This window comes from Vanellus vanellus (genome assembly GCF_965231255.1).
Source record: "Vanellus vanellus genome assembly, chromosome: 13".
Taxonomy (NCBI): Eukaryota; Metazoa; Chordata; class Aves; order Charadriiformes; family Charadriidae; genus Vanellus; species Vanellus vanellus.
The window spans coordinates 1,923,414-1,995,502 of record NC_138918.1 but is presented as its reverse complement, the minus strand read 5'-3'; the positions used below and the strand labels follow the sequence as shown (position 1 = coordinate 1,995,502).

General features: G+C 47.1%; 2 protein-coding genes across 2 annotated transcripts; both read right to left on the bottom strand.

Annotated features, from left to right (window-relative positions):
- Positions 1-100: 100 nt before the first annotated feature.
- Positions 101-18,500, bottom strand: KIF3A (kinesin family member 3A; the record flags this gene model as incomplete). Its single annotated transcript, XM_082490164.1, has 18 exons — positions 101-668; positions 1,203-1,327; positions 1,566-1,634; positions 1,780-1,833; positions 3,042-3,167; positions 3,940-4,050; positions 4,357-4,537; positions 5,419-5,575; positions 9,044-9,115; positions 10,728-10,829; positions 12,070-12,244; positions 12,638-12,835; positions 13,746-13,885; positions 14,663-14,768; positions 15,263-15,347; positions 15,585-15,729; positions 17,327-17,609; positions 18,471-18,500. 18 exons carry the CDS (start codon positions 18,498-18,500, stop codon positions 620-622), a joined length of 2,208 nt encoding a protein of 735 aa, XP_082346290.1. The 3' UTR covers positions 101-619.
- Positions 18,501-24,991: 6,491 nt separating this feature from the next.
- On the bottom strand, positions 24,992-71,825 carry SEPTIN8 (septin 8; the record flags this gene model as incomplete). The annotated part of the gene is made up of 10 exons (XM_082489668.1): positions 71,752-71,825; positions 54,476-54,590; positions 50,474-50,678; positions 49,603-49,789; positions 43,877-44,038; positions 42,283-42,379; positions 41,762-41,930; positions 41,384-41,516; positions 40,408-40,598; positions 24,992-25,157 (listed from the first exon to the last, which is right to left on the bottom strand). Exons 1-10 carry the CDS (start codon positions 71,779-71,781, stop codon positions 24,992-24,994), a joined length of 1,455 nt encoding a protein of 484 aa, XP_082345794.1. The 5' UTR covers positions 71,782-71,825.
- Between the last annotated feature and the right edge of the window lie 264 nt (positions 71,826-72,089).

Genomic DNA, 72,089 nt, shown 5'->3' with positions numbered 1-72,089 from the left:
TTTTGTAGTTCATGTTTCCACTACCCAACTACTTTCTTTGTACAGCAAGACAGCAAGTGAAGGGGAAAGGGCTGTGTATTTGATACACAATAAGGTCAGGTTCATAGCCACAGTGAGGAATATTTAAATAAAAGGATTTGATGCTCTTCATTCAAAGGTTTGCAGCAACCACAGTCAAACACAGATCAGTGCAACAGAGGACAATAGTGAAAGCTGCCAGGTATGTGCAAAGCAGGGCATAAATCAGATTCACCAGCCTTAAACTGTAGGATTTCATCAACCGTTTTGAGCTAACATGTCTAGCACTTAAACACACATCTAGAACCCTTATTTTCTATACATTTCAACAAGGATTGCCAACAATAGTTTCCCTGCACAACACATTTAACACATGGAATTTCACAACCATCTTATATACCAGCTTAATATTATGTTAATATAACATACAATATACGGGCAACTAAGGAAAAATACTTTTTTTTTTTTTTTAAAATAAAGCTCCATACCAGCAAGGCATGGATTTTACAGCCATGTCAAACTGTGCCACTTCTTGAATTCCAAATTCTGGCCACATCTTATACACTCACTGCTTTTTACGGCAATTCTGAACAGGTCACACCTACTGCAGCAGAGAGTCAATGACGGCTCCTGGCTTTGCCGAACGTTTTCTGTTTGGAGAGCAGAAAGGAGAGGGAAAAACAACACCATACAGACATCATTATGCTGTCTAGGAAAGACAGGGACCAGCCACATTTCAAGTCAAAACTACACAGTGTTACTTTTCCACAAGCATTTGTCAAAACCAACCAACAGAAAATCACCAAGAAAACCCATGCTGACATTTCCCCCACAGCACTTTACTTTCCAGTAATAACAGTAGATGCGCTATCAATGCGTTGGATGGTAAACTGAACCACAGAACATAGTAAAATAAAGCAAGCAGCCGGAAGAGGGGAATGCAGCAAAAAGGCATCAGAAAAAGCCCCAGACAAGTCTTTCTGGACAAGATTTTACTGTAGTAAAGAAATTTCAGCTCGGTTCTCTCACACTTGGCACGGCTAAGCTTTACGCCACACATATTTTAGCATTTTGTCTTCTCATTAAGCAAGCGTTTGAAGACTTATGGTAAGTTTGCATGCACAAACTTAAGCCTTCCCCTGGGTAAATCCCCCATTACATATAGATAGTCCAAAGTTCTTCACCTTCTACCCGTCTTGGGCCTGGATCTTCCTTTTGAAGTCCTCGGCCTCTCCAGCTTCATCAGAGATTGCCTCAAGCTTTCTTCAGTGTAAGCTAAGTAAACATGGGAAAGGTCCACTTCAAAAGGCTAAAAAAAAAAAACAAAAAAAAAAAACACACACAACACAACACAAAAAAAACAAAACAAACATCAGGATCATTTTATACACTGATCAACAGTGCTTTAGCAACACTAGAAAGGCTCATCTCTTCAACAGAAAACAAAATTAAGATTGAACAGTTTCTGTATAAATATGCAGTGGTAGGCACGGGCAGTACAACTTAGACCCACGCAGTTCAATACAAGCGTATAGAGAGTCACTCACATCTTTTTCTTTTTTATCCAGGACAGGCGTCTGTTTCCTCATATTGTTTCCTGTATATGCAACGCATTTCTTAAAGAAAGAAGAGTCCGTTAGTAAAGTCTACTGTGCACAGGAGAACTGACTACAGCTTTATCAATTTACTTCTGGGCTCTACTGAAGTCCTCAGAAGCTCGTGCTAAGATAAGCCTGTACGGCCACCAGTCGGCTAGCTTACCAGCTGCCATTCTCCAATGTCTTCGTTCCAGTGAACGTAGTTTTCAATCATTTCCTAGATATAAATTAGAATAGCCATTGTTACAGACTTGCACAATTTACCCTCCACAGGCACTTTCCAGAACATACATCCCTAAAGGCCTGGACGAGCTGCTTAAGAACGGTCTTCACCATTCCAAATTGTTTTTTATCAGGACAGCCACATTTTCAGAAACCCCCATTTACATTCTGAAGAGTACAGAAGAGAAAAATACCACTCCAAAGTTGTATGCATTGGAGTTCCCACTAAAACGTAGGTTTCCCATTATGCCAATGCCACCAGGATAGCAACACACACACATTGCAATAGGAAAAAAGTGAAAGATTAAGGGAAATAGCTTTTCTATTTTCTATTAAATAGCGTGCACTGTATTTAAGCTCCTCATGAATTTTCTGGATAGTGGGGTCACAAAGAAAACAAGTAGTGAAGAGTTCCAAGTTCAGACTTATTACTTTGTGTTAATATTAGACATTAGCAAGCACAACTTGAAGCACAGCAGGGGAAGAAAAAAAAAAAAAAAGAGGTTTTCAACAGACCCAGAGCATGGGCACACAGTGAATATACCAGTTAAATACACGACAAATGTAATTTTACTTTTTTTTTAAAACCATTAGGAAAACATGCTGCAAGAGAACCGAGATCAGTATATCCCTCTGCTTACAACCCCTGACACATTATACACTGCTTCCCCAAAACAGATTCCGTAACCATGGAATTGTAGCCAAAGTTATCAGAACCCCCGATAAATACAACAAAGCCATTCTGCATTCGTTATTCACATCGCTGTGCTGCTTTTGGAGCCAAATGCACCCACTAACTCTGATCATCTTCCAACTGAACTTCAAGCAGAAGTCCACCAGGCCACAAGACTCACTTGACAAAACCACCTTTTCCTACTTTAACATCACCCAGTTCTAACAATCCAGATAACGCCACAAACACATGAATGCAACCAAGTTGGAATCATAGAATTGTCTACGTTGGACACCACACACAATTAGGTAAGTTACACCTACAAAGCCACAGCAAACAAAGGCTCACAGCAACACACACCAACTCATTTGTGCTACACCTTAGCAGACAAGTGTCAGTCAGTTCACTCTCAATACCTCATAAAGGGAAGAGAAGCCAACTCATTCCACTTGTCAGACAGAAATAAAGCGAGAGGGCTCAGCAGACTGTGCCTAGCACAGTCCTATGTCACAGGCTTCAGTTGTCTTTACCTGGTAGTCCTGAGGAATGAAGTTGTCTATGATAAGCATCTGGAGACGAAGTTCCCTGCTCAGCTGCCGAATATTCTCTAGTAATCCTTCAATCTCTCTCTGATGCTCCTGTTGCAGATCTGCCATCTGAAGACAAACCAAGCATTTGAGAGGCAGAGCTAGTTTAAGACATGGCTGTTAAGCCTAAAAAAGAAGAGTCTTCTGCCTACACAAGGTTTTGGGGAAACTAAAGCAAACTCTGGTTCTAAGTACTAGAAGATTTATCTCTGAAGAATAAACCCTCTGAAACGTTCCAGCTCAGAGACGGCGGAAAATAGCATTAAGTTCTCAGTTTCATAAAAACAAAACTGGCCTTCTGCCAATCCATGCTCTGCATCAGCTACAAGCAGATGAAGGGTGTGCAGACAAGTTATATCCCTGGCAAGATTTCAAGGAAAATCTCTGATCCCAAAGAAAAAAATGCACTTTTCATGAAGTAGGAACTCTGGATACCAGCCAAAGGATACATTGATCCAGTGTGACCGAGGAAGAGATGAGGGCAACAGGCAGAAAAAACAGACAGCCAAGAGTAGAAGAACACTGCAAAGCAGGAGACTGGGCTGCCAGCAAACAACTTTTATTTTGTTTCAGAAATATCCAGAACTTCAAGGAAAAACACTGGTTATCTCAGGGTCTCACACATACCTCTCAGCCTGGCTCAGGGGAAAAGCTTGACAACATGCCTTTGGGAAGCTCTGACACCAGACTTAGATATTTTTGAATTATGTGAGCCAAATAGACAGCACAGAAAGACATTACTAAACATATGGCACTTTTTCCAGTGTCACAAAGCTGACTGCTTACCCTTCCCAGCTACAATCTCTCCCCAGATCACAGGCTGAGGACTTCAGACACTAACCTCAGATTTTGCAGCCATAAGCATGGTCCAAACTTTCTTCAATTTTTTTGTTTTCCCCTGTGCTTCTTCCTGGAGGCTGGTGTACTTCTCCTCAATGTCCAAGCGCTCTTGCTGTGTGCAACATTTAGCAGACACCCACACATTAACATAATCAGAGAAACTATCTGCAACAGTACGAACAAGAGGAGAAGCTACTCGAACAAAACAGCATTTGCCAAGGGCAGAGACTAGGCTCAGACCCACAGTGACTGCACTGCTCTACAGGTGAGCACTGCCAATACGTGGCCTCCGAAGCAGTTAGCTTCTGCTGTGCTTTCAGAGTAGAGCTACATTTCATCCATGTGAGCAATGCCAAGGCACACAACATGGTGTGTCCTGCCATTGCTATTTCCAGACAGCTACTGCATATAACCCTACCTCCTTCTCCTCAAGCTCCTTGCGAAGCTGTTCTGCTCTCTTCCTTCGTTCTTCCAGTTCCATATTTGATTCTTCTAGAAGCTTCTCTTGCTCCTCTGCTTTTGCCAGCAAATCCACTCCTCCCACAATCACCTTCTTCTCCAATGCAGACAGTTTCTCCAACAGGGACTGGTGCTCTTGTCTAGAGAGATAGGTAAGTATAAAACTTTGTCCTACAGTGCTCACAAGGCAGCAGGTCCAGCGCAGTTTTACAGCCCAGACAGCATTCACAGGGCTGGAAAAACTTGTCCTGCTGCCAAGGGTTTAAGTGGGGGTGAGGCAGCGCAAGTAAATGTGGGGAGTTCCCTGAGCTCCAGCTCCCATGGCTTTCTCCCAAGCAAAACCAGGTCGGCAGACAAGTCTCTCCTGGTGCAATTCCCCCCTGTGAGGGGCTGCAAGGCACCAGCGATATTACCAGGCTACCCAAAGTACCCCCTCCCCGAGGGCCCTTCCAGCACAGCAGTGCCCCAAGGCAGGTGCAGAAATGGAAGTGAGTGAACAGAGATCAAAGCAGGACAGCTGAGATGCAAACCAGGAATGCCGGCTGCTGTTGGGAGCAGCCTCTGACACCAGGACTGTCCTATCTGCACGGGCCAGTGTGATCTCAGCAGCTTCTCAGCTCCCTACACCCAAAATGACATGCTGGTGACAGTGTGCTGCAGGAAACCTGGCTTGCTGCACAGCTATTGCCCACTGACCACGCAGTACAACAGCACTGCTGCTCTTCACAGGTCTCCAGGGTTTAGAGGACTCACTTATGTCTCTAGGCTATCTTGCACAACTAGATAAACTTAAGAGAAGAAAAGTGGCAAAAGGATAAAGATTGTCTTTTCCATCTGCTCTAAACTCTGAAAGCAGAGTGAGCTCCTCTTTCACTTTGATAATAGCAAGTGCTGACGTTCAGTTTACACAAAGTCTGTCGGGCACCTCACACCATGCATCTCCAGATATCCATAGCAGAGTGGTAGACTAAGGAAGGAAAAACCCACATGACCGCACAAACTGCTCGAGCAGGGTACTCACTGAGCTTTAAGCAAGTCTTTTTCTCTCTTCTCCAGTTCAGCTCTGGCTTTATTTCTTTCTTCTTCTTCCATATCAAGCTTAGTTTCAAGAGCTTTTCTCTCCTCTTCAATCTTTGCTTGCATCTCTACCATCTTATCAGGGGAAACTTTCTTTTTGCCTTTGCAAGAGATATGGAAAACAAATCACTTCACAGAAAAATAAGACGGCCTCTGTATCACAGCTTTTTTTTCCAAGTTCAGATTCAATGCTTGCATTTAACAAAAATTAAATTTAATTAGATGTTGGCTCCAAGCTGGACACAACTCACATCTTTCAAATCCCATTTTAACATTGACCAGTTGTCACCAGTTCCTACAGAGAAGGAATGCTATATAACTAACACTATAGCATAATGCCCCCAAAATAGAAAACATACAAACAACTGGAGAAGGAACACTGCCTAAAGAGAAGCCTGAGCTGGAAACTCAGATGTTCTAACTACACAGATTAGGCCAAATGAAGGAAAATAGAACACTGCCTTGACCTACAGCAACAAGAGCTAAACCCCAGGAGTTACACACTCAAGTTTCAGATCAGCATCCCCACCACACCCCTTGTTCATTGGCCTCCTCATGGGCTTACCTATTGCAAACTAACCACACAGCTATTTTAAGAACACACTACGATGAAAATACAGAGACTAGGGAAACTCAGAACAGCCCTATGGAAAACAGGCAATTAAAGGAACTTTTTGATGGTGTTCAATCTATGTAACAGTGACTACCCACAGATTTGAAAGTACTGAGGTTTGCTGTGACTTATCAACTGTGTCTTTGCAACATAACTACTACAAACCAGGTACGTTTCATTGAGGGTTACAAAGGCAATGGCCAGAGCAACTCATTGAACTTAGTGGCCTGAAGGGTTGGTCCCAAACACCTGTGATTTTGAAACAAAGCATGAGGCTGCTGCTCTTGGAAGTCACTCCGCAAGTCTCCAGTCAACTTTCATTGCAATCCCAAGGTGTCTAAGGCAGGTGAACACAGAGATCATTGGGTGTCATTTGGAGTGAGCGAGAGCCCAGCCTACATGCATTTGCTCAAATCCACAAGTCTTTGACAAGTCGTAAATCTCCCTTTATTCGCTACAAGTGAATCCTTCATTTTGTTGTTTTGTGCCTCTCCAGATATGAAAAAACCCATAGAATATAGATGCCTAGAAACTAACAGAAGGCATTGACTCTCAATGGACTGTTTCACAGTGACATAATGCATACAGTCAGAACATACCAAGGAAGTGGTTCAGTAAAAGGCTTCCCTTCCCTCCAGTCTTTGTGTCATTCAGCTTCATTTATATACATATATGACCTCTAGCAGATAGACAAAATGCACTGTATTTATAAATATGCATGTGCATATCCATATACATGTTTGTTCACACACACAAGAGAATTAGTTCTGTGGCAAGGTAAGGACTTCAGCACTACAGCAAACAATGTCTTAGTTTCCATCTGCTAAAACTTTGGAATTGGATAATAAGCACTTATTTCTGGATTTGTGGTAGAAAAAAATCTCTCCCCCTAATTAGTCTGAGCAAGAAGCTTTCTGCAAGTGCTATACAGAGCTTACCATATAAAAAGATAATCCAGGTAAAGGCTTCTTACTGTTAGTGCACAGCCCTATATATTCTCTGTTTAGGAAGAAAAGGTGAACTAAACCAAGTTATAAGACCCTTTCACAAGCTCTGCAATTGTATTATAAGGAGGTGGAAATCAATTACACCAACCTGCTTGATCTTGCATTAAGAGGAAGTAGAAAGCAAATCACAGAGGCAGCGTATGCATAAAAAGAGGAGGAAAGAAAATATATTATTGCTTTGATCATTTTGGACAGAGATCATCAGCATCAGAACAAACATTAATTTTATATGCATGTTTCTTGAGTAGAAAACACAGGATAATCATCACTAAAAAAAACTCCATTAGAGCAAACATTAATGCATTGCGATTTTATGCTAAAGCAGAGAAAGTTTCTGTACTTCAAAGTGCTTTGCATAACCAGGATAATCTTCAGCTCACTCTTGCATTCTTCTGCCCATTCATTGCAATGCAGAATCTAAACGTAACATTATGAGCCTGCCGCAAAGATCATGCCCTAAGAAACAATTGAAGAGAGTAGATTTCTTCTTGAATAAGAGACTTAATGCTTCCCCTCCTTAAGATAGCCAATTCTGTTATACTACCTGTAAAATATTAGCATACAGAAGACTTGTTCTAAGTTTTAACCAAGTTTCCAAGCCAATTCTTTGCAAGATACATGACAGTTGCACATAGGGAGTCTCAACACAAGATTTTTCCATTTAATTACACAGGGTATTAGTAGGTTAATTTGCAGTAACTGATGCTTCCATAGAGGTATATAGCCAGTTTTGATTATTCAAGCAAGAACAGCAAAAAATGCAGACAGGAAAGGGATAATGAAAGACACCACATGCAAAAGGGTCACGCTTGAGGACAGTTAATATCCCAAACCACATATAGCCACACTTATCCTAATCTCCAAAAGCCCCGTGCAACTTCCACAACAGAGCTGTCTCCAAATTTGCAGGAGATGGACTCATCCACCCACTGCCACATCAGCAGTTTGCTATTAACTGTCCTCATCCAAATAAAATACTCGGGTTTCAAGCAAGCTTTAAAAGAGCAAGTTCGAAGCAAGCAGATTCCAAGCCTGCCATCATATGGACCACCAAAGGCCTCCCTCAGGTTGTGATCCTTCTTCACCTTCTCTGAGCTGATGCTTTCCACTAACATAATAGTATAAATGTGATTGAACTACACAACAATACTTTACAGGCTCTCTCCACACAGTAAGGAGAGCGGATCACATCTATACAGGATAACCACAACAGTGAGTGAAGTCCCTACATGCCAAGTCCTGAGATGTGATTTATTTCTTAAGTCATCACTGATTGTAGGGTTTTTAAAGGCACAGAACCCTCCTTCTGACCAGGAACAGACCAGACTTTCCTCACTGCTGGACCAAAATCTAGATCCCTTATTCCTCTGAACTAACTCCCACAGTGATCAAGAACGTAATGTCATGGGACAGTTGAACTGCAACCACCAGTGAGGATTTTTTTTTTTTAATGTATCTGCCAAAATGAAGGCAATCAACCAAGCATTACCACATTTTCTTTGCAAGTATAAAACTTGTGTTGTTTGATTGTTGACTTTCTCCAAAACTAATTTTCACAAGGCAGAGTCCAACGTAACATAGCACAACCCTGCCTAACCCTGTTCATCTGTCTAACTGTCCTTTTTATGAACTCATATTGTAGCAACTCCCACAAAAAAGTTAGCTCAGACTTTTTCCTGGTATTTTAGAGGGAGTATTTAACACAGAAGTTGCAAACTGCTTTTTTTAACCTATTACTTTTCAATTGTCTCACATATCTGGCTAACAATGTGCACATTGAACAACTGTTTCAAGCATGGAAGCAGCAAAGGAAAGGCATGCTTTAGCAAAGTTAAAAGTTCAGGTTTATGTTTCCAGCGGACACAGCAGGGAAGAGTGCAGCATTGCAAAATGGAGTGTGCAGATTATGGAAAGGCCAAAGCTTAAAGGACTTAAGAGCTCCCACTCACTAGTGAAGGACTTATCCAGAGGTTTCTCTATGACAGAGCATGTGGAGTCTGAACTACTGCTGCTGCTACTGCCTGGAAAACAGAAATGCGTCCCACAGAAAAACCCAGAGAGGAAGAAACATGCAGATGGGAAGTTAGTTCTAAAGGAAAGAAACCCAGAAGGGCCAGCAACCTAGTTCAAAAAGGCACAAGTTCCCATTAGGAAGCATTTGCTAGGATCCCTCCCAGACTCAGCTTGCAAAGCCACTGTTTCCCAGCACAAAATAGCATGCTCAGAAAGACACTTCAGTTAAAACCCATCTTAACCAGCCTACAGCTTAAAACAACATGCCAAGGCAGCTTCCATTTCAAGCAACAACAGCACAGAAAACCAGATCACAGTGGAGAAGGCTGCGGACATCTGCAGTAGCAGAGGATTCAGTGACCAGTAGTCCCTTCCAGTCTTATGTACACGGCAATGTGCACTTTTCCCTCTGGAAGGCAGAATCAGCTTACACAGGAACAGTTACTGTGCATACTCCTGCTGAGCAGCACCCTTACTTGGTGAACTTAACTAGAGTAGCTCATTTGGGAGTTAAGTAAGTCACAAGTTATTTGCCCTCTACTCCTCTCAAGCAGCATTTAGAAGGTAGACTCCTCTTGGGAGGAGATTTAGGCAGGACTTGGTTCTTGATAGGGACAGCGATCAACCTTTTTGCTTCTAGAAATTACCAAAAGGTGGAAAATTAAGAAGTTGTTACAACTATCAACAAAGGCATGACAAAGGTCATTTACAACTCTATTTGGACAGATATCAAAATGAAGAGAGTTCATCTAAAGCAAGAATGCTTTAACAGGCATTTTTAAACAAATGCGTGTGCTTCAGCACAGGAAGGCAGTTTGAATGTCAAAGTTAGTTTACTAGAGAAGCTGGAATTTGAGTTGTAGCACCAGGCTTGACTTCTCTACTCCCCATGAAGAAATATCAGAGAGCTTCTAGGGGCATACCAAGCTCCTTGGAAGCCGCAGCATCCTATGGCACACAGTGACCTGTAGTTCTAGGTTCAGCAACACCCCCTGGAGTTTAGATGTTACACAGTAGTTAACACTGCTGTAGGACAAAGCACACTTCACCATGGGATTTCCACACTGTTCCCAAACAAGGGATGTGCCGCTCCCATTCAGCTTTTCAGCTTGCACTAAGACACCCAAAGGTCAAGTTTTTCTCTATCAATATAAAATAGGATACCAAGAGTCAGTTACTGAACATCCATAAGACAGATGAATCCTTTGTCTAAACCACAGCCAAAATTCCCCTCCAACCATTCCCATGGTTATAAAAACCACAGCTGCCTACCATTGATCTTTGGTGCCTTCTTCCTCCCACCTCTGTGAGCAGGGGAAGTTCCACAACACCAGTCACAAGCCATACACAGCCACCTTGAGGCAACCAGGGAGCCACCACAAAAGAGGATGTTACCACAAGCACAGCTACCCAAGTGGAAGCAGATAGTACACACGTTCAGAGCTGTCCATCTACGGAGACGGCACCAAATAGCTTCGTTTCTAGGAGAGGCATGATAATTGCAGCGGCAGTAGGGCAGCTCTACACCTCCATTTTTCTCCACCTGGCTCTGGCTACAGTTTCTAACACCAGCTCTTGAATAGAGATTTGTGGCACTGACAGGAGTTTTTACTGTCTTACCCCGCCGTTTCTTCCGCTTCTCCCCATCCTCTCCAATCTCCCCATCGTCATCTTCATCCTCTTCTTCAGAATCACTGGTCTCAGAACCAGATATCTCTTCCCCTAGAACAGAAGAGTGTGCTTTTCTATGTGCTTTCCTCCACCTCATATCAGCTTGTTACTGTGACAGCAGCATTCATCCAAACCCAGCAGTATCCGACAGCAGCTTATGAGCAACTGCAGAAGTCGTTAACTATTGAGCAGACAGACAGCTTGCCATGGCTTGGGAAATTCAAGGAAAACCAAGATAAGCAATTTAATGCTGTGAGGTCACTGGGTATATGTTAAAGCTCAAGTGAGCGCTCTTCACGGAAAATAAAGCATCCTTGCACTGCTGAAGCATTAAGCTACAAAGTTTTCCTAGTAGGATCTCCCCATACTTTCTCTTCTATCTGAGATGGAAGAGAAAATGGTCAGATGAACAAAGTTTGCACAGACTTGCTACTTAATCAGACACTTGTCGACATGAAGCTAGATGTCTGTTAATTGAGAAAAATGTCCAGTTTCAGAAACGTTTATCGTTGGTGCCATTGCAGACATGATGCTCAGATGCTTCAGGCTGAGTTTGGAAACCAAACTGAACACAATCCAACATTTAACATCCTGGCCTCCCAATAATGTCAGCAAACATAAGGCTCTTTGTTCTGTAGCTTAGAGTCTAAAATTTAAGAAGCCACCATCAACCCACCAGGGATGAAACAGCTACACCCAGGTCCCAGCCCTTGAAGAGAGTTACTGACCATTTCCCACTGCTCCTGAATGGGGCAGACTCCAAACAGTAAGTCATGTTGGAGAGACTGCTACAGCTGTACTGTGGGCACCTCTCTGGGGAGAGACGTCGTGCCAAGGTCACTGTTTTGCAAGCATCCCTCTGGAAGGGTCCTTTGATGTTGATGGACTAATAGCGTCACACGGCAATAAAGTTACAGGGCTTAAAAAAGCTTCTTGACTGTCTATGCATTGTTTGAAAGTCAGCTCCAGTTCTAGCTCCACAAATTTGATTTATTTTTCTCATTCCTCCTCAAGCAGTGAGAACATTTGACCTTTTGTTATTGTACATTTTAATTCCCTACACCGTGCCTAGCTGTGCCCAGAGCCCTCTTGCTCAGCAGATGAGCCTGGGCACACCCAGCTCAGCCCAGAAGCCATCACTTATCCGAGTGCCAAGTGCCACCTAGAGGAGAAAGCCAGGCCACCGCTGGGCCACCGCCGGCACCCTGCTGCACATCTTCAAATTGCAAAGAATGCTCATGCTCAAACAGAATGAGCATTGGTATAGAGAAAGGAAGAAGGGGAATCTCACCTTCTTCCAGCTTTTTCTTAAGCTCTTCAATTTCTTTTTGAAACTGGCGGAGCAAAGCATCCTTGGGATCTTCATTAATCCTGGCCTTGTTCTTTATGTTCTTGGCTCGATTTGCATACCTCAGAGTGCTGATAGTCTCATCGTAGTTGTAGTCTGCCGGTCCAATGTTTGCACACTGTGACACACAGAAGACAGAGTTACTGGGGGACAGAGTGGCAGAGCCCAGAACAAGTAATTTCAGGGACCTATCCCCAGCTCTGCCAGTTTCGCACTGCTACTCTTTCCCAAGATCTCCTGCTGCTTTGACACCAAAGCTACTTTTGGCTACCCAAGCACAGCTTTTATTTGATCTTATGCACATGTATACATTTGCACTGTGTTTAGAACTTCATCTGTACAGAGGCAGAGAGAAAAAGACAGGAAAAAAACCACATTAAAAATTCTGAGCTGCAAACAGCTCTGAAATAAAGAGGTAAATGCCAGGTTGTTCTCACAGCAAAGTCACTATGCTATCCCTGTAAAAATGCAGCTTGATAGCTGGCACTGGAAAGGGCATCTCTCAGCTTACCATCATGGTTTTGGAGTTGCCCCCCAGAGAATCCTGAAGGAGCCGTGTAAGTTTAGAGTTACGGTAGGGCACATGGGTGCTCTTGCCATCTACCAGGGCAGAGATAACATTCCCCAGTGTGGAAAGAGAGAGGTTGATCTTAGTAGCTTCCTTCAGTCGCTGCCCTGTGGCTCCAGTTTTTGCCTGTCTTTCAGAACCCTGGAAAGGGAACAGGAAGGAGAAACAGGAGTTACAACAGATCCTCTAATACATCTCCCTCCTCCAAACAGTATCAACTACATGCTAGCAGCTATGTCACTAACCTCCTCATGCATGATTAGAGAACCTGGCTAAGTACGTCAGACATTGGTAAAGAGACAAGTCAAACAGGTCTTAACTGATAATGTAGCTTGGAAAACAGACATTTTTGTCCCCATGAACAAAAATGTTATGAGAAGCAAGTCAGCAGTTACAGGGCACCTCAGCTGGAACTGCTAAACACCCATCTCCAGCCTTTCCTATCAGCAGATCAAGGGAGAAAAGCAACACTGCAATTATTTTAAGGAGTTTGACAGAGTAACCTAAACATACACCATGTAAATAAAGTTAACGTGCAGCCTTCAGTCTCCCCTTTCTTGCATCTTCTTCAGGAAAGACACTGCAGTATAAAGTTTGGGCTAAAGATGCATTTTACCAATAGAATTACATTGGTTCACAGTGAGCAGAGAGAGGGAACTTGCAAGTGATGAAGTGCATGGTCACAACCCTCTTAAAAAAAAAAAAAAAAACAACAAAAAAACAAAAACACAAACTCAAAACCCTCTTGTAAAGACCCAGTTTGCTGTCCAGAGAGCTCTTCCCAATGTAGTTTACCCATTTAATGATTACTTTGTAGAAGTAAGAGAGCCTTTATACTGGGACAGGCTCTCTTTAGCTACACTAAAGACCCTTCCTGGTACACCTCCAATTTCAGGCCCCAAGTGAATGCTTCATAGAAGACAAGTATGAAACAGAAGTCTGGGCTTTAGCTGCGAAACGTGGCACATGCCCTTTACTGTGCCTTCAGCAGTGCATACATGAGCAGTGATGCCCATCGTGTGTTACGGCAGACCCGACTGGTCCTACTTACAGCAAGATCAACGAGATGCAGTTTGCCCATGCGCACGTGCATGTTTCCATCAACCCCCTTCTCACTGCACTCAATAGTGATAGTGAAGATGGCATGCGAACGGGAGCTGTGCTCATTCATGTTTGTGGCACCAACAGAACCTTTTAATAGAGAGAAAAAGCAATGTCATCTTCAGAATTAATCACATGCTCCTGTAACACTCTTCCTGCTCTTAAAGGAGACTTATCCCCACCTCTTTACCCAACCCTGTTTTTCAGAAGACGGAAAAGCGATGCTCAGACTCAGCAGCAAATTGTATTCTTGGACACTGAATTTGCAGCACATCTCCAGTCTGGACTAGCAGAAGTGTTACAGCCTGCTGTAGCTCTAAGCCAGCCACAGGCTCCCATCCCAAGAGCAGCAGCAGTTCTCCTCTGTTAGCCCTAGGCTACTGATCTTTGTAGCCTTAAAGATTCACAACTGATCCCTGAAAACAGCTGTATTCTGAGAAATAAGAACAGAGCAATCCATGCCAAGAGCAACAGTAGTGAGAACTTTAGGTCATAAAAGATTTGAGCTTAACCAAGAGGTCTTCCAGAAAACATAAACCACCTCCCACTCGCAGCACAGCACAGGGCTAGCTGTTCATCCTGGTCACAACTGAAGAGGGAAAAGAACCAAGACACACACTAGTAGTTCTGACAATGCTGACTGCCCTCATTGCATCCTCCCTGTTACCATTTCCTGCACTGGCCGATGTAAGAGACACAACATTCTTTACCTGCCCCTGCACAAAAGGGGTTTGGGAGGAGATAGCCTTTTTGCTCTGCTCAGCTGAACAGTCTTTCCCGCTCCAGGACTAGGATCTCTTACTGTGGTCTCATAACCAGACCTTTGTTCTGTCTGAGCTATAAACCTGTCCACAGAAGGCTACGTACGGTTCTTGTGGCCCAGAGTCATGATTCTGTCCATATCATCTGCATTGTTTACGACATAAGCTGAAAGGTCTTTGATATAAACTCCCACATCAGGTCTCTCTTTAACCTAAGAGAGAAACAATTTACACTGAGCATCCTTAGGAGATTCCACAATAGCAAAATTCAGTGGTACTGTAATAGTACAGTGATTTACTCCTCCATGTTCTGGTTTGCACATAAAACACTTCAACACTCAGAATCAGAGCAACTAAGGAACCAAGACTCATGCAGGCCAACATTCTACTGGTTTCTCCCAGTGGCAAACAGTGACTTCAAATCTCAGTCTTCAATCCCTAGAAAGGCTGCCAAGGGGCCTTTGGGGTAGAACGGCAGGCACAAAATTGACTCAGATGGAACAGCCAGTTTCTCACTGTGCAACTGACCCAGTGGAAAAGGTTCAGAGAAGTCAGTAGTGATACCCAGCTACCGTATCTTAAAGGAAAGAGTACATGTGCTGAGGAGCCCAACCTCCCACTTCCCTTCAAGTGCTTCTCTGGTCTTTAAAATACAATATTGTTCACCAATTTAAAACAAACCTCACATTCAGAACAGCAGGCTCACCTCTAATCTCTGTGTCTGGTCTTTTCCCAGCAGGTCCCGCACTTCTTCATTGTAAATTTCCAGGTAAGACACACGAACTAAAAACCTGAGGACAAACAGCTGGGTAGCTTTCTTAGTAAGACATTTGTTGAAGACCAACAAACACAACCATAGAGTGCAAAGAAAACGCAGTGATATACCAACACAATCCTACTACCCCCCTCAAGAACTGCCTAAATAGGAGTACTTTCAGCTAGGGCCCTTTCAGTCATCATTGTCAAGGTCAGGCTCCCATTACAGATGGACACACAAAAGACAGAAGCACTGAAGAGAAGTTGTTTACCTTGTATCCCCCTCTGCCTTGGCAATGTGACCAAATATATGGGCAAAGGAATTGGGAATGATGCCTCTAAGCTCAGGAACTGCTCGGACCCCTTCCATGGTGAAAGTTTTGCCTGTTCCAGTTTGCCCATATGCAAAAATAGTACCTGAAGGATAAGAAGATATACGAACAAACTCTAAGAAGTTGCTAACTGCAGTTTTATTTCAACCCTTCTTAGCCTGAGAGCACTAAACAACTCTATTTTTATGGAGTTAAAATTTTCCACCCACTCCAGTAGATACTGTACAAGGCTAGGAGCAACAGAAATGCTGGACAACCACAGCGAACAGGACTGAGCCACTGCTCTACCCAGCCTGCAAGATATCTAAGAAAAAGTCAGCTTGTTTTAACTGTGCAGAGTGATTAAAGTATGGAGTGCTAGTAACACTTAGGTCTCACACACAAATAATTAAGGCAAGCCCCATTAATAGCATGGTCAATTAGAGGAAGATCATTACTTACCAACAGCAAAACCAACTATTGCTAGCGCCCTAAGCCACAGCAGAAACAGCATGAGGCTTCTGCAACACAGGCCACAGCACAAGCTCAGTTCTGAACCTGCAGAGGCAGCTACAATTTGGACTAGAAAGTCAGCCTGCACAAGAAGACATCCAGAAAATTTACTGAGATCCCAGACTCTGGTACTCCAGAAATATACTGGTTCTTAAGTTTAGCCTAGCACTGCTGAAAACTCAAGTTTTCCTTGTCAAGCCACTGACACTACAGTTTGGAAGAGCTGAATAGAATATTTTGGTTGGAAGGGACCAACAATGATTAACTAGTCCAACTGCCTGACCAATTCAGGTCTGACCAAAAGTTAAAGCATGTTGTTAAGGGCATTGTCCAAATGCCTCTTAAACACTGACAGACTTGAGGCATTGACCATCTCTCTAGGAAGCCTGTTCCAGTGCTTGACCATCCGCTTGGTAAAGAAATGCTTCCTTATGTCTAGTCTAAACCTCCCCTGGTGCAGCTTTGAACCATTAATCTTTGAACCATGAATTTTAATCAGCTGAAAACTGAGTGCGTTAGCACAAGAGCTTATTAGGCATTTTACAAACCTTTAAAAACTTTCTAATCTCTTGTTGTTTACAGCATACTGTTATGGAAAGCGGTAATTTGGTTCTTTATTAGTATCTGCTTTCCTTTACATAATACACTTACATGCATGACACACACACAAATCAGTCATACTCTTCCCAGCTGTAGGAAGCAACAGATTATCTGTGGGGCAGGGCAGATATGTTTAACTAGTCATCTTAGTTTAAAACAGCAAAGTTTAGAGGAGAAAACGCAGCAGTTATATGCACAAGTCTGGTATGCATACCTAGTTACTGCAGGACCGTGGCAGCTGCCTGGTTACTGAAATTGTATAGTGAAGAGCCGCTGAGAATTCTGATAATGAGATAAAGTGTGTAACTTTTGCAAAAAAGAAGATACAAAATTAAAACATACAGCTAACTGACCTCCGCTGAGTCTTGCTGGTCACTGATCTCCCACTGTCAATGATCACAGTAGGTGCAACCACTGAGTACTCAGAACAGCAAGTACCGTCAGGATATTTTAAGTTAGAGGCCACAACCAAAACAATAGAGCACTATAGCCCTCAGAAGGTGAAACTCCCTTAAATAAGATCATCAGGAACTCTACCAACACAAAGATTAGGAGATGGGATCTTTGACTAAAAACAACAAGGGACTTACCATTGTATCCTTCTAGGACAGAGTCAATAATAGGTCTTGCAGTTAAATTATAGACATCCAGTTGTTTACTCTCTGGTCCAAATACCGTGTCAAACGTAAACGTCTTGGGAGGCTCATTGGACGAGTCTGTTTTATGAACAGTTATAGTTCCTCTCATTTCATCTACGTTGACTGCCATTTTGTAGCCTGTAGCTTTCTCTCGTTCATTAAGAGGCCGGCATCGAACAACAACCTTGACATTATCACAGCTCTCTGGCTTGTCCAACTTCTCAGGCTTGTTGACCTATAATTATTAAAAAAAGCAGAAAAAAAAACAGTAGTGTTACAGCCTGTGTATATTTTAACATACCTGCGTGTTCAAGCACAAACATTGTTGAATCAACTCAAGTAGATGCATACATCTCCATAAGATGGTGAATTTGGGGTCTTAAAACCAGAACTGGTTTATAATTAAAACTGAGATAATAACGTACACTAATTCAGTTAATGCAATCTTCTTCTGTTTGCTAAGATGGAAGCAGAGTATAACTTGAGAATTTCACATTCAAGATCATCTGTGAATTTCACCACGAAACAATTTCATGCTTGCAAACAGTCTGCAAGCAGTTTGCTGGAAACAGGTGCAGCCACGTCGTTCTTCTACATGAAGACTGGCCATGCTCTCTCACTGGAGCACGCAAGTCTCAAACCTTACAGGTGACATAAGCAGATACCAGCGAGCACTGCCTGAATGAAATTCATTTAAGTTACAAGCTTCAGCGTACTTGATGAATTTTAAATTTAATCACTTAGAAACTTCAAATGCTGTATTATAAAACCTCACAAACCTTTTCTTTCACAAAGTAGTTAATTACAAATTTTGAGGCACCACTGATTAATTTGGTGTCACATGCTTCTCCTGATTAACTAAGTCTAAAACCCATTTGATCTAGTAAAGTCTAAGACACAACCCTTGGTGACAGGTGCTGTAGCTGAGCACTTAACTACTTCTAAAGCAGCTATCTTGGATGTCAACAAGAAACAAATCCTGTTTCCAAGCGCCTCTCCCACCAGCTGTCATCTGCCTAGATTCCTCTCAGGCCCCAGCAGAGGCCAGGAGCGGCTTCTGTTGCTCGGGTGAGCGCAGAGAGCTGACGAGCCTCACCTTGGCAGAGGAGGGATCCTGCAGTCCCATGCTACCACCGCAGCTACAAGAGACTTTCTGAAATCAGCTACAGAATTAGCGAGTCCGGATGAGCCACCCACTACCTCTCCATCGCGCTGTCATCCGCAGCCTCCCAGTGGAAAGCCCGCCGGCGGGGAGCCCGCCCGGGCCAGACCCCAGCCCCGGCCACTCCCCCACCTTCCTCCTCCTACCTGCCGCTTCCCCGGCCGGGGCCGTTTGCCTGAGCACCGCCACCGGGGAGGTCGGGCGCCGAGACCAGACCCTCCCGTGAGGCGAGACCACCCTTCGCCCCTCGCCGCCCGGCCGGGTTTGACAAACCACGACACCGCCAAGGGGCCGCCGCTGCCGGGGGACGCCCCCCTCCACCCGCAGCCCCTCGCCCCACCGGCCCCGCTCAGCCTGACAGGGCGGCACGCGCCGCCCGCCATCTCCCGTCCCACGGCGCAGGCGGCCGCGGGGCCTGCGAACCCCCGCCCTGCCCCCCCCCCCCCGGACGCCGCGGCGCCTGTCAGCGACGGGCCGAGGAACGCAGGAACCGGACGGCACCAGGACCGGTCACACCGCGTCGCCCCCGAGCCCGGCGGCAGCCGCCACCTCCGGGGACGCGGCATGGCGGCAGGGCTCACCGGCATGGCGGCGGCGCGCGGGCAGGGAGCGGCGCCGGGCGCGAGGCAGCCGCCGGGCGGCACAACGGAACAATAACAGCACCGCGCCTGCGCCCGCCCCGAACCCCCCCCGCCCTCCCCCGACCTGCATCCAATCCCCGCGCGCTGCAGAGGCCCCGCACCCAATGGCTGGCGAAGAAAGGAGGGGCCCGGCCTACCCCTCACGGCCATAGGTGCCGGGCTCTAGCCAATGACGGAGGCGGAACGGCGGGGGTGGGCGGGGCGTCGCCATGGGAACGGCGGGGGGGCGCGGGGCGGGTGTTACTGCGGTTCGATGGCGGGGGGCCTGGTCCGGTGGGGCCGAGGCTCGGGGCTCCGCCGCAGGGCTGCGGGTCTAGGCCTGACGAGGCTTCGGGACCGACAGGCCTCCGTGGGGCTGACAAGGCTCTAGGGGTTCTGACAGCGCTCTGGGCCTGACGAGGCTCTGTCAGGGCTCCAGAGCTGACCAGGCTTCAGCCCCAGCCTGTTCTCCACACAGAACATCTGTCTCCTTCTTTTCCCGATCCCTGATCAGTGTCTCACTCCCCCCCTCCAGGTATCTCTGCACACGCAAATCCTGTTGGCAGGTTGCAGGGTGTTGTTCCAGTCCCATTCCTCCCCACACTGCCTTTGCTCTGTACACCGAGGCCTGGGATCCCAGAGCAAGGCCAGGAATAACCTGCAGTAAGCATCAAGCACAGAAACAAAAGGAGGGCTGTAAGTCAGTTGGCACTGTATTTTTGCCAGAAGGCTGTAGGCGGGAGCAGGGATGTGGACAAGATTGATCTGGGGCTTCCAGAAGGATTTCTGGTCTCACCCACCAAACTCACTGGTGTATCGCAGGGCCGGGAACATGCCGGTAATGACAGGACAGGGCCGTTCCCTCACCCCAGCTGAGTGTCACCAGGTGAGTCAGGAAGCTCAAGGACAAGGTGTGCAGCCAAACACAGTCGCTTTGCTATTTATGCATTGCCACAGTATTACTCAGAGCTCTACTGTATGCAAAGATTTGTAGACTTAACAGAGTAACTTAGCACCAAAAAATGTATAACCCAAAGGGCTGGTGAGAGAATAGGGAGTTGTGTTTGGGCAGACAAAGCTGAGGAACAAGAAAAGGTTTAACATAAAATATTGTAATGAGCTCCCCAACAGAAAATGCTGCGTGAGAAAAACAAAGGGAACCAGGAGGTGGAGAGACCCTGCTTGGAAGCAAACGTGGGGTGAAACACGGATGCTGGCAGAGCGGCCCAGCCCTGGGAGGGGACAGGAGTGTACCTGCTCCATGAAACACAAAAACAAGGATCCTTCCCAGTGTCTGGCAGGAGGGCAGCTCCTGGCAGGTGCTGGGGTTGGTGTGGGTGCAGCAAAAGGGTATTTTGGACAGGGACACGCCAAAGAGAAGGGACAGTACATTTGTTAAGGCGATAACCAATGCCAGGAAATGGGGCAGGGGTGGGTTTGGGGGCTATACTGAAGGTTTTCACCACGGCACAACTTCATCCTGATCCCGGGAATGCAGGGCTTTGCCTGACACAGACAATAATATCTGTGCAGGTGAGAGAGACCCACACGGGCTGAGGCAACGTTCACCTGGGAAGGGCCAAGCCGTTTGGACCAGGAGAGCAGCGATCTGGTGATTCAGCAGAGCCGTTCCCCATGAGATCATGCTGTGAGCAACAGGGCTGCACTTTCCCAGGACAAGGATGCTCGCACGAGGAGGTTGCGGTCAGAGACACACCAAGTCTGCAAGAAGGAGCTGTGCCAAAAATTATAGAATCATAGAATGGTTTGGGTTGGAAGGGACCTTGAAGACCATCCAGTGCCACCCCCTGCCATGGGCAGGGACACCTGCCACCAGCCCAGGTTGCTCCAAGCCCTGTCCAACCCGGCCTTGAACACCTCCAGAAAGAAAAAACTGAGTACATTTTGCCTTGAGGGAGTCATAAACCTGGCTTCCATCCCAATGCTAAGCAAATTCAAGGGCTGTTAAGACAGAAATCTTGGAAGAGTAAATCAAAACCTGTTCCTGACTCCAGTTTCTCACTCCTCATCGAGGCTGTTGGAGTGGAGCACATGCTGCCTCGGAGGCTTCAGTTTTCTCAGGAGAGGGAAATAATGAGCACGCTCAGCACTGTTTGAGAGAGATCAGTTCGGTGGGTCATACGCGCTGTGCAAGGGGAGGGCTGGGTGCGCCCCCATCCACTGCTCCAGTGCAACCCAGTACCAGGCCTGTGTAAGCACAGCTGGAGCCTGACTGGGTGGGCAACACGAACGAGTGCCTTAAAGTGCTCCGAAATTTGCCCTTGCCTTCACTCTGCAGGCACAGCTGACAACTTTCTTCATTTCAAGCCTCCAGACATCTGAAATGTTAATTAGAGCGCTTGGAATTATTTGAGTCTTCCTTTGGAGATATGTTAACAAAATCATCAAAGCACTAACTGTATTTTTCTTCTAACTTTTCCTTCCCCTCAGGGCACAGGTATCTCTCTGGCGTGTTACAAGAAAGCGGTTCTCTGGATTACAGAAATAAGCTCTCAGTTCCAGTTTTACCCTGAAACATTTGCCTTGGCTACAGCATCCTTAACAGGTTATTGGCATCAGTGAAGGCAGAGAATCTGTCAGCTTTCTCCCGGCCAGACGACTGACTGGGGATGTAAGGAGTATGTAATCAGTTCATACACAAAGCAGGCACCATGTGTGGCAGCAGATTTAGGGAGCAGTCAGGGTCTTTGCCGAGGAAGGCTTTTAAGAGCATATATACACACACACATATGTATATGAACTCGAGTGTTTGATGAGGTTCCACTGATTTTTCAGTCCTCGGTAGAAGTGTTTGTGTGAGTTGTAGTCCAATTGCTGTGCCAAGTACAAAGAACTCATTATTATCTGGTTGTCACTACTAAACAGAAAACATTTGCATTATCACTTTTAATATTTTAGTTTTGAAACCACTATTTTTAAGCAAACCACGGGGCCAACTTTTCCTACCACTGAAGCAACAGCAAAGCTGGGAGTTGAACCGAGCCTTGCAGCTCACTTTCTATTTAGAGCCATACCACCATTTGGCAAAAGCATATTAATTCATACCTCAGCTGAGAAGAGGAATAACATTGCATTGTAAATACTGGGGCATTGCACAGTCTAAAAATTGTGGGATACATGAATAAAAATCGCACCAAGAGGAGGATTTATTTTGTTTCACTTTGGATTTCCTTGCTCTATTTCCAGCTTCAAATGAATCTGTCTGCAGCTAAACTAATTCAGAAGCAACCGTAACTTAAACGAAAGTTTGAAACTTGCGCATCTGTTGTAGAATGACAATTATTTCCCCCAAGACTGTTATCTTATCTTCTTTACTCAATGTTTTCTTCTTCTCCTTTCAGGCCCAATTAAAATATCTTCAGTGCAGAGCAATTTCCTGCCTTGTCCTCGCAGCAAAAACCAACAAAGAAGATGGGGTCTTTATGTTTAATTTTAAACACACTAAACTTACCTCTTGTGTTCAAGTTGTTGGCGTTTCCAGGTCTTTCAACAACTTGGGCATAATGAGGAAGCGTGAACTTGTTTACCCTGAGTAGTCCTTAAGGGGCGACTGTAACGTTTTCAGCCCTGTTTCTTCGTTTGGAAGAATTGTGACCTTTATGGGTGAAGGACTTGTGTTTGCTCGTGTAATGGATGTGTTTCCCTCCTCCTGCCCTCAGACCTCTCTCGTCTCTCCAGAATCCATGGCTCACAGTCAAGCATGGTCTGGGGGAGGACAGTCAAGATGAACACGCAGAGTTTTGCGTGCACAACATCAGAGTGCTGTAATTCCTCATTATGGGTCCTGGGAGGGTAAGGTAGGTGGGACAGAGCAGAGATTCTTCAGAGGAAGCTTAAAATAGATGAGTTTGTTTGGAGTCGAAACTGGTTTCTGAACCTGGTGAGGAAATGACTCAGGTCTGCACCTCAAGGTGAGCATGTAAAACCAGCAGCTACCCAGGGAAGCGCGAGATTACACAGGATAATCTCTCGTGGCAGAAGTGCACTGACAGACTTCTTCAGACATTTACAAACATGAGCCAAAAGTATTTCAGATTGCATTTCTCCACTTTCCTTCGTGCTGTTTTGAAAAAGAACAGGAAACGTAGGAGCCAGAGTCAGACACTCTTCGAACAACCCCTGCTGTGGTGAAATGCTCCTCATGGCCTTTCTTAGGATGTGTCACGCTCAGCTTATTCTCCTTTCCCCCTCAGCTACAAAGGAGAAGCTGAGTCAACGACGGCAGGAAAGGAGACGAGCACGGAAGCCCTGCAGAACAGACCAACGGGAAGCCTCCTCCCCGGCAGAGGAGCAAAACTCATGAGACCGGTAGCAGGGAACGCGCGCCACCGATGCAGCCTTGAGGAGGCTCTCAGTGAGGCGGGAGCTGAACGGCGTTGTTCTTGCCGCGGGCTGGGTTTGTAGCCAGCTGCCCTGTGGCCAGCGCGGGCCGGTCTGCATTTCGGGTGGGAGTTATCTAAGCAAGCGATCTCCTGAACGAGCCCTCTGCTCAGCACTTTGGTACGTGTATAAACTTGTCAGGTCCCTTCGCAATACAGAGAAACACACACAGCACTGTGTAGGATGTTGGCTTCTTTATTTTTATATTAATTTTTTTTGCTTGTTTTTTTACAGGTAATACCATCGGTGAAGATGCTCGCAGTGCAGAGTGGTTGTAAATGCTCTCCAGCTGAGAATGGAAAGAATTATACTAGATAAGCTTCACTGGGATCTTTACACAGCAACACCAATGGATTTCTTAAACATTGTAAGCACTAAGTTTTGCTAATTTTTTTTCTTTAAAGAAACAGCTCCTTATCAAATAAGACTAGAAAACACAGATGTGCACACATACACACACCCACACATCCTTCCCAAGAATACTTTGCAAACTACCTGTTCTCAGCTATCTGCAAGTCTTTTGAAGAATGTTACAGTGATTTATTTTTTAATTTCTTTTTAAAATTTTCTGCTATTTAAAACCTTTCGTTTTGCTCAAAAAATTTACTCCCATCTTTAAAGGACAACTAAAATGGACATTAAAAAGATTCTCATAATGCACAACTATACGCTATTTTTATTTTTTTTAAATACACACTGCAAAAATATTTCTAACTATTTCCATTCTATTAATACTGTACATAGAAAGCTGTCAGAGTTTTGCTACATTTCACACACAGGCTTTTTCTTAAACCATTTTCCCATTAATTATTCACCCTTGTTTTAGGCAATGAGACTACCCCAATCTGGCACTTAGTTCACATTGCAGTTACATTTGATAGAAACAATTAAACTTTGTCTTCAAGAAACGCTCATGTGCTAGTAAGGCAAAAATCATGTGATACGAACACATCCTGGATCCCTTTTTTAAGGGTATGTGCAAATATTAAGCCATCTTAGGCTGCTGATTGTGAAAACTGCCTTTCTTAGGTGCTTGTTTCCTCGGTAAATTCAGAGGGCAGTCACTGTTATTGGGTTTACTCGATTCGGATCTGCTGGCCTGAACTGAATCTCCTGGATAGCAATCTGGGTAACGTAGAAACTTCAGAAATCGTTAGGAAACACAGACCTTGTACATTCATTATAAGCTCAAAAAAACAGTTCAGTGGTTGGCAAGTACAAACACAAAACACAAAAAAAGGGGGGGGGGGGAATCCTTTAGGTTTCCTGATACGAGATGAAATTAGTCTGTATTTCCAGTTGATAACATATGAAAACATACAAAGTTCACTGACCTCTGCTTTTTTTTTTTTATATATATATATATTTTTTATCTTCTCTCCAGTTCCATGCCATGGCGATGTCCAACGGGCCCCATCTACTACATGGGCTGCCTCAGAGGAATCCTTCCCGCCACGTTGCATTCTTGACCAAACAGCTACAGCACTGTATGGCGTGCCACCAACTACTGCAGTTTAAGGGCTCCACAGTGGTTTTGGTGATCATCACCTTAGAGCTGGAGAGGCTGACTCCTGATTGGTTTCCTGTTATTACTGATCTGCTAAAAAAAGCACAGGTAGGAATCAAAATGGCCTTTGGTCACAAATCTCCAGGCCAGGACACCGATAAATTAATAAAACGCACGTGTATTTCCAACCACCATTGCACTGCAGCCTTCTGAGAAGCGCATCTCCGTGGTCTGCCTTTGCTGCAGACCTTGCTGGTGCCAACAAAAGAGGGAATAAAACTGCAGTTATGGGCTGGGACTGGGGTGAGGGCCTCGCCTTTGGCAGGGAAGGGAGGCTTCCGAATTGCTTGGCCACCGACGGCCCCCGCCTGCTGAGCGAGGAGAGGTTCTCTCCCAACAGGAGTGTCCCAGAGCACCTAAAAACCTGCCCACCGTCCCCACTGAACACTACGAGAACTTCTAAGTACAGTTACATTGCTTTAAAATAGCATCACTTTGGCTTCTAATGATACACATTAAAGGCAAGCTCTGTTGTGTTTTTTTTTTTAAAGCTTTTCTCCAGTTCCATAAAGCACATGCCTTTTAAGAGAGTATACCTGGCAGGCTGAACACCCAGGCTGTCGGCTTACCCTCCACCCGTTTTGTGGTTTTGACATTCTCTGGAATAATCTATCTTCCTCCTGTCCCTCCAGACTGGTGTCACCTCCTAAAAAGAGGGAGCACTTGCCCACCTTCCGTCTGCAGATCCAGAGCTCCTGGTTAAGCGGTTGGCATGAGGGCCAACAGGCGTATTGCTGACACGCGTCTACTGAGGCGCCCAATGCAGCCTGCCCCTGCCCCTGCCCTCCCCCTCATTACAGAGTCACAGGAGCAGTGGCCAGAAAAGAGAGTAATTTATCATGAACTTACAAAAAACCTGCATCTTTCCTTACAGGTTAACAGCATTAAATTCATGCACCGCAAAGAGCTTGCGGATCAAGAGCTAATGCGCGTGCAGCCGTCCAACGCAGAAGGCTCTGAACTGCACCAGAGAGAACCCAACGTCTCCGAGTGTATTTGTAAAATAGCTGTGATGAAGTGTGACAGACGGAACCTTTCATCCACCTCACTCCATTGTTCTCTTATTAGAGCTAATTGACTTGCCCCATGGGAGCGTGAACAGGAGCTGCTTTCGAGGAAGGGGGAGCTCCCACTGCTGGCTTGGTAAGAGCAGTCCTGGGGTGGAACCCAGGTTTTGATTTATAGTGAGAAGACGGAGAACCAAGCCCTCCGTTCTTTCTGAAGGCCCTATCTGGGAATCCCAGGGTCTGAGGTCTGAGCTCCTTCCTGGTTAAGCCATTAAAGACCCAACCCCAATTTATTCTGTCTTACCAGACTGTACAATACAAAATGCCTTTAATTAATTCTCCCCCCCCCCATATTAGTTTTTATTAACTGCTAATCTCCATAGCAAAGCATTTTTATAAATAACAAAGGTCAGTTTTAACATCTATTACACTAGTTAAAAGCAGCCTTACACCCCTACACGTTCTTTTAAAATGTTTTCTTTGTTGGTGGGGTTTTTTTTATGTGTTTGTTTCTGGTTTTGTTTTAAAGAATAGGGTTAGCATTTTCAGGTGATTGCTACCCTACTGTGAAGGTGGAATCCAGACAAGTCCTGTCACAGAACAGGAAAGGGTTTCATGTGGACCATCCCAGGCCAAACGCCGAGCAGGTGCCTCGCTTAATGACACAGGATAAATAAATAGAGGACAGGGATGAGACAGGAGCAAGGAGACCCTCACGCTGCATAACAGCAGCAGTCAGCACAGGAAGAAAGTTTCTGGCCTTCCTTCCCTTGCTCATCATTTTACCTTGTAGGAGAGGAACTCCAGAACGCGGAGCTGTGCAGGACTGATGTCCCGAGCAGCTCTGTTAGCAGATAACGCTTCCTAAAGTATCACATTTGCCAGAACTGGCACTGAGAACAGAGTGAGCTTTGCTCTGTGCAGGGAGAAAGCCAGGCTCTTCTTTATAAGCCAAAGAAAGCAGTGCCTAAGTGCTCCAGAAAGAAACATTTAGTATCGGAGACTTGGTGCAGATGACATGTGTGAGCAGACGTGACTTGAACCAGCGGTGAAGCCCAAGGAGGTCCCACGGGGCCAAAGCTACCGCAAACCAAACGCCATGCTGCCGGGGGAGCCCCCACCCTGGCCAGGGGACGCTGCAGAAGCAGGACTCAGCGCCCAGTTTCGGACCAGAGGAGGTTTACGAGGTACCTGCGCAGGCAGGGGCCGGGCAGCGGCACGCTTGGGGTGTGTTATTTATTCATCCAGCCGATGGACCACAGCAAAGGTTTTAATTTGGGATAGAGCTCTTCCCTCCCCCCAGTGCAGCACCTTCCTTCTCTGTCACGAGCTGTGACTTGACTGCCTGACTTTTTGAAGGAGGCAAGTCATCTTTTGTAGTTTTCATTACATAAAATGTGTTTGGTTTGCGCGTTCTCCGTGTTCTCCTCGGGGAGTCCAGCCAAAAGCCCACACAGGTCCCTGCAGGAACCTGGGGCACCTGTCTGGTTCTGCTTTCCTCCCATCCCCTTGCCTCAAGCACCTTCACCAGCTGCATTAACCAGTGGAAATGCTAGCAGAAAAATTCTACGCACAGTAATTAACACACTATAACTTTATACCACAACCACCATACCTGAGGTTTTTCCCCCCAACTTTGTGCCTACATACACAGTTTCTTGGCTGTAAGCTGGATGACAATTTAAAAACTACAAACAAACCTGCTTTTCAAAACCTCTGCACATCTATATGATCAACGCTCAAAGGTATACATTAACAGGGCGTTAATTCTAAAAGATGAAATCAGTGCTGAAATGCCCACCAGGGTCCTGTGTTCCCAATCAGGGTGTGAGATGCCCTATGGGGATGGGAACAGTGAACCTGGAGCCCGGCTGCTCTCCCCGGACACACTGCTGCTCCTCTGGCAGCACAGGTCCTTTCTGCACACCTCTTCCCGTGCTGGAGTCACGGGAAAGGAACCAACACTTGTGGCTTGGCCTCAGCTGGCTAAAAGTGCCACTTACCTTTGCGTTCCCGTCAGCGTTAAGAGTGGAGCTCCCTGCCCTAAAGAACAAACTGCAGACTCCAGGAATCACGGAGTTTTCAGAGTTGGAAGGGACCTCTAGAGATCACCCAGCCCCACTCCCCTGCCAAAGCAGGATTGCCCGGAGCACATCCCTCAGGACTGCATCCAGGCGGGGCTTGAAAATCTCCAGAGAAGGGGACTCCCCCCCCTCCCTGGGCAGCCTGTGCCCGTGCTCTGGCACCCGAACCGTAAAGAAGTGTTTCTGCGTATTTGAATGGAACTTCCCGTGTTCTAACTTGTGCCCGTTACCCCTGGTCCTGTCACTGGGAACCATTGACAAGAGCCTGGCTCCATCCTCCTTCAGCCCACCCTTTAGGTACTTGTACGCCATAATAAGGTCTCCCCTCAGCCTTCTCTTCTCCAGGCTACAGAGTCCCAGCGCTCTCAGCCTTTCCTCATACAGGAGGTGCTCCAGTCCCTTCATCATCTTAGTCGCCCTTTGCTGGACTCGCTCCAGCAGTTCCCTGTCCCTCTTGAACAGGAAGAAGCTGCTGTTGCAACAGGATCGTTCTTGTTACGGGAAGAGCATTTTTTTGATAGTGAGAGCTGCACAAATCCCCTTCTTACAGGCAGAACGGAGTCTGAGGCTGGTGATATCTTTCCCCTCACTGTCTGGACAGGTACTCAGTAACCACAGCACAGCACAGCGCTGGGCGACAGCAGTAACGGCAGCAATCATTTTGCCCAGCCGAGTTTCACAGATGACGAATATCTCGGTTCTGTGCCTGCCTGCCTGGATTGTGCACAGCCTGTGTGCTGCAGGCACGAGTTTATTCTACCTGCAGCTAAACTCACTGCTGTGGAGCCCACAACCATTGTGCAACACACCAGTTACTGGCGAGAAGGTGCCATGTTCAGCCGTCAGATTGGATGTGTTAAGGGCCAGTTTTGTGAGGATTGTTGTTTTGGGGAATATTCGGTTGCTGCAAAACTCACAGAGAACATTTACAGAGTATTTCAAAGAGCTCTTTCAGTGCCTCATCTTGACCTGGTAAGGACAGCTGCTTCCTCCCGCCCTCTGGGCACAGCGCAGCTCCCCGTCCCGCGCTCCGGCCCTCGGCAGAGGAGTGAGGGCAGATTTGTGTCAGCAATGGCAGAACCCCTTTCCCTGCCGGGCACGCAGCCCAGGTGAGGCACACCTCTCAAACCCGGACTCTGTCTGCCGTTGCCTGACTTCAGGCCAGATTTCCAGGTGCCTGAAGTTAACACCACCTTGTAAAACAAAGCTGCAATTACATCTGAAATCCCCTACGGTAAGTACCCACAGAATTGTTTTGTCCTTCAAGAAGTTTCCTGGAAGACACCGCTGCTGCACACGGATGTTCAGATGCTGAATCAGAACCAAAACATAAACCAAACAATAAGTCATCCTCAGAAACAGCGAAGCAATTTAGTGTCATCTCCAGTCGGCACCACATCTCCCATTCATAAACCACCACCAAAAGGAAACATGTCACAGCTGAATTAACTGGGACACGTAAGGATGAAGCTGCCTTACTGCGGACCAGCGTTCACCACCGTGCTTCAGGTAACAAACCTGATGCGGTACCACTACTTATGGTGGGCATGTGATGACCTAGAAGAGGAGTTCATTTACACACTTGAACAAATAAAAAAGCTCTGTGGCCACAGAATTGATCAAGATACAAGAAAAGAGCAGAGGGAAGAATAATACTCACAATAGTTGTTTATGGTATTACCGGTTTCTGACAAAATTTCTTGATGTGTCAAAGAAAAGCACAGAAGCGATTCATGGCCACCGGGATCACAGAAAGACCCTCCAGAGTACCTGGCAGCCCACCTTGAGACAGCACCGACACCAAGTGCTTTCAGACAGCTAAAAAGCCTTTATATCTCCTTTGTGGGGTTGCCCCTATGAGGTTGGTTTGGTTTGTTTGTTTTTTTTTTTTGCTAATTAGCTTTAGTGTTTTAAATTCGACTTGGTACTTACAGTTCAATTCTTTAAGAATGCAGAAAAGTGCACTTAGATGGAGTGATGCATTGACTCCCGGCCGTTCTCAGCAGCTCCCCCTTGTTCTTCCTCAGCCAGGCGTGTGACTTCAATCCCACTGGTGACCAAACTATGGCCACGGCAAACAGAACATAATCAAATCTTCTGAGCAATTTGAGGGGAAAAAAAAAAAGCAGCTTTGATTCCCAATTCACTTATCCAGATGGGAATCTAACTTGACAATAGCTCCAAACTGGATTAAAGCTTTGCCAAGGGAATTAGAGTGGTTTGCCTCAAAAGAGAACACAAAAGAGAACAGCCATCAAAGAAGCAGCAAAGGGTGTTTCACTGCTCGGCTCAGCCTGATGGTCGCCCGACACTGCAGCTTTCTTCCTGGTTGCTGCAGGGCACAACAGACATGAAGACAGAGCGAGCCATCAGGAGGGGACTTCCAGCTCTGAATCCTCGGCCCCCGAGAGACAGACAGACTGCTCAGACCCGGCTGCTTCTCACTTGGTCCCATGGCCACCGAAGCACATGGTGCCTCACCCCCGCCTGCTGCGGCAGCAGGGACAGGCAGGGATGAGCCATGCGAGATGGACGCGCTTGTCATGGGGCTCAGTGCAAGTGGCAGGAGTCTCCGGAACTTCCCCATGCGCCCAGTTTGGTTACTTTCAGACCACATACCTGTTACTTGCTGAGATTTATTTCCAAGTTCTAATTTATGCCAAGGGCATCCAGAGGTTTCGGTGACTGTCACGTACAACACACCCCAGGGACAGAAGCTTAGTGCCTGCGGCAGTCAGTGCCTCTACTCCATCCTCTCGGCCTCAACAAACTCCTGGGTGGCGATGGAGACCCGTCCTGCCCAGTGGGAGCCTCCTCGGGCTCCTGTCACCCACCCCGCTCTTCACAGCCAGACCTTGTCTCACTCCAGTCACACCACCCCGCACAAGGTAGGGGTATGGGGTACAACCTTCCTTCACACCTCTGACCAAGGCCGGGTTTCTGCTGGCCCTGCGCCCCCAGCCCCGTGGGCACAGCACACGGGGGAAGCAGCAGCTTGGAGAAGGGGAGGGGGGTCGGTTGGCAGCAGCCCCCCCCAGACGTATGGGGACATACAGGGGGACATCACACTTCAAACACAGATCTACAGGGTAAGGGGGTTAACAGAGAGAAACTGGAATAACGGTGAGAGTCGTGAATTTGGACACAGCACTTTGTTCTTCCAGTGAATATAACCAACATACAAAATGTGGTTTTAACAGATGTTTGTTAAACAAGTCAGTTTTGTTTTTATTAAACCCAGCTTTGGTACAAGCAGGTCATTCCTGAGATTCATTTACAAGGTTATTTCAAAACAAAGATCAACTGGGGGCTCTCCCTGTTCCTATGGGAAGTTAGACTGGGGCACAGAGAGTACAAATTTTTTCCCCCCTTTTTCTCTGTTGGTTTAGTTTTTGGTTTTGTTTTGTTTTTTTTTAAACAAGTATTTGTGTAAGGGGAAGTCAGTCTGTTACAAACGCAGAACTCGTGACCAGGAACGCTGAGTCTCCAGCTTTAAACTGCTTCTCCTCTGTTAACATATAACATTTAGTTGTCCTTTAAAATGGCTCCCTTCTCCCCCACCACATCCCAGCAGGATGTGCCGGGGTCGGGACTGGCCAGGCAGGGTCACCCATCCCCAAAACAGCGCGTGGGGAGGTGGGCAGGGAGCTCGGGAAGGGGTTAAGTGGTGAGGCACACCTCCGCAGCCCCGGGAAAACTAAACTAATGAAAGTTGGGGGATTTTAGTTATAAAACCCGTAAGGCTATGGAAAAAAGCTACATGAAGAGTTATTGCTGAGAAATGTGAGGTTAGGGATGTTAGCCGGTTCTCCAGTTACATCCCAAAACCAGACGGAGGAAAGGACACGCGGAAACCCCGTTAGAGCGGCAGCAGAAGCAGCAAGCTGAAACCTCGCCTCGCGCTACCCAGCTCAGTCCCCCGTCCCTCTGCGAGCTCGGTCAGTGTTAACTGCTCTGCAGGGGCTCTCGCCCGGAGATTAGCCTGTTGTTTAGTGCAAGCCATGCAGCAGCCTTAATTAGCAATTTATCTTTTGGCAAGTATCTTAAGATTTCAACTTTATCAAGAAACCTGATCAAGCAAACTTTTCCCAATGAAAAGATACGGTGCATCTTAGTCCTTGCTACATAATCTCTTCCATGCAATATACTGCAAGCTTAAAGGTGAAAGCACCAATTAATTTCTTCTGCATGAGATGTTTTGGCCTTAATAAATCTTCTAATTAACATGTCTTCCTGATGTTATGGAGCACGCACTGGGAAGACTAAAAAAGCTACAGAAAGAACAAAAGAGAATCAGTGTTTAAGTTTCAGTTATTTACATTAACTAAAGACAGCATGAAAGGTCACAGTACAAATCTAAGGTCTGCCGCCTGGCAGCGCGCGGGGCTGGGTACAGACATTTGAATTTAAACCATCGCAACTTGGAGAAGCTCTCACTGCTGCCAAGACCTCATTTGGAACTGGTAATCAGAGGATTGATTGAAAAATTTCATGAGGCAAGACTGCTGACAGGGAAGACCTGAGAAGTCACGTGCTATGGAGATGCAGGATGGGGAGAGGTGTGGACCGTCTCCAGCCCAGCCAGGACCGCAGGCGCCACCGGCCAAGCACGGGCAGCCCGAGCCGGCTCTCCCAGCCAGAAGAGCCAGTGGCTTGGCTCTGTCCTCGCCTCACGGGCCACAGCTGCGCAGTTCTTCCTACAGAGCAGCCCAGGACAAGGAGACGAGACTGGGTTTGGGTTGTCTCCTGAACAGAAAGCATCAACGTGTCCTAAGGTCTGGGCCACCAGGCTTCAGCTCTGGAACTGCAAAACACGGGCAGCACCTACCTCCCTGCTGAGCTGCTTCTAGAACAACGCTTTGCATTTCTTGTTCTCTTGCAAACACCTCTAGGATCTTTGCACATATCAATGACTGATTTGAACACCACTCCTGTGGAAAAATAGTTGCCAATGCACATCATCCTGAATCACCAGGTGGCCCATCTTTAAAGTGACCAGCCACTCCGTCACCTTCGTTTCCCAATTAATTCTCTTGTACTTGAATGCACTTTCTCTTCTCTGGCCTCCTAGAAGATTTGGCTTTAAAAAGGATTGGGATGGAAAAGGTTGCAAAACGTTTCATACAAACCACTTGGTATCAGCTGCTAAGTTCTCACTAAGGCTTATCCTTCGAGAATTTAACAGGCTCAAGCGACAATTCTAACCCAGCGCAGGCTCAGACTTTCACCTGCACTTTGTCGGTGATCACTATGGGCAATATCACACCAGCTCCAACCACCATACGGCACGGTACCACAGCGGGGGTAACCATCCCGGCCTTGTAAGAAGGTGGGATGCAAACAGGCAGCACAGAGGATGACCAGAACTGCCCTCTGCCTTTTCAGCAAGCTGAATATTCAATGCAAAAAGCAGAGGTCTGGCACAGAACCCAACTGCTGCAGCAACAGCACAGCCCGTCTGCACATTTCTAAAGAGATCTCAGAAGCAGTCAGTATCACCGACTTGGCTTTGTTCTCAAAACCGGGGCTGCAGAAGAAGGTCCCATCAGGAGCACCACTTCAGCAAACACTGTGCATCAGCCAAACTCCACTCGTTGGGTTTGTCTTAAGTGCAGCATCGATCTCAGTCCAATACCAAATAAACCCCAGAGGCAGCCTAAGGTAACTTAGGAACATAACGTCACACAGAGCGATGGCGCACAGAGCAGACACCAAGAACGGGCCTTTAGGTAAAGCTTCAGCAGCAGCTCTCTCAAAAGAGAACCGCAGACTAAAGCTGTGCTCTTTTCTTGGCCTTGATCTAAGTCTATGATGTGCTCCTCCAGAAAAAGCACACAGCTTTGGAAGTACCCTTAGGAAACGATCCCCCTCCATCTCTGCTCCCTTTCCCTCCTACCCTTAAATCACCTCTTTGGGCATCATTGCAGCAGCAGAACTGCTGGTAAATCGACCCGCTCAGTCACTGCATCCCACAAAGGAGAAGTACAAACAAGCTTGAAGGCAACTTTTGTGCAAATACGGATGGCATTTGAATTAATACCTTAGAATTTCTCCCCAGATTACAGATGAAGTGCTTTCTGGCATACTGTATCATTAGCTAATTGTTAATTAATTAGCTAATCTTATTTTTGAATGTTCCCAATAGTCATAAGGCATCCTGGGCCTGGTAAGCTTTCAGTCCTTACACATTATTATTACACAGAGATCCACTAGATAACACAGGAAATCCACCACTAAATAAATGACACCACAAAAACTCAAAATACATGTGAGATTTAATAAAAGAAAAAAGTACAAAGTGAGTGGAAAGAACTGAAAGTCAAAAAAAAAAAAACGACAACAAAAAACCCCAACACATTCGGAATGACAAAGTGAACGGATGCAGCACGTCGGAGAGGCTGCCGCCCCCCTGCAGGTCCCCAGGGCACCTCCGAGCCACCACCCCATCTCCACCCTGGGGCATCCACCACAGCCAGACGTGAAGCCTACAGAGCTTAGAGCCCCGCAAAACACATTTTAAATTAGAAAGCAGACAACATACCTGATGGTAAATGTTTAAATGATAAAAAAAATGAATAGTTTTTCCCATTAATACCAACCTTTTACAGATAAATGTATGAAACAGCGGAAAGATGTGTAACTGAATAGCTTCAGTCATTTCTGAAGGGTTTTTCTTTCACTTCTAGTCTACGAGATGTAAATCTTCGGACTGGAGCGAGATTAGCATCACCATGCATTTGTAACTTGTTAAATAAAAATAAGATATAGAACTACCCTATATACCACGTACTCAAATCTTGTCTCAGCCAAAAGGAAAAATCAAGTACTAGAGGGGAAAAAAAAAAAAAAGACTGAGTCCCATTGGGGAGATTATGATGTCAACTGCCTGAAAGAACAAGTAACTACAAGGAAAAGGTGTCTGTCACAACATAAAGTCAATGTATATATAATAATCATCATATTAAAATATTGTTACATACATTCTGAATGTCTTCATCAGAAAAAGCTGGAAATTTCTCCACAATGCCCATGGATTTGAAGGTTTTTACTCTTTCATTGTTATCATCATTACGCTAACTACCTGTTATTCTAGGAAAAAAGAATTGATCTCTGATGAGCCAGGGCAGATAGGAACCATTCGCACAGATCTCACTGGCTGCAGCATGAGATCGGGAGAAAACTATTGGCGAAAAGCGATGGCGAGGCAGCTGTTTGCACCAGCTATTGCTTTAGCCCAGCCTTCGTAGCACTGGCCTCCAGAAGCAAACGAACCAAACAGTGCTGATTACTCCTGCAATTAGTGCACCAGAGTTTCTCTCGTTAGCAAAAATCAAAATCCTGCCCCTAATTTGCTACATGACTGGACTGTAGCCAGTGGAATTGTCTTCTTGCATGTGACAATAGTTTGGGTTCCTTGTACGTTTCTCTGAGAAAAACACATTAACCCTCCTAATATTTGACAGTTACTCTTTATAATACATCTAACGCGGAGGCACAGCCTTAACAATTAAGTGTTCAGCTTTCAGCAGACTCCTAACAAGTGCGCATAATTTTAACTCTTTGACGGCCTGTTCTAAAAGGTACCTGCAAGATCTTCCTGAGGTTCTTCTTACACACATCAAGTAACACTGACATGTTTTTCAGTATATCCATATAAAAGGCCAATGTCCATATGAAAACAGTTTAATACCTGAGCATGTATTTAGAAAGAAAAAAAAAAAAGAAAAGCTGCTTTAATGGGATATGCAAGTTAAAGAACCTCATTTTAAAATCCTGCAAAATGCCACCCTCCAACAGATGCGTGATGGCTCGGGTGCGAGGCCAGGCACCTCCCTCCGCGAGCCAAACAGGAATCTGCTGACAGCTTAGCTTAAAGACAAGTCTTTAAGAAAAAAAAAAAAAAGATCAGAGAAATCCTGTAACATTAATAACTAAATAAAAATGCACACACTCACAACTAACACTTAGCCAGCCAGTGTTTTCATAAGCTCTAAAGACACTATGTGGGGGTTAATATAAAATATTTGCTTTCTTTTAGCCTATTATCTGATGGATGGAATTGGGTCCAACTATTTTTCCATGACAACATAGCTAGTAAGTCTCTATTCAGTTATCGTCCTGCCTTATGACAAAATGGCTTGAGTGGAAAAAAAAGAATATTGATCCTAATTATTCCTCTAAGCTCAGTTGCCCAGGAAAACAAGGCTGTGATTTCTAGGCATGAGGAGTGTTAAAGGAAGCACCCGCGAAGAGGAATAGAGGATATCGGCATAAATACGGTGCGTAGCTCAAGATCAGGGGATTCTCCTTATTAGGCACATAATAAGTTTAAGGTTAAAGAGTAAAAGTAAAGATGACCACTTAAATAGTTTTACCACAACAGTAAAATACATTGGTAAATGACAGTGGAAAAGTTACACAAATCCTGTAGTTCCACATTATACAACAAACTCTTATGAAAAATCTTTCTATATAAGTGTTCTACTTCAGCAGTAAAGAAAATTCAAAACATTGTCCCGTTAATTTCATTAACCACTCTCTCTCTCTTTATATATATATATATATTATAAATGATGTAGAAAGTGTTTAGAGTAATTCAGGATTAAAATATATAATTACTGGAATGAGGGTTACTCTGACTAAGATTCCCAGGGCAGAAGTACTGTGTTTTTCCACCCATTCTAAAAACTTACGGAAATGGAGAATTTTGTCAGAAAAATAAACGTTTCAGCATTCTTCATACCACTCCTCACATTTGTGCATGTACAGAGTAAGATAGATGAGCCTCAAGCAGTCACCTTAGCCAATTAGAAAGAAAATAAATCTAGAAAGCAAGTATTTAGCTGGTGGGTAAGATGAGTTCAGACAAACAGTTATGGTCACTTTATACACAGCTGCTCAATCACCGGGTTTAGAACAAAACATCTTCCTTTAGGGATTAGTTGACTTTGTTTAACAAAAACGTACATGGTCAGGTTACTTCCTTAAAACCTCCTGATAAATTCTGTACAGATAACAGCGAGTCGTTACACTGCAACCACCGAAGATGCTCATTTTCTCTTTCACTTTGGTCCACTCACACAATGTTATGAGAAGGGTCACAGGGTGGGAAACTCAAGCAACTTAACACATGAAAGCACCAAGTCCACTCTTGGCCTGAAAGTCTGTGTGTGATTAACTGAAAGAAACAAAACATAAAAAAGCATGAATTAAAGTTATGAAAACTAAACAAAAGCAAAATGTAGCGAAATATGTTAAAAAGAAAAAAGGAAGAGAAGGGCAAACACTGCTCGGGCATCTGGAGACTCACAGATGAGAGCAACCCGCCGGCACGCTGAGCCCCGCGCCAGGGCACAGCCTGCTCGAGAGCTGCGAGCGCAGAGGAGGATCTCAGCACTAACACTTTTATTTCCCCTCGACACCATTCTTCCATCTCCAATTTTTACTTATTAAAGCTACTTAAAACACTGTGTTGAAAACAGGAGACGATAAAAGGTTCGCCTAGCTCTCCTAAAAATTGAAATGAGAAAACATACCCCCCCACCCCCCACCAAGATCCCTGTCCTTATTCCCCCTCCCCGAGCTCACGACATTCCCTGTTCCTGCAAGGTCCCAAGCTCTTGCCCATAAACCCAGAAAGTGTCTCCACCCGCATCCCCATCCCCTGGGGATCCGCGGGGGCTCTCCCGGCAGCCATGCTCCCCTGGCATCCTCCGGATCCCGCTTCCCTCCCACCGCCCCGGGTGGGCGCCTGCCCCCGCGCAAGCCCCCAGCCTGTATCACACTCAGCTCTGCGCAGCACCAGCTCCTCGTTGACCAAACCCCCGGGCACAGCCTGAACCCCGCGCTCTGCCGGGGGAAGCTTTGCCGCCGGTTCCCGGGGAGGACACGACACTCCCTGCCACCAGCTCCCCAAACCCCAGCTGCCGCCCAGCCCCGCGTGGTTGAAAGATCTCGATAAGAAAGACCGCAAAGGCAAGCAAGCAGGAATCATCAGGGAATACGCAGATCCTCTTAATGCCTAAGCGGTCTGTGGGGTCCATGTGAAACCAACAGCCCGGGATGCAGCGGTGGGATGGGTTAGGGCTGTGCTCTCTGACACACAGGTTTCACAAGACCCCCGGCTCATTTTGAGTCCTCCCAGATGAAGAGGGGGTCTGGGAAGACAGGTCACTGGCAAGGCCAAGGGGAGGCACCTTCCTTTGAATTTTTTTATTACAAATTTTGTTATCCTGCTTGAGTAGAAACCCCCAAACACCACATTTTGAAGTAGCTCTCAGGTTTGAAAAAAAAAAAAAACAAAAACAACAAACACCAAAACCAAAAATACCAACCCCAAAATGCAATCCAAAGCCACTTCCTCTCCCTAATTTATTAATTTTATTCCTGGTGACTGTGCACCTCCTCTAGTTGTGCTCCGGAGGTGAAGAGAGTCTCCCAGCCCCAGCGCTGTGCAGGGGTCCCCACTTCCCCACCGCACAGAGCACACGCTGTGGGTGCCCCTTGGTCCTTCGTACGCTGCCTGAGCTGCCTTTCCCTGGCCCTGCTTCTGACCGTGGCTGGTTTCTAATCACCACGTAGAAGAGGAAGGGTGTCCAGACTCACATCTGCAGGTGGGCTAAAACCAGAAAAGTGCAGGAAACCTGTTTCTACCGCAGACAGACAGAGCGGAGGGGAAGCTGCAGTGCTTCCGCTGGGCGAGCACTCACAGTACATCACCGTCGTCAGAGCATCCCAGCGACCGGCATCGCTTGCACAAGGCAACAACATGTGGCTCGGCACGCTCACCTTCTTCAAAGCAGACCAGAGCCCCAGGCTGCCCTGGTATTCAGCCCCTAATTCATGTGCCAGTTTAGCTGGATTGAACCCTATCTTCAGCAAAATGCTTTACAAACCCTTCTGGACTCTGTGCGTGAGGTGGGACATGCCCAGAGCATGCCAAGAGGTCTGCAGAAGAGAGCGCTTTGATTTTGTTTTAACCCCAACACTTTTACATTCCAAGGAAATACATTAGGTAATATGCACTGTTATCTTCCATCGGAAGAAACAAACTACTAGCATGTCACTACGCAGAACGAGCTTCTCTAGTGCTGCCGTTCACTGCAGAGAAATGACAGAGCACAAGATCCCGTCAGCAACATGAAGCCGAATGTTGTGCTGTCAACAGCAAACTCGGGTGTTGCTACTCTCGGTGGCCTTTTCTTCTTTTCATCATTAAAAGGCTCAGAAAGCCTTGCCACCAGCTGGTTCTGGATTTGACAGAGTGCAGTTCAGACTCTTTAAGCTCCTTCACGCAAGGGGAAGTAACAAAAAATGCTGGAATAACAGAATCACCAGCTTGCATGATGGCACTTCTCATTTTGCTCCCTAGCCAGTGTTCCTTGAAGACTGGCCTGAACGAAAGCAGGATCACCCCCCACCTTCTCTTTTTAACCCTGTTTGACCCGTTCCTGCTCTATCATTACACAACCAGGCAGCTGAAAGAGCATTATTTACATGCCCTCGCTCCACGCTCTTGCTGGCTTCAGCAATGTCAATTAACTTGCAGCAAGCTCAGATAAGAATTCTGCCTTTAGGGGAAAGGAGCTTTCTCGTAAGCAGAACTGTCTTGGAGCCCTATTTCACACGGAGCCCTAATGAATTTTCAGTGCATCTTCACTCTAAGCTGTTGTTCCCCTCTTTACAGCTCTGCCTTTAAAAATAAAGTAAGCGCACCCTCCAAAGAGGGCCCGAGCCTACAGACCACAGCGAGGCAGTGTATAACAGGAGACTTGATCTGTAAGACATTACAACTGTGTCATGATTGTCCCCACTCCCCTCGGCTAGGGAGAGGATGCAGCTTATTTCTAGTCACCTTCCCATCTGTCTCCAGGAGCAAACCGCTCGCAGGATCACTTGTGCTGGCTGTCACAGAGGGAAAGGCAAACCCCGTGGGACTCAGCCTTTAGAGAATGGCCCCAAACTGTGAATCCCTCCCACATGCAGCCACCAGGACTTCCCTGGGGCAGTGCTGGGGCACAGGAGGACCCTGTCTCTTCTCCACTTTAAGCAATGAGTCAGAAAGGTAGGAATTAGGATTCCAAAATCCCCTATTCCATTTGCTGTCTAAGCAATTGACCCAACATTAAAGCGTCTGAGCAGACACCCAGCTTCTCAGCAGCAGAGGAGAAAGACTCAAGTTCAGTCACTTACTTTTTCTTGTCTTTGTCCTTCTTCAGCGGCTGCTGTGAGGTAGCCTGCAAGGATTGGGACTGCAAGGTTTCCACTGCTACTTTCCGCCTGTTGAAGGCGTTCATCTCTTCCTCCAGCTCCCTCCTCTTCTCCTCCACCTTCCTTTTCTCTTCCTGGTGTATCCTTTTTAAGTGCTCAAATTTCTCATGCAGCTGGTAGGAGACAGACCCTCTGAGCATCGCATCCAGCAGGACCGCGCTCCCCCCAGAGCCACAGTCACACCTCCCACACAACTCCTCACCACCCTGCAGAGACCGAGCAGCTGGCCGGGTACAGCAGCCAGTGCCCCTGCACCACGCAAGCCCCTCGGCAGAGCAGACCTCGGGGCAATCACAGCCTCTTCACCGAAAGCGGTGAAGATACAGTAAATTCAGCTCTGCCTGACACCCCGTATCAAACGGGAGAAGGTGTGACCGCTGGATAAGCACACTGAAGATCTCAGCTCAGTCTGCAGCCCTGCCATGGGGCTGCGAGCATTGCAGGCTCTTTCAATCCTCACTAGTTTTGAAGATGGTCCGTTTATTTCCTCCCCAGTCATGGCAGCTGCCCGTGGCCTCACACCACCGACCTGGGGACTCCAGCCCAGCAACCCACTTTACTGCTCTCTCCAGTGAGCCTCCAGGCGTGATGTCTACCCAACATGCATGCTCACAGAAACATCCCACATTGCCCTTCGCTCACCAAGCAGCAGCTGAATCTCCTACACACTGCACAGAACGGGGAAGACTGTTGTTTCTGAGGCACCTAAACCAGTGATGCTGTTTTGAAAACATTACCCCATGTCCCCTCCTCTGAGTGGGGGAACGTGTCTGTGTGCTTTGGCTGGTGAGGTCTGCTCGAGAGCTGCATGTGCTTTCCAGGATTCATACATTGCCCAGACCGAGATCCTATGCTGGCTGTATTTTGGGCTCCTCTCACAGGTTTTTGGCACACCCACCTCTCTCTCCTTCTCCTTCAGCTCTGCCTCTGTCTCCTTGACTTTGTTAACAAACATTTGTCTCATTTCCTCCTCTTTCTTCTGGAGCTCGCCCAAGAACTCTTTCCTTTTGGTCTCATATGTTTCTTGGAGGCTGGGGAAGAAAGCAAACAAAATCCAGACTCTTTGGACACCAATGAGTTCGGGATGAGGAAACACACGCCTCTGCGATGCTTGAAGACAAACAGGCGGGGAAGGGAAGTCAGCTGCAAAGTTCAAACCCAGTGCTAGTATCTTCCAGCCCAGCATTGTGGATACCACTGACAAACCTCCCATTTTTGGGGGGCATCAGTACCAAACTATTGCCCTAAATTGATGCTAGATGTGAAGGCCGCTCACCTGAAGGGCTGGCTGTCTGGATCCGTGTCCTTGAAGCCCATCTCTTCCAGCTTGCACCTCCTGTACAGCTCATAGTGGCGGGTGTGAGTTTGCTCCCGAAGATCCTCCATGTTGACTCGAATCAGCATTTCCCGCAGTTTCACAAAGTCACAGTGACTTTCATTCTCAACTGATGGAAGCAAAGGGAGAAGTCAGCAAACTGCACGCATGGCAAGGGAGCACAAATGCATATGTAAATTAACTCCAGAGACTCCCCTCCCAAGGACCTCTACCTGTTGTCCCGCACAGGGCACAACACGGCCCCTCGGATGCAGGGATTCCCATTGACCACTCCTACCTGCCGGTAGGAATGGGAAGTCAAAGGAAAGATTGGCCAACCCACAAGAGGCTGCACAGGACACTTCTGCACCATTGGGCACCTTCATGCACAGGCGCTGGCGGGAGGGCAGAGCTGGAGAGGGTGCCACTGTGTGCACACACAAGGGAGGTTTGCGGTGGGTGCCCGGCTCGCAGCACCTTACCTTGCACCACTCCCCACGGGTACTGCCGAGCTCTCACCAGCTTGTTCCCAACTTTCACCTCCTCCGTGCTGCCGACCACAGCGAAGGGCAGATGAGCCTGAAACAGAGCCAAGGCCAGCGGCTCAGTGCACGGGCTAACCCCTCAGAGATCAGCCTCACTGTTAGATCCCCCTCACCCAGTCACAGGATCTACTTCAAAAAGCCCTTCCCCTGAAGCTAACAATCTCCAATACTCAGACCAGTCTCTACTATGAACTGGGATGTTACAACAGAGAGCAGCGTAAGGCCATATCACAGCTTACTGGCAACGCTGGCTGGACTGAACTAGATGGGGAAATATTGTAGGAACACCACGATCAATACCCATCTCCCTCTATCCATTTGTCAGGTTGTTCTTGCAGCTCTAGTCTCTCCACACGCCAAGAGCAGGGCACTCCCTGCCTTGCAGAAAGCACGAGCAAAGACATCCGTAAACAGGCCTTGGCACAGCAGTCTGTGTGTGGGCACTGGAAGGGACATGTGCAGGATACAACATGTGCTCGCTGCTCTCCGAGTCTGCAAAGCATCAAGCGCGGTAAGGAAGCAGGGCACCGTCCTCAAGCAGTGCAGGAGAGGAGCCACGGAGCAGGCGCTTCAGTGAGATGATGCGGTTGACAAAAATCTTTCATATTTAGGAGGAAACGGATCCAGAAGTGAGGAATTGGTAGAGAGGCGGCCAAAAATATTTTCATGGGGGTACAGGACATGGTGACAGGACCAAGCAAGCGTGGCTCCCATTTTTTTCCCCAATGCACACAGCTTGCAATTATTTTAAAATTAGAGCGCATCCTCCAAATTTTTCATGAATTCCGCAAAAAAGCACTATTACTGTGAAAACATGTATCTAGTTGACCCAGAAATGAATTAGCTATTGAAAGTTTAATTAAAAAAAAAAGGTGGTGGGGGGGGTAGGTGTGAAAGAAAAGACAAAGCATGTAATGAGAAGCAGCTATGCAGGAAAGTGTTCACTTTGATGTAAAAGCTACTTCTTATTAAAAAAATTAACATGGAATCATTTCAGCTGTTTCTACTGTGATAGCTACACTGATTTGGGTGACAGGAAACTTGGAAGTGTTTTGCACATGCTTCAGCCGGGTCTGAATTTGAACTCTGAATTTCAAACCAAACAAAATAGAGTTTAACAATTTTTCTTCTTTATTTTAAATTGGGTTTTCTCTGCTTGGCATCCTTAAATCAGAAGGCTAATGTAAATCTTAACTGTTAAATTTTTATTCAAAGTTTCTCCTTCCTCAAATGAAAAGTAGCCTAAAAGCAGACAGAATGAATTTTGAAGAAAGTATTTTTCGAAAATTCAATAAAACAAATTTTAGAGCTGAGCTGAGTTTCTCCAGAGAGCCCACAGATTAAACAAGAGCCATATTTTAATTAATTTTGTATGCAATAGCCTTTGGCGCCTGTCAGATCCACAGTTCAACTTTCAAACAGATTTAGCGTCTGGACAGTCCCAGTGAAACTTGCCCTTCAAATGCATTTTTGTGTAGCAATTTAATTTGTCGCAACTTCTGGTGGCAATGCGATTGGCAGCATTACTCACATTCATCACAGAGTTGATCTCAGCAACTGCTTCGTCGTCAGTGGGGAACTGATAGATCTGCACGCCATTGCTGACCAGCTCGCTCATTATCTTGATCTTGAACTTGTGCAACTCGCTCTTGGAGATGGTGTCTGCTTTGGCAATAATTGGGATGATGTTCACCTACAGCAGAAGAGAGGAAGGAAAAATAACCAAGTGAGCAGCAGTCCAGCAAGCAGCTCTGTCGGGAGCGTGGGTGCCCGCAGGGTGAGCTGGGTCCTACCCCGTTGGCTGCTTTACATTTCATAAAACCACAGAGCTGCTATATTTTGCATGCAAGCTGCAGCACAAACCCAGCTGAACACTAGAGGGAAGAGTTTTCCAGGACTAATTTGGCTACTAGACTTCCAGACAAACTGAAGACAAACACCCTGCAATAAATACACAATGAGCAGATCAAAGCCTCTGCTCTTGCCTATGTATTTTGTTAGACACGTCGAGGGAGGCAGAGACACCATAACTGTCACATCTGGAGTTATCTCCTATCTGCTCCTGGCTGTGCTGACAAGCTATTTTAGAAGACAAGCACAAGGATGAAACGCTGCAGCAAGCTGATGTGAAGCCTTCCCATGCTTAAGCAGAAGGAGCAGGGACTCCCCAGATGCTTTCCCAGCGGCTGTGGATCCCTTCCGAGGGCTCCCCGAGCCTTTCCGTGAGGATCACAAGTCAGGCGTGCTGCGCGGATTACATGGACCACCTGGGAAAGGCGCAGGGTGCCGCACAGCAGTCAGGAGATTTGTTTTCATGCTGTTGTTGCTCAGCTTTGGTTTTGCATCAGCAGCCACTGAGCAGCAGACAGCGCACAGCTTCATCAGCACAGGTTTCACAAAGCCACCCGCAAGCTGCAGGGCGGGGAGGTCCGTCCCCCCCCGCTCAGTACATACACCAAACGAGGACCACATCCTTCAGGAGGGATGCGGTTCGCTATAACCCTGTGCTTCAGAGAGCTACAGCGGGGCAGCATCTATCCCAGGAACCTCTATTAGATAATGCTGCTATGCCCAGAAAAGCCAAGTGCAATACTGCAAACCACTGCTTAAACAAACAACAAAACTCCTCTGTCTGAACAGCAGCCAAATTCACAGCAGTGAAAGACAAGAATTCAGACAAATGAGGAAAAAGTCTGATTTGCCATCTAACACCTCCCAAGAGCCAATGCTTTTTGTCCTACAGAGCAGCCATTTGGTCTCCAACAGGTACCCATTAAAATAAATAACCTTACTCTCCCGGCTCAAACTGTCTTTGTAGCTCAGTGTTTTTTCCTTAAGTCTTGGGTTCCCCCTCACCCTGGTTTAACCTTCACTAAATATAAAAGCATTTACTTGCTCCAAAATAAAATAATCTTAATTTGCTCATTGCAAATTTATCTGAGAGGATAAATTCCTTCTTTTGCTCAGCCACTGACCTGCCCTCTTTTACCAAGGACCACAAACCCACACAGAACAAGGTCTGCTGCTCACTCCGCTCCTCAGCGGGTCAGTGTCCTCATTATAAAGGTAAAAAGGGCCATGACCACAGCTGGGTGCCTCGCTGACCTGCTAAGAGCTGAGGTGGCTTAGATCCACCATCTCCCACAGAAAAAGGGTCAGCTCAGGGCTCATGTACCACCCGCTCAGCAGCGGTATCTGCGACGGGAAATGCACTGCTGGGGAGCTGATGTCTGCAGGACTTCATGCTCTCCGTCCAGCCAGGCACACTGACAAACCAGCACAAGAAGTGATTTTAGTCCATTTTCAGTTGGTGTAAGCAATTTGCCCCTCTCCTTCCAAAAAAGCACCAGCTCAGCCCTGCTCACAGCGAGGCAGGAGGTAGCAGGAGGTGCCACCCCAGCAGTACTCAAACAAGGTGTGTACTGAGATTGGTTCAAGTCCCCTACAACCAGGTCCCTCATCCTTCGAAAAGGCAACTCAGTCGCAGAGTTCACAACCCAAAAGGATTTTACAAGTTGTATTTCCAGTAATCAATAGCCAACATCCATACTGTGGAGTCCTGGAAACGGCATTTCAGTGTATCTTTCTCCTTCTCTCTTCTTCCCTTGCACGTTCCTTAACTTTTCAAATTATTACTGTTTTTATTTTGATTTCATGCATGCCTTGGAAACCCACAAGCTAGAATCCCACGGTTCACAAGTGATGCCCAGACCATCATTCAATTATCTTCCTGTTTTCCTTTCTCTGATTTTGAGCATTGGCACCCAAAAACTGCCTAAGTCTAGAATGAGCTCACCCCCTCATAATAAGGAGAAAGGATTGAAAAGTTCAGAAACAAGAAACAAACGAGATACAAGATGCTACCAAACCGAACTGCATGTCTAACCCTGCCCTCCTACAGCACCTTCCACACATCCATTTCTGTGCAAAGGCTGCAGTATGTGGCACAGAGATTAATGCCAAATAAACTAATATAACTAGCTAGAGAAGAAAAGTCACCTCTCCTCTCCTTCCTAGACAGGTTTTAAACCCCAATAAAAGGAAGTGATGCCAGAACTGTATGAGGTTTCTGTCTCCTCTCTCACTTTTAAACAAATAATGTCTACCTGGGGTTGCAGGCAAAATCCCAGAGCAACATTCTTATATCTCATGGTGGAAGAGCAATAGTCTCTATTTAAAGATCTAGTAATAAAATCACGAAGTTAACTACTGGAGCATCATCACTCTGAACGTGACAGGCATGCAGTGTCCCCTTGACTGTCACTCCATGTGCTGGAAGTCTTTGCTGGAGCTGGAATTATGACCAGAAGAAGTCTGTGCTTCAGACAAGACAGTGAACTCACATGCACACGCATAAAATACACCTCATTCTCAAGTCATTCTGACCACAGAGTTATTTTCTCATCTCCAAAAATAAAACTTACAAGAATGTGCCGAAGTCAGTCAGTTGGTTGAAAATAATTTTGCTAATATAATAAGGCTACATGCATTTTCACTCTGTGAAATACAGCTGGATTCTTCCCCATCTCCAAAGTGTTCCTGAACGCGAGTCTCAGTGAAGCCAACAGGCAAGTCCTACCTTGGAAACCAAACAGCAGAGGCACAAACCGGCCTGAAGCGTCCTCAACCCACCTAGGATGTGTCAGCTCACCAAGCGCAAGTCACAGCTCGTAAACAGCACACACTGACTGGAAACCATCCAGGGACAACCACCAGGGAGCCCCGGGATGCCCATGGCCGCACACAGCTGTGCCATCACTTTCCAGGGCAGGGCTGTGTTTTAAACCAATAAATCAAGTTCTCATCTGGTACAGATGCAATTTTCTCTTATTTATCCCCTCCTTTTCCTGGGTTAAACCCAATGGAAAGCCAACCCCTGCCAGGTCGTACGTGCTTCCCACCTACCACTCAGCTGCATTTCATCTACCTAGAACCACTTCTGAAGATGCTTCTAGCTCTCTGGCTGTAATTAAATACCTGAGACAACAGCTGGCCATGAGCTCAGCCAAACAAATACGGTATTACAGTACAATGGAAGATTTCGTTTACAAAACAGCTTTACCCAGAAGGGATTTTGTAAACTTTACACTAAAAGCAAGATTCGTTACTGAAATTGTCACACAGATTCAAAAGCCTGCCCAACACCTGATGCCGTGCCACCGGTGTGCTAAAGCAAAGGTGTAACTGAGCCAGGTTCCTACAAAACCCTTGTTAAACCAGCCTCAGAGGCTGAGCCAGCAGAGCACGCAGCAAAGCATTGCCTCCGATACACCTTTTGTCTCCATGGGCTCCATTCTTCAACTGTAAAACAGGGGCCACCAGCCGTGTATAGCTTTCCCAGAGGAAAGCCAGGCTCAGGTGCGCTCACACGACTGCAGACGTCGGAGCACGTCACCTCTCTGCCCAGCCACGGTGACCACTCGCTGTTTCCAGTCTGGAGCAGACAGAAAGCTGCCTGGGGCTTGCTGACACCCCACTTCACTCTGCCTGCACGCTGGCCCCAAACACAAACGGATCACATGTACTGGGAAAGGTGCCCAGCACTGTCACGCACAAATCTTTAAGGAGTGACTGGAAAGCACCTTGATGTCCTGGGATGACACCAATGCAGAAATGCAACATAAACCCCCGACACCCAGAAAATATCAATGGTTCTCTACTTGCTTATTCATTCCCACGTGCGTGCTTTGTGAAGCCACCACACAACAAAATCCAAGATGTTCTCAGACTGTGGTAAGAAGGGAGACAAGAGCAAAGGGATAAAATTACTTCAGGGAGGACTATTTAAGTGGAAGTTTAAAATATAAAAAGCTTGTGTGCGCACAAAGTTCCCATCCCTGCACAAGTACAAAGGATTTATTTTGGTACTACCCATGGACCACATTAAAGGCAGCCACGGGGAGATGTGAGAAGTAGGGAATGCAGAAAGAAAGGAAGAGAAAAGCTTTGTGGGACCACCAGCACCAAGGGGAAATCATGCAAAAGCTTTCCTCCAAACATATTTCTGGGAACATGTAATGCTGGCGCAGCACCAAGAGACAAGAGTTTATTAAGGGAAAGTTTTCGGATTCCCGATGAAGTCAGTGTAACAGCCACCACAGTTACAAAGAGCCCACTGCAATGGGAAGCCAGCGCCTGCTCTGGAGCGGGGCCAAGGAAAAGCAGGCCCACAGCCCCGGGTGGCAAGGGCCGACAGCAGGGACTCCACGAGGGGGAACTCTACCTGCCAAAAGAGTCCGATGGAGCTGCACATGGACAACAGCCAGAGAAGAGAGCATTCCCCAGATGTAATCCAGTTACTGCGGGGTCCCAACTGCCTTGTCTGCCCCCTCCATAAACTGATCAGCATCTGCCAGCTGAAAGGAACCACCTTGCTGCTAAAATACTGCTCTGAAAGACAGGAAATCCTTGAAAAGAAAAGAAGATATACTGCTGCCACGAGTGACCTTTGAAGCCTCCTGCCGCTCCCTGGAAGCCAGCTGCAACAACCAAAAGTGTGTCAGGAACCTCCTCTGAGCTGCAGGAATGTCAGCAGTAACCAGTTAAGTAACCCACTGCCCCCTAAGGCAGAATAGCTTATGCACAAGGAAACAACCCCCACCTAGACCTTCTTCACGACCCACTTTTAAGATTCCTATGACCTTGAGAACTTCTCGCCATATTTACTTTTTCAGAAGACACTGTGATCTGCTATCCAGATGATCTGGCACTACCAGCAGCGGCAGCTCACACACTCCCTGTGGGCCAGCACGCACAGCCAATGCTTCTCTTCAGCCCCTGCCTCCCCTCTGCTGACCACCACCTTAGGACGTCTACAGTTGTGGTTGCTCTCAGCCCCTCTGTCCCTGCTCAGGACAGCAGAGGTGGCTCTGCAGTTTCCATAGCTCAACTGCAGGAGCTGGAACACATCCTTACCCATGCACCTGTAAAGGAAGAGCTAATAAAGATGCAGTTGATGGCTTTGATAAACGTAAACTAATCTAGGTAAGATTCTTACAGTGATGGACACTCTAGATTTCACACAACTAGCCGGAAAATAAGCTTTTCACCTGGCATTTTCAGGAAAGCCGGTGAGAAAAAGAGCACAGGATCTCAGCAACTCACCAGGGCAGACAAAGTTTTACCAGTCCTAAAAACGGCTCAGCTAACATGCAAGAATCACTTACACGGAAGGAACAAAACCTTCCGCTTGACAATCAATATTAACAGAAGCATCACCACTTCCAGAAAGAGGGACCATGGTCTCCAACCCCTTACCTTGCTATCCAACTTCTTCATTGTCACCAGGTCCAAGGACTTGAGCGAGTGCCCGGTTGGGGTGATGAAGTACAGGCAGACGTGAATCCTCGTGTCATGGTAGTTGAAGAGAGATCGGCGGATCTTCAGCTCTTCTTGCAAATAGTTTTCAAACTGCGTATCAATGTACTCAACTATTGGCCTGTAACTAAAACCATACCATTAGCAACCCAGATACTGGACCTCAAAACTAAACAATTTGAAGGCTGAAGGAGTTCTCCCAGACATAGCACGGTATCATTTAAAAAGTAGTTCTAAGACTCAAAATGGTTTAGCCTGACAATAGGAAAAGTGTGGCATTTACACACAGACCTTATAATCCAAAGGTTACTGGAGTCTCCTGAGGCTGCACTGCAAAGCCTAAGGACAGCGGAGCATGGAAAGATGACTACTTCCACAGGTCAAGCTTTGCCCAGATCTCAGGGCTGAGCCATCTGGCTGTAGTAATGCAACATGAGCAAGGAGAGACCTTGGAGTCCCAGAAAGCCTTTACCCAGGGCTTGAGCAAGATGTCTGTGTAATTAAATGAGACAGGTCCAGAGACACTGATTGCTGCCAGAACAGATAATTCCCAACCCTGCACTGAGGACAGCTTGTTAACTGCTGACACTCCTGGAAGACACCATTCTCTGCTGGAAAGACCTCCTATGACCTCTCTTCTTGGCTCCTCACCCAACTCCCTCTACACTCAGTCCCCAGAACCAGAGCCACTGCAGTGACCTACTCCATTAACAGAAATAGGGACACCTCCTCTGCAACACTGCAAGGAGGACCGCAGGCAGTTCGCATCTAAGCATCAGAGGCAAGCCCAGAAATGCCAAGCAGATGGCACGAGACCTGCCTTTCATCTTTATTTATCTGATCCCCAAATCCAACCGCATCCACAATCGTTAGCTTCAGGTGGACGTTGCTCTCCTGCAGGTCGTAGGTCCGTGGCCGCAAGCGAACTGCGCTCTCATAGTGACTGGCTTCCTCCGTCTCAAATGTGGTATTGAAGAGGGTATTCATTAGTGTGGATTTCCCAATGCCGGTCTCACCTAGGAAGGAGAAATCATCAGCTCACTGCAGCATGAATTTGTCACAGGTACTTCAAAGAACGTTTAATTACAGAGCAAAACTAAATTATAATGTGAAAGGTTACTACAAACTGCCTGTGGACAGACATATAATTGTTACAAAGGTAACTGCGTTCTTGAAGGCCTCCCATGCTTAATGCAAAGCTAACGCAGAGCACTTTGGTCTCATCTCCCCAGCAAGGATCTCACAGCAACAGCTAAACATACTATTTTCCTTTCCACATAGCCCCCCTTTGCCTGGGATTCTGCACCAGAGAAGCTGAGGAGAGTACAATTTCAGCAGGGTCTTTTGAGTCATCAGATGAGAAAGAATAAAACTCAGTGGCTCCTACTGACAAGGGCCATCTGGGTCAGTTGTTGGCTGTCCCAAAGACAGTGATATCTCCAGGTAACGCTGCAGATCAGCATGAAGCAATGGGCACTCGGTGCGCTGTGGAGGGGACAGGGAAGTCTGACAATGAGGTTTCCTCACTCGTTTCAGTGAGATTCCCGACTTTAACAGGCTTGTCTACCACTTTCTCTCTTTGCTTTATCTTGCCACAAAAGTCTCTGGGAACCTGCCTTTTTTGAGAGTGGAGACCCCTGCGAGGAGGGAATCTGGGGGCCTATTTCAGTGCAGGGAAACAGGCAGACAGCTCCAGCCCTGCTAGGACAACTTGCTATCAGACTGAAAACCTCTTTTCACAGCAGAAAAGACGCTGGGTGAAGGTTTCAAGATTTCATTGCGTGGTTGAACTTTGGTCTGCCTGGAAGCGTTAAGGCAGCTTGTCCCTCTTCCACAGCCTCAACCCTGTAGTCCCACGTGTCCCATTAATAACTGTCGAAGGACTAAAGCCCATTCTGCTGTAACCCCTTCCCACTCCATCCACACAACAGCTACACCAAAGTCGGCTCTGTGGCTCGTTCGCTCTCTCTCCTCTCTGAAAAGCACAAGCTCTGCAGAAGGCACTCAGCTGCTGAGATCTGGCTCGGTGCATGCAAACTGTCCAAGACGGTCCCATTCTGCACTGACGTGTCACAGACAGCGTGTCTATGCTTTGAGATGATAGGGGCACCTCTGCAGCAAACAGAATTGGCCAAACTGGGGGAAATAAGCAACAAACTCTTCCATCACATCAGGCATGAGCTTCCACAGGTATCCAAACCATCTCAGCAAGACAGCAGCTGGCTGACAGAGAGCAAGAGGTGCTGCTCTGGGCTGAAGAGATCCAGCTGCACTGGGAGATCTTGCAACCCAGCCCAAATGACGGTGTTTGCAATGCAGCCAGTTCCATCTCATATTGCTCTTGATTGCTGGAGCTTCCCTTTAGTATTTCTGCTTCCTTCAAGGCTGCCCTGTTGCCCAATAACTCTTCATGCCTCATCAGTCAAGGGGAGACAAGAACACTGTCTTAGGGAAAAACACAGTGAAACCAATACCAAAATGCTACAAGGCATCCGTGACACAGAGGCCAAAGCATGACAACATTTTCAGAGGCCATGTTCCATGGTGCATTTTTACTACAGACTTAAACAGACTGCTGTGCTGAAGCAGGGCACTTCCGAGGCATCTTCATCTTTCCAGTAGTAGAAAAAATTCTACAAACTTGAATCTCTGAGATACACAGAGGGAGAGAACATGAAGTCATGAGGTGATGACAGAGAAACTTGGTAGGGAGAGAATAGTTCTTAGAGAACCAGTAGGGCAAGATTAGGAGAAGTTTCCCATCTGTAGCCCCCCTGTTCCGACAGCCATTGAAGGACACCTGGGATGCATCACAAACCAAGCTTCATCCCAGGATATTTGGCTCACAGGCTGTCTGTGAGCCAGAAAGGCTTTGAACTGCTGCACCTGGTAACAAAACGACTGACATTTTCCAGATTGGCCTTAAAGGGGCCCCATTTAAACTCCTCATTCACTACAGGCAGCCCTATTGGCCAAGGGAGTGGAGAAAGGCAAAATCCAAGGAACTAGCCTTCTACTCCCTCCTCGTTTCCCAGGCAGTCCATTGTGCTACACCTTCGGCACAGACAGCCTTCCACTGAGTGTAGCCCCTCTCGCTGGACCCAGCCACCTCTGAAGAGCCCTACAGTGGACATGCTGATGGGAGAGCAGGAGGGCGAGCAAGTTTCTGTTTGAGAGAGGTGCCATGCCTGCTGCCAAGGGGGTTGGGCTTTTTCCTTCTTCAAGCGCCGCAGGTTCTGCGCTTCACTGGAGAATAAATCCTTCATACTGCTCAGAACAGGGCGCAGACACACCGCTTCCTACCAGATGTGGCTAAGAGTTGTGCAAGGAAATAAAAGCAGCCTGGTGCTCTAGTTTAATGTGAAAGGAAAGTCATATGGAGAACTCACGGCTGATGCAAGCCACATTCTCCTGTTCGGTTGTGGGCACAGCTGGGAGCAGGAACTGGCAAAAAGAGGTACAGCCGTTTTTTTTCCTCTTGTCCAAAGAAAAAAATAGCGGTAATTTTTTCCAGTGTGTCACAAATGGTATGGTCAGGTGAGAATGCAGAAGTATCCGTTCTGGTGTCCCCAAGAATGACACAAATTAAAAACATATAGCCCTCTGCTGCAATTACCCTTCTGCTAAGGAACAAGTCTATGAAGTTCAACTGTGATTTCAGCCATGCTTTTTACTTGTGGTTGGATATGCAGAAGTGGCTTAGGTATGGCCCAAGCACCTTGCGTAAGCTGTCAGGGTTTCACTGCACAGTCTATACAGAGCCATATTCTCTTTGGCCAGGCTGAGGGCCAGGCAGGGAGCTGCTGTCTCTGGACGTATTTCTGCTGATCTAGCAGGTTACAATACTTCAGACCTCATACACAGTATAAGAACCAGCCAAAGTAAAAATAATGCTCATCTCATCGCTGGAAGGAATTGGTTTCTAGTACTCTAGCCAGCACTGTCTGCTAGATCACGTCAATACCAAAATTAAAAAACAAGAATATAATGAGGTTATTTTAAAGTCAGCCTCTCGCACCTGCTCACAATCTTCAAGACAAATACTTTACAATCAATAAAACCAGAAACGCTCTCTCTCCCTTTTCTAGCACAGAGATGGTCATGCTTCAGGCCCTTTGACTCACCCTGGGAAAGCATCAACCAGGCACAGCTCAGACACAAACCTCTTATCCCTAGCTTTGGGGTGCAGGCTGACACTCAAGAAATGACCGAGTTATAACCAGCAGCTCTCAGCTAACACATGGTCTATCTGACTGCATCTACTTGGACACCGTATTCACTGGCAAGCTGCTCATGCCAGCCACCCCAGTTCGCAAAGGGAAATATTTAACTTGCTACATACAGTCTTCCCTTATTCCTTCCTATTGCAAAGCTACTGAAGCAGAGATGAGCAAGACCTCACTGATTACAGGAATTCTTCTGGTTTGTCCCATTTGGACCTTCCTGCCGCTCTCTGCAGCTCCTGCACCTCGGCTCAAGGCAGAGCTGGACAGTCCCACACCCGTTTCCTCCCCCTCCCTCCCACCAAAGGCAGAAATTTGATATATTAAAGCTTTTCCCAAAACTGTCTCTAATTTTGGGCAACAAGCCTCCAACAGTCACTTGTGAAAGTCACCACTCAGAAGCATAAAGCTTCAGAGAGCTCAAGTTCACTGAAATTAAAACATATTTTTTTCAAGAGAGTGAGGCATTTCTGACTTGCTTAAAGCCACTGCCGAGCCCTGTGGCGCAGCGGGAGACACAAGAAGTCCTGGTTCCAACCTCACCGCGCCGCCGGCTCTGCCCACGTCTGTTTGCAGAGGACTGTGCTCACCCACACAGAGGATGTTGAAGCTGAAGCCTTGTGTGACAGACTTGCTGACCAGCTGATCGGGGAGACTGTCGAAGCCGACATGGCCCCCCAGGGAAAGGTTCCTCTTCTCTTCATTCTGGTAGGGAGAAGAAGCCAGATTAGCAAACTGCACTGAGATGGGAAGTCAGATTGATGAGAGGAACCACCAAACCCAAGAAATAACCACCCTCCCATGCACCGCAGAGCCACCGACACAAACCCTAACGCTGCCCGCAAGAGCCTGTGCTTTGGCACACCACAGCACAAACCCTCCGACAGCCACCAACAACAGAAAAGAGAGGGGAAAAATACTGATCTTAATGGGGAATTGGGAGAACTAAGCTACCAGGCTACAAAGAAAACACTAGCATGAGCTCCAACTACATGCAGCTGGGAGACATTAGCAAAGGAAAACCCACCACCATGTGTTTTAGCACTCATTTCTCCTCGCCCTTTATTTTATTTTCTTAAACCCTCCAGCAGTGAATTCAGCTCGGCAGACTCTGCATTTCACCCCCCTCCATCCGAGCACTTGATTTTTTCCCTTTGCTCTTGCCATAAGCAGCACGGTTTCGTTCGCTCACGCATCCAGGGGTGCTAGTGGCACAGGCAGGGCGAGGAACCCTCTTGCTTTACCATCTGTGACCACACAGTTTTCTACCGTTTCTCTGTTGTTCCTGTTCCCGCCTCCCCCATATGCACTTTGTTCTTCCTTCTGTCTCCTCCCTCCCCCAGAGGAAGACTCATCACCTGTACTAAGACAATAAACATCCGAAGAGACACCAGGTCTCTGCCCTGCCTTATGCAGAAAGGCAGCCCGGATCTGCTGTAATTCCAGAACAGAGGAGTTGACAGAAGGGTCATTTCTATTTCTAGTCGTTAAGAACAGGAGAGTTTGGATTTGCACAAATATTTCAACAGATGTTGCCACTTCTCACGGCAAATAAGCAACGCTGTCCCAGCCCGGGGACCAGAATCCTGTCCCTGCAGCCTCTCAAGCACTCTTCTCCTTCCATGGAGAAGCAAGGATACGTGATTTCAGAGCATGATTCATTCATCCTCACAGTTTCTTTGGTAAACCACTCTTTTTCTTAATCACCAGCACACAGTGGAAGATGGGGATGGAAAAGGTGTCTGCCCTTTGCCCGGCTCTGGTCCTTCTGTCTGTCCCTGACAATTCAGACTTAATGCCCCAGCACTAAGACTGCGAGACAAGAGCATACCCTGAGAAAAGGCTAAGCTGGCTGTCAAACTTCAAATTAACTCAAGAGGAAGATAAAAGAAATGACGTGATAAGCCTTGAGTATTCCTCTATGCCTGCTAAACAAAACATGAACCTTTGTTCAACTGCATCTCGAGTCAAAGCCTCCTTTAGTTCTGCCTTTGGTAGAACAAATATTCTCAGCTTTATAAAATAAACCACTTAAATCACAAGAACAACTTGTGAACAGTTGAAGCAGCTCCTATGCCTCACGTACAAACCTTCTGGCTGTCCTGGTTAGCATTTGTTACCAACTTTCAGATGATTTTAGCCCAGCACTCTCCCAAGGGACTCACTCCCTGGACAGAAACACAACCGAATCGTAGCTGTGTTTCTGCGATCAATTCTGTTCCGTCCCATCAGGATCGATCGTGCTCACTAACTAAGCGGAAACAGCAATCGTTTAAAGTTTTCCTGTGGGACAGACGGCATCAATTAAGGTTTTAAGGTGGCCAAGAGTTTGGATGAATTAAAAAGGGCCCCTAAGACAGGGAAACCTCCGAGTTATACTTTCTTCTGTTCATCTGTCACCACAGGGCGATGCTAAAGCTCAGACTAACACCTCTGCAGGGACAGACCCCAGCTGCAGGACGATTCCCCAGCGCACACGGAGAACAGCGAGTCTGTGCTGCTCCCGGCAGCCCAACACTGAACCGCGAATCCGGCACGGCATGGAGCAGCTGCACCGGGAAGGGGAACATGGACACGCGTGTGCTGGGAAATGGCTCAGAGTTGTTCAGGTTTGGTTTTCCTCTTAAGGAGGGGACTGTCACAAGGCACATGAAGCCACTGCGTGCATCAGCAGAGTTCAGGGGGCTTCCCCGGGCTCTCAGCCCCATCTTCTCAGCCCCCCACTTCTCCTCTCCCGGTCCCCCGGCCCCCTCCGAGCCACCACCTCACAGAGCTTCAAATGCCAGTTCCCACCACTGCAATGCAGTGACAGCCACGCAAGCCGTTCCCACAGAAAGTCACAGAGTTTGACAGCTACACTTTGTGTCTTTGCATTTTAAATAACAAACAAAAACAAGCAAACAAAAACACAAACCAGAAGCCTGGGATGACATTTTGGAAGGGAAATAAATAGAGGCTGCCGATGGCTATGATTAGGCTGAGCGTGCCCGAGGCTGGGAAGAGGTTTCCAGGCAACAGGGAGCACCACTGCTCGGGATTTTAAAATAGGCTCCAGCTCGGCAAGGCTGCATTGAGAACTCAGTCATGCTTCAGCCGGAGGAAATCCAAATGCGTTTGCACAGGGCTTTCTTTTTCTCTTTTTTTTTTTTGGGAGGGGGGGGTGGTGTGGTGTGGTGGTGTTTGGTCACTGTTCATTATGGGACAAGAATACACTTACTCAAAACTGCTCGCCATCTCTTAAAGCTGCTAAACCAATGAGCCAAACTTCAGTGAAATATTTTTGTCAGTGACCTTGAAATGCACAGTTTCCTTTTATTTCTGTAAGCAGCGATAATAATCTGGTTCAAGTCCAAGACGCTGCTGATACCAAAGCAGAAAACCATTTGCTGTGCTTGCAGTGCGTTCAGCTGTCATTCAGCTTTCAAAGGAATTATGTTATTGTTGCTGTGTTAGGACAAACAATAGCAACAACTGCTGGAAAGTAATAAGACTAAGAAAAGAAAGAAAAAAAAAAGAAAAAACAGAGAAAACTTTTTTCTATTCTTTCCCTCCGATCCATCAGGCTTACAAAGTTGACAACCTTGCAAACACAACTAATTTTTCTGCTCACCGGTGTTGTTCGGTGCATTGACCTGCCCTGCAGAGGAACCTACCCACCACCCAGATGAGCAACCACCGGCACTTCTTCACGCATCTACCTGCAACTGATTTGTGAGTCTCACCCCGAATGACGAACCCTTTTGGCCAGCTCCTGCTCGCCCAGGGTAGCTCAAGGACAGCTCGACATGGTTCACCTACTAGTAAAGATAACAAGGTCACACTCAAAATTGAACTCTTTCCAGCAGAAGCAGCCAGCCTGCAACGCTCAGCATAAATAATCAATCTAGAATACAAATGCTGCAATAAATGAGGGCAGCAGTAATGCAACAAAGTGGGGTTTCTCTGTTGTTTCTGTTTTAAACAAAAGCCAAGAATTTCAGGAGGACTTTTTCCACATTTGGTGCCAGCAACGCGACTGCCCTGCAGGACAGGAGCAGGCAGGTTACGTGGCAGAGGTGGATGGGATCAGCCACGGTGAGAGCCAGGCAGAAACACAGCCCGCCCTTTCCAGTTGCACTGGTCTCTGCAATGCTCCCGTCCTCCCCAACGCCCAGTGAGAATTAGGTCCCTCATCTCACAGCCTGGAGAGATAACCCTCCTGCTTCTTACCAGGCAAGATCCCATCCTGGGGCTGCAAATAACCATGAGGCAGCCAACCTTTCCTGAAGCCCATCTGGTCATTGTGCAACACGATAATTAAGAGTTTGGGACAGCTCTGAATGCAAATTCCCACCATAAACAGCCACTGGAGCCCTGAACATCACTTCTTGGGTCACTAATGGCATCCTATGATGGGCAGCTACTAGGGTTTTACTTAGAGCCTTTGAACATGGTCTTTGAAGACCTTCTGTGCCTTGAGCTGATCTTCGGGGCTTGAAGCAGAGAGACAAGGGGATCATTTGTATTCTGAATCTGGAATTTGGTGGGAAACAAAAGAGTCATCAGAAGGCCAGAGCAGAATTTATTAATTCAAAGTGTTTTCAACATTTTCGCTGGCACTCTGGCCAGGCCGAGAAGCAGAGTGTGTGAAGACAACAGGCACACAAATGATGGCATCGGGGTGCACAGCCACGGAATCAACAGCCATCCCAGAGGGAAATCGATCTTTGGCTCTGGTTCAACAGCTATGTCACAGGACCCTTCCCCTGGCATGCAGCAGAAAGACAGACGTGCCCTTGGTAGCACAGATGGCCACACTTAGCTGAGCACCACAAGAACCAAAAAGCAACCTCCAAACATAGTGCTTCAAACCTCCCGTATGGCACCAGCCACCCCAGCTCGCAGCCATGCTCAGCTGGACGCTGGGGATGCACTTGGGATGCGCGACAGCACGCTGGCCCATTCCTGTGGCCACCAGCATGAAGCTGCCCAGGGAACCAAAACCAGCATTTCAAACCCACATCAGCTTCCCAAGTCCATCCACAGCAGAGCCGTGCCATGCAGTGGGACCACGGGGCTGGGAGGAAGCATGGGGCAGTATCGCTGTGGGCATGGGCAGCAACGCTGCAGGCAGCTGGCCACAAACCACATCTGCAGAAGATAATATGTTATTTGGACCTTTATTGCGAGTGAGACAAGAAAAGGCAGAGAAACACAGTCAGAAAGAGTAAATCCAGATCCCTATAAGAGGGTCAACACAGTATTCAAGTATTAACTATGCTCTTCCTAGTAGATGGAGGGAATAAAGAAACCCATGAGGAGAAGTGGCACAGGCTAGAGCATCGTGCAGTGTGCCTACGATCCTTTAAAAAACAAAAATCTGGTCACAGTTTCTCTTCTTCCAGTCTCTTCATGCTTCACCTTCAAATTAGCATGTTTCACTTTGCGTCATTACATTTTTCAGCAACTTCTCCCAGGAAAAGTGGCTTTATCGCTGCCTGCACAACCCATGGGGGATGTCATCAGCGAGAAGATGAGCTCCACATTCAGCCGCTCCTCAACTGCACAGTTTTCCTAGCTGGGGCTCCTGGTGCGGAGCAGAGTTGCTCACCCCGCTTTTAGATGGGCTGCCCCTGTTCTCCTTCCTTTCATACCAGGAGCAGTATGAACTGACTTGGACTTGCATATAAAAGACCATTCTGACATCAGTTGGTTAAAATAAAAAAAAAGACAAGAAAAAATATATCATCTTTCAATTAATCTCAACAAGAAATGCTCTTTGGTCAGATATGCTTGTGTTTTCTGCTTGAGACAACCTTCGGTTTTGTTTTCATGTACAAAGCAGGTGAAAACATATGGGTAAACAAAAGTGTAATTAAACACCACAATCATAAATGGTGATATTTATTTTTTTAAATGATGCTTGTTTGGGTTCTTTTTTTTTTTTTTTAAAAGAACTTGGCATGATGGGAGTCATAATGTAAATCTTGGGTCCTGCTACAGCAGACTTATCAGCATACATGCAACTTGTGAATACACGCTGCAAAACCACAAGCGAAAAAACGAAAATCACATGGTTTAGCCATTTATCAGCTAAACCATGACCTGAGTGAAGACTCCTGGTTTTATACCCTGAGGGACAGCACAGCACTTTTTTTGTACCCAAAATGCCTTTTCCCATTTCTACAGCCCAACAAAACATGACTGAGAAAGGCGAACAGCTGACATGTTCCAAGGCAAAACAGCAAAGGCCTACAGGGAAAAAGGAGGAGAAACTCAGGCCTTTCTGCTAAATGAAAAGGGCTTACACTTGAGCAACGACCTTCAACCCAAAGGTATCCACTGCTCCCAAATGCTCCCTCCGGCACCTCCGTGGGCTTTGCAACGTGAACCTGGGGTCTCCCCGAGCTGTGGCCAGGCTGCAGCTCCCCAAACGCCAAGCTCGCGCACAGCGGAGAGGCACAGCCATTCAGATGAGAGCTTTCTCGTTCCAAGAGCTCACAGGCAGCGGTATTGCAGGTCCCTCTCTTCCTGGGTTTTCGCCATTTATGTCTTACACACACACTTGTAAAATAGCAAGAGGCAACAACACAACATCTGCGCAGCACTTTTGCATAGCGCTTCAGTTCCCGCTACTGAGGCACCCTTTTGTTTATAACTTCCTCAATCCGGGATGACATCTTGACCTTAAGTAATACCAAATCCTGCAGGACTTTACAGCATAGGTCCCCCTCCAACCTGGGTACAGTCCGTTACCCACACACCAACGCCTCGCAGTAGCTCTACAGCACCGGGTATACCCATGGGTGCATCGTTTCACACTGCGGTAATGCACACAGACGCGGAGCTGCGGATCGGCGTGCCAGGCCCCCGGCAAAGTGCAGAGCACAGACAGATCCTCTCCCTTCCAATTTACAATCAAATCAAAACAGAAAGATAAAACAGCAGTAGCAGACAGATTGCAGCTCCCCGATCAGCATGATTCAGAGACCAGCAAGAGGAAGAGCAGGGAAAGCTCCCACGGGCCCCACTCCGCACGGCTGCGGCACCTTTGGCAGCGCTCCCATGGCGGGACGGAGCGGTCATCGCTCCGCAGGGGCCGGCTCGGCACCCGGCACAGCTGGGGACTGCTGTTAGTCACAAACCAATGACTTCACCTTCTTCAGTCCCCGTCCACAATCCACCACCACAACAGGGCGTGCAACAGAAATTAATATGTATACCAATGGGGTTTGTAGGATGCTATTCCCTTGTCTCCTGAATGGAAATGCATGGAATCAGGAAATTGTTCGGTCCTGATGCAGGGAGTCTCATTTGCAACTGAGCAGAGAAAGGACTGAATGACATCTGGCTGTTTATTAAATCCAAGCGGAGCAAGCTGGTCGCACGTACAGGCTCGCGCAGGCTGGCACCCCGAGCAGCCACGCTGCCGGCATTGCCTGCCCCTGGCAGCCCAGGCAGTTCAGGCAGCAGGGCAAGGCAAACTGCCCACAAACCCACGGAACAGAGAGGTCTGCTGCAGGGTCCAGCACACGCAGGGACCCTACAACTGTGTGATGCTGAGGGGACCTCCCCAAAACACATGTCCCTGCAAGACTCCTTGCAGAGGCGCTGGTAGTATTGCTGTCATTTCACAAGTAAACTGAGTCACGGAGCAGTTGAGTACTTGCCTAGAGACCTGTGGGCAAACAGTGTTGGAAGCCAAATTCAGCTTCTTTGTCCAAGCAGGCACTCCCTGGGACTTGGCCCAGTTTCTGGATCAATGCAGAAAAAATCTGGCAAATCACCTCTCTCGGGAGATCCTGCCCCATCTCTGAATACCGGCTCAACAAACGCCACTTGACATTTGCAAAGAAACAGCAGCAAGTATAGACTGAAGTTTCCACGAAGAAAACATTTCTTTCACCAAGCTCAGCAGCTGAGGTATAGCCACAGCAGCACCACACCTGACGTTTGAAAAGCACCTCTATGGTGCTAGCAACATTCCAAATAGACACTGCCATGCATCAAAATATTATCTTCTTGTAGTCACAGGCTAAGGACTATTAGACCTATTACAGCATCAATGAATGAACTTGCACTTTGCAGCCTATTAAGCAGAAAGAGGTGGCCCAAGAAGAGTAATGAGACCAGATTTGACATTGTCTAACAACAGTCAGAGGATGCTGAGCATAGTAGGTCTTGGCAGAGTGCTTAGGCACGGTATGCATGACCTCGTAGGTGCCGTTGGTCCTGGAGATGAAAGGAAGCCCACTTTCAGCTGGGGCTGAACAGTGGAGATCTTGGCACCTCTCAGGCTAAAGTTGTCGCACCTAAATGCCACCTAATCTCAAACAGATTTGCAAAGTGCAAGCACATACGCAACTCTGAAGGTTTTCAGTTAATCTCAAGCATGTGCTCAAAATTCCAGATCCCCATTGTGGAGCACTTAATAACAGGCTGGGGGAAGAAGAATGGAAGAAAAAAACCCCAAACCCTACAGAGATCGTTTTAGATGTGGGGTTTATGCTGATTTACCATTTGTCTTACAATAGCAACCTGCTGCGCTCCAGCTTCTCTACTACCTCTCACTCCGGTCCACTCTGGTGGTGGTACCCAGCCAGAAACAGGACACATCTCAGATGCTGTGAGCAACTCTGCTTTCACTATGCCTGTGCAGGGAGGGTATCAGTGTCTTCCCCACTGTGGCAGCCCTAAAGAGCTGTAAACAGTGACACTGCGATGCCTAACACTGCTCTTCCCTCCAGCAATGTCAGAGAAAAGCCCCAGTGGCCTTCACTTCCTTCTCTTTTCCAACACTTCAGCCAGTTTTCCACATTTCAGCCAGTCATCTCCAGTTGCCTCATGCTTACAACAAGCTCCCAGCCCACACTGCAGTCTCCCCCAGTAAAAAACCTCATGCTAAAAAAAAAACCCACACAATTCCCAGCCCCCCTTTAAACCGCTCTCCTAAGAATGCCAAGAATTTTCCCAGACACTCAAGCTTTTATTCATATCCCTCCCGGCTCCCAGCTGCACTCCAGGCAGGCAAAAACATCACTGAAGAAATCAGATATGGAGTCACCACCAAGACATGCCAAATAAGAATGAAAGCCACTCTACATTACAGAGGCAAGACGACTCAAAAGCCGAGGTTCTCTCCTGTAGGGCTAACTAAAGGTTACGTTGCCTGAAGTGATGCCTTTCTTGTAAGCTTTTGGACCCATTTTTAAAAGCTATTCATAAACCTTGAGACCAGTGAGAGCATTGCAAAGAGCAATGCTCAGCATTTGGCAAAATAAAAATAATAATAAAAAAAATAATCACTGGTCCAGTATCAATGTTTCACAATGTCCCATACGCCCCCGGCTAGTCTTGGGGAAGAAAACACTGTGCTACACACCTGTAAAAATCCGGCGTGCTGAACACGCACTGTAGTCACCTATCCGTAAGAAGGTGGACAGGGATTCGAGCGAGAAAGCAAAACTCCTTTTAAGGGAGCAACTCCTTAGGCAAACTCCTTAACTGCTTTCCTGTATCCAAGCTCCTGGTGCCAAAACAGTGTTTTGATTCCTGCGGCACACCTTGTGCTGATATCCCAGCAACACGCCGGACGCTGAGCATTCCCAGCAGCAAGGATCTGCACACTCAACATATTCCCCTTCTGCACCAGCCTGTTCACTTTAACATGTGCAAGCAAACAGCTGAATGGCAGGCACTGCCTTCAGCTTTGCTTCAGTCTCAGCAGCCTTTCCTCCTTAAAAAAAACAAACAAACAAACAAAAAAAACCAAAAAAAAAAACCAAAACACACACCACCCAAAACCCCCCACCAAAACATAAAATAAAAATCCTACACAAATCTACAGAATCAAATGAATTGGCACAAGCTGAAAACACCAGTTTTTGCTGACTTTCAGAGCTGAGTTTGAAGGGAGAGTAAAGCTTCTCATCCTTTCTTAGACGACATACATCCAAGATGATACTCACAACCTGTGAATGCAACATCAGTTTTAATTTTTTGCAAACAAACTGACTGTTTCTGGCTTAAATTCCTCTCTGGCTTTTTACACTAAAAGCAAAATTCCCACATGCTTCCTTTCCTTAAGTTGTTATTTACCTATTTCCCTATAACATTTATGAAGCCAAATTAATTAATTGCGAGGTCCTTCTTAATTAAGAAAGGATTAAACATGCATTTTGTCCCTATCACAAGCACTGGATGAGAGTTTATCAAGGAGCAAAATGGGATTTGCCGGGTATTATGCACACAATGTTTTGCAAACGTGAATGTTGCCTTTGAGAATAAGGAAAGTTGGTTAAAGCAGAGAAAACTATGGAACCAAAAATGAGAGACATTTCCTTCAAAATGACCTTAAAGGATGAGAAAGTTCAGCTTTTTGTCAGCCGGAGAATTCCATCCCCCATGAGCTATTCAAAACCAAGAAAGCAAAGTCCAAAACACAAACATAACTTTTCCTTCAGTCTGTTTAAAGAGAACCCAAACCATAGATAAACAAGAACACACCAGACTACCCCAGTTCACTTCTTTTCAAAATTATTTATTCAGAAGGTGCTGAGGCTTTTAATTTAATGGAATTTTGCAATTTACCCCGACAAGAGACTAATCTTATCACCTTATCTAGTAAGAGACTTTCCCAAGTTCACCCAAGGCAGCAGATGCGTTCCCAGCTTGCACTCAACTGATCTGACCAGCAGGACCTCTTCCCTTCCCCACCATCCTACCACAAGGATGAGGAGGAGACACCTGGCACATACAAATGGCCATGGGACAAAGCCAAGAGAGAAACTGAGTGCCCACCCCTAAGGAGTGGCATGGAGAAAGCTTGGGGCAGTTTAAAAGAAACATCGTCAAAGAGGGAAAACGGATCTGGATCCCCATCATGCCGAACAAGCCACGCTGGCTATCAGCCACCAAGATTATTTGTTTTAGTTACCACTTAAAATAAACATAGCTAATTCCCACATACGTTTCCAGAATTTATTGCCCGATTACAATAAATACTATTATTCAGTATATTTTTAGACAAGGGAACAGAGATATAATGGGAACCCAAGAGTTTTGATCACCACTGTACGCTTTTCCCCCCATTTGCCTTATGCAACCATCTCGCAGCATCTCCACAAACAGCACTTCCAGCTACTGGACAAGTCTCCTTCCGATACTGCCTGAAAGGCACCAGAAAGAGAAGTTTTACATATCACAGCCACTCAGCTCCAAGAGCTAAACCAGAGTCATCATGCTAATAAGCTGACTGCTATATATCCTATTAACACATGCCTCCAGAAAGCCCCAAAGTGTATTAGCGCAGAATACCTTTAATCTGAAGACTCAAGGCAACGGAAAAAAGAAAAGAAAACCTCTGTCTGAAAAAAAAAGCAAAAAGCAAAGCAAAAAGATCAGCTGAAAGGGCTAATAACTCTGTATGAAACTACAAAATAAACCTATATTCACCAATACGAGCTGGAAACATCTTTGCTGCTGAAGATAAGGAAAGGAGAGCATTCCGGGGAGGCGCCGGCTCTGGCAGCCCTTTTTCAGGCAACCTTTTACTGTGGCAGAGCTGAAAGCCAGGATCAACTTGGATTAGGAACCAAGGCCCAGAGCAGCCCTGTGTAAGCAGGGTCTGGACCAGAGACCCAGCAATGTCCCTCTGACCCGAGCTGCCCTGCGATCGCAGTGCCGTCCCACGTGCACTGGGCACCTGCAGGAATATATATGCTATTTAACACCGCACAGTTGGTCTCCTCTCCCAGAAACCGACCTGAGCACCCTTGGCTGCTGCTGCGGGAAGGTTCGATTTTCCAGCGTGAACACCGTGAGCTCTGGGAACATGCTTCACGGCAGCCCAGAGTTGAAGACATGCCTGTACAGTCCTTTGCAGGCAGACATGAACTCAGCCGAGCAGGAGCCGAGGGATGTGTCCTGCCTCTCCGTTACAGCAAGAACCAGCCGAAACGCTCGGTGCCTGTGGAGGACTCTGGATGCATTCCCTGCATGCTTCCTCGCACACGTAATGCAGTAGTGGCACAGACTCATCGCAGCACCTCACGCAGCAGTGAGGAGAGGACGGGAACAGCCTCAAGTCCCTCGATGGAAATCCAGCCCAGGCTCTCCCGCTCCGCAGCTCCTTGCAACAATCCAGTTTTGAGGCTGTTCGAGCCAGAGAGGGCAAGCGCCCTGAGGCAGGGTGCTCCATGGGAACCTCTCTCTAGCTGTCTGACATCTCTGGAATCTCATGTGTGTGGGAGACGGACGCTTTTTGGCTTCACAAAGGAATCTGAACATCTAAACAAAGTGGTGCCTCCACAACCCTGACCCCATCCACTGGTCAGCCCACAAGCCCAGACCAGCGACTAGGGATGTATCCGAGAAGCCTGCAGTTCTCACTGATGCTGTTCTCCACCAGCCCTCTGAAAGCCTCCACTGTCACCCCATTTTGGAGGGTGCAGATTCCCTGTCTGGCTCCACCTTTCGCATCCACACGTCACAAGTTGGAGGTGAGCACAGCGGCTTATACCAGAGACAAGGTTCTGGAAGTAAAGCATGTGGCTGGGATAGAGGAGAAGCAGCACCTTCAGGATTTCTTTTTCCTTGCTTGAGCTGCTCTAGGAGCAGAGATGGGTTCTCCTACCCACTTGACACTTTTACGATACATGAATACAAATGTAAAAGCTTCAGGTATAAACCCAGAGCTCGCTTCAGCTACACAGAGGTGAGGAAGGGGAGAAACAAGCAGGCTGTGCATGAACACACAGGCCCCACCTCATCAAAGCACAAATATGGGACAGGACAACATTATTTCTAAGGGTTGCAGCTAATCTGAAACAAGCAGGACAGCTTCTCCCATCCACAGCCTGAAATGTGCCCAGGACACGTTCTGAATAATCCAAGTTAATCACATAAATGTGCCCCTACCCCACAAAGGCGGGGTGGAAACAGCGCACCCACGCCCTACACGTCTCCCTCAGTCCCACGGCCGCCCAAATTCCTCCTCTTAATTGCACAACCTAGGAAAAGCCAATTCAGCACCGTGCCATTTCTTCCCCTCCCAACCTCTGAGCCAACGGAGCACGAGAAGGAAAGGAGACGAGCATGACCATTGCTCCTGCAGACAGACAAACAGCCCAGCCCCAGCGCACTCCCTCTGCACGGTGGTGCCTCGAGACGACGGGACTGGGGACAGCGGGGGCACTCGGAGACAGGGCTGCGTCTCTCCCTGCAGCTGGCGACAGCATTGGTATTCTGCTACAGAAGATAATATTTAGGGAGCTTTTGGCCTTCCAGCAACGCTGGAGACTGGCTGACAGCTGCCACCACAGCACTGACGACGAGTCCTGACACCATGCCGGCCTCCTGAAAGAGAGTTATTCTTTAGGCTTTCATTTGTTTTGCCGATGCAGAGGGCACACACGGCTTCAGCATTTGCCAGCTCACGTCCTTCCACCCACTGCCTGGGCGCTCGCTGTGATTACAAGCGGTTAAGAGCAGCTCTGGAGCTCCCACGCAGAACAACATGTTGCATCTCTGCTGCAAGAGGAAGAGATGCTCCGGATTCACTGACAGCAACAGCACCGCAGCGGGGAAGGGAAAAAAAAAAAAAAAAACCCACACAAAATCAAACCCCAGAAAAATCTTTTTCTGGGCAACATTTGTTCCCAGTGCATACATTCAAAATAAGTGTTTAACTACGATGGACTGTGGTTGAGCTAATTGGTCCTGCGGTTGAAACAGTCAGAGCTAGCTTCCTGTATAAGCACAGGCGAGCCTCCCGGGGAGGGATTGCAGGGCTTGGAGAGGCAACCACCAATTTGTCTCCTCCAGTGGAAGACCATTTTCCCCATCCCTCCTTCCCAAAAAAAAGCATACACTACAGGCAGAAGAGCTGGCCAGGGCAGGGAGGGAAAGGGATGCTCCCGCTGGGCCCTCTTCCTGGTGCATGTTACCAGCTTGGAGAAAAATCTGTCACTTCTGTTCCACGCTGCATGGGGGATCACTTGAGTTTTTCCAGGCTAAAGGTAAAATAATTGAACGACAAAAACAGACATGGAAATTTAACCCTGGAACTTCCAAATGGTGCTGCTGGCTGGGCAAAAAACAGGGCAGGAGGAATGTCCGAATCCAAACAAACCCCAGTTTCCACTGGAATTGAGCCATGGAAACATTTTCCTTAAGAGTTTGATTAAAAGAAAATATAAGTCTACGCTTAGGACTTGCAGTGATTAAACCTTCTGGCAACTGCTCTGCCCTAGCCACGGCACGCAGATCTGTTCTCAGCCCACTCCTCATGCCCATCTCTCATGGTCTAATCTCTGTCCCATCTCTGGCCCCCTCACACGGAGGAGCAGGTTTAAGCTGTGCAGTCAATAAGAGAAAACACGAGCTTAGAGAAAACGGCAGCAGCAGAAATGCATGAAGTTTATCACAACCCAGGAGGTTATGGCAGGAACAGGCACCGTTCAAAGGTCCCTCTCCTCCCACAGAGCTGGGACCAGGTCACAAGAAGGCAGCGGTGTGTAAACAGGTAACACTCACACAAAGATACTAAATTAGCCAGACCTCCCCGCAGTTCACTTTCCAGTGTCACTTTCACATTGTCTCTTTCCAGTGAGGAAGATGATGTTCAGCTTTCCTCTGTATAAAGTTGTGGGTTTTCTACCAAGATCTTCTAAGGGGCGTTAATTTAGTAAAAGCCTAGCTATCAATCACTGACATGGAGGGGCATCTTCTCAGGACTGCACGTAGACAGCCGCCCCACAACCACACCTCACACACAGCTCCATGCATTCATCCAGTGCCCTCTTCCCCGGCCTCACTGTTCACAAATCCCTTGTCTGTGCACAATGTCACAGTATGCACTCAAAGCAATCAGCCATGACATTTTCAGAATTTAGAGCATAACAAATTCTTATCTCAGCCTAAAGTTAAGGCTGAGGACACCCGCTCCTCCTCATGTGCACGTGTCCGAGAGCATGCAGCTGCCTAGTTTAGAGACCAAGCGACAGTCTTCACACCTCCAAATCAGACAAGGGGTTAATGCAGATCGCTAAGTGACAGCATTTCGGGAGGTCACTAGGTTTTATTTAAAAAGAGAGAAAGCAACAGATTTGGGGGGTTGAAAAAGCTTCTCAAAAGCAAAACAGTCTTACAGTCTCAGTCTCACATCTCATCCCATTTACTCTCCTACGCATCTCCAGTCGCTTCTCCATCACTTCTTCTCCTTCCAGCTTTTCTAGCCTTCTCCTGAGCTTCTGCATTTCCCTGCTGCATTTTATGCACTTTCTGGCTTCCGCTTGCACGTGGTGGTTGCGCTGTTTCCCGCTCAACATACCAACATCTTTGCTAATACTGCCAGTGTCTGCTCCAGCACACAGTCATCACATGTGCTAGCTCAGCACTGGCCAGAACAGGCAATGGAGAAGCTTTAAGCTTTGATGACAAATTAAAGTATTTCTTAATTGAACCAAACTTTATCAGTTTTCTTTCCACTCTGGTGGTAACTGTAATGAAGACAACAGATGTCTGCGGACCAAGCGCTGAATGCAGCAGTGGTGAGCCACTTTCTCAGGGCAGATCAGCAGAAAACTTCAGCCTCCAGGGGCTGAAGCCAATCTCTCTCTCAAGCACTACATTCACAAAAACAAAGGCGGTCTTGAGCACCACTGGTGTAATTCTGCTGCCTTAGAGGCAGCTTTCCATGGGTGAGCTTCCTTTCATTTGCTTTTGTTGGTCGTTTCCAACAGCAGCACTTCAAGGGAACTTTATTGTGCTGGAGACAGAGGCTTCTGGAGGACTGTACAAGGGAAGCATGCATCTGGGGAGTTTTGAAAACACATCATCCAAACCTAAGGGTCACTACATTCCAGGATGACAGTGTCAGCTGGACGCTTATAAATAGCGTCACCAATCCGAATAGCGTGACCTACTGTATACCAAAAACCTCCTTCAGAGGCTTTTTCAACACTACTTCCCACTGCAGATACAAACAGATGATAAAAATAAATGAATTTATCATCACCTCTTCTTGGCAGTAACGAGCTATTTCCACCCAGACTTTATGCCCAGGAAACTGAGACACAGTGATATAAAGTGGCACCAAGAAAGCTGTAAACCCTGCAGAAAGAACAACTTGGAACACCTTAATCATGAGGTTTCCATGATACTGCTGGAGGAACAGCATCAGAGCTGAGACATGCGCTGAGGATGAAGGAAACAGCAGCTGGGACAGTCTTCTGCCCTACATGCTGCTCTCCCTACCTGCTTCTGCCAGACCCGTGGTTCCAGGCAAACGGCAAACTAGTCCAAAGGCAAAGGTCACCAGATCTACTGGGCCTGCAGATCCCCATAGCTCTCTGCACAAAGCAGATTTTCTCCTAATGGACTGGGGCACTAAAGTCATGTTGGAGCCCAGCCATTTCATTTTGGTGCCCAAATAAGAGCCAAGCACCTTTGGGACACACACACACACACACACCCCGCCCCCATTTTTTTTAAATAAAAGTGACAGAGTATTGACGCACACACACCAAGCATTCAAGTACCCACACCAAAGAAAGCAAGATTAAGTTTAATTTTCTCCTGGGCTAAGCAATATTTTAGGTTCCTGTAACACCTGTGAAAACCTGCATAAGCACACCAAATAAACATTAAAAGTATTTGTATATGATACAAACACGGAAAGAATTGCAGTGGGACAGTTACGGTGTTTCCATTCCCTGCCACTGAGGCTTTACCTTAACCCCTCTCCCCAGAGTATAGAAGCATTTGCTTTCTTAAATAAGAGCCCTCAATCAATTTTCCTTTATGCAAGTTTTAAGTAAGTTACAGTCTTGCAAATTCACTCTTGAGCCGGAAACTTTTGGGCCAGGATTCAAAAAAATGAAGCAGAGTTTGAGATTCTTGGCAATAAGTAGTTTACAGAGAAAACAGTAGCGGGGACTTGTTTGTGCTCAAACGGCATGCCTATAATTCAGACAACCACCACTGCTGTTCCCATTTATTTAGCAATATCACACCAGACATTTTTGACTTTTGAGAGCTATGCTATTTAATGTGGTAAAACTGTTTTTAGCTCTGAAAGCCTGCACGATGCATCACCGAGCTATTTAATCAGAACAGCCCTTCCAAGGACAACAAAAAACTCAAGCCTTAGACAAAGAATAGTTTGAAGCCGACACAGATTTTAGCCAGATTGACTTCCGATAGCAGTTATACAACATGTGAGCTGCAGAGAGGCGGCGGTGCACAGGTCACGCTCCATATTTGCTGTACAGCATTCTTCATACATTGGCTCAGAGACCAGTTAGCCTCAAGGGTTTGCTTTACCCGTGTTTGAATCAGTGTGTCTCTGGCGTTATTATACACACACCGTTAAGTTACTCGCTGTTTCAGTGTTTGGATACCACTGGTATGTAAACAATTCTTATTTAGGAAGGTCTGACCCCATTTCTTTCCGCCCCTCATCGCGGGGTACTCCATGCCTGCAGACACATGCATATCGGACACCCTTTGTGACCATCTCGGACACCCAGGGAGGGGTCGCGAAAGGTTTTCGATACCGGTTTCAGCACTAGACCGAGCACCGGGGCCTCGGAGCCTTCCAGCCCGCCGTACCCTCCAGGACCTTCCCGCACGGACTCTCCCCGCCGAGGACACCGGCTTCGCCCCCCCCCCCCGGCAGCCGAACACCCCCCCGCCACAGCCGCCGGCCTCCCCCCGGCTCCGCTGCCCGCGGACAGCATCCCCCCGGCTGCCCCGGCCCCACCACCGGCTGCATATTTTCATTTTTTTTTCCCCTCGAGAAGGGGAAAAAAAAAAAAAAAAAGAAAAAAAAAAAAGTGATTTTCCCGAGGAGACGCACGTCCGAGAAGCGGGGGCCGCTGCTCACCGAGAAGCGCTCCAGGTCGGTGGCGGCCATGGCCGGGGCTGGCGCGGCTCCGGCGGCGGGAGCGCGGCTCTCCCCGCCGCGGGTGGATGCGGCTGAATGGATCCAATATGGCCACTTCCTGGAAACTCCCCGCCGCCCGCCGCAGGCGCCGCCCGCCCGCCCGCCCGGGGGACGGGCACCGGCACCGGCCGGGGGCGGGACGGGGCGGGAGGCCGGGCTGAAGTCAGCCCCTTCCCTCCCGCCCGCCTCCCGCCGCAGGAGGGGAGCGGAGCCGGGGGAGGGGAGCTGGGGGAGGCCCCGGGGGTCCCCGCACCTCCCCTGGGGGGGGTGGTGGGGTG